Raw genomic sequence first — 66,070 nt, forward strand, 5'->3', positions numbered from 1 at the left:
TCCTCCAAAGGAACTACTACAAGACCGTGAATCAAGATAGCCTTGAATGGGCCGAAATCTCAATCATCGGTATCGTGCATGACCTTTTTTGACTGTGAGTTTGCATTAATCAAATAAATTTGTTTACTCGCGGTTTACCATTTCATACACGATTTTACTGGAGAAGCGCTAGTCTATCAACTTATCATACCAGTAAATTAAGCAAAGAAAAATTAAAAAAGAAAACCATACACCTTATGATCATGCCAAAAAATGAGCTAACATGATGAAATAGTTTATCGATCATTTCTTACCATGTTCACAAACGAAGAGTATTGACAAAAGCAATAAAATGCGATTGGAAATATTACGCCTTGTCGTCGCCATGTTTGCTTTGAATGTCGGCGACACGCACGCGTAGTGTTTACATAACCTCTTATCTTAATCTTTTTATTATGCTGGCGAGCGAGACGACTGTCGATCGGTACAATCAAAGTTGACCCGTAATCTTCTGACGTAACTGATACGAGACCGCCCCGGACAATAAAAAATCACACTACAGTGTTGAAAGACGTGACGTTAACCAGTCAAAAAGCGCGATATCCGTGGTGACTTGCAAAATGAAATGTCACCCATGCATGTACATTGTTCTGTACTGTACACTATAGTACTACAGTATACTGTATAGAGTAGACTGTACTGTAGACACTATAGTATACTGTACTGGGTCAAGAAGAGAAAAAGTTCAAGGCAATTTTTCTTTCAGGACACTATAGTATTATTGTCAACCAGGTCCAAAAAACTGCATATACTGTACTGGAATGCAGTCAATCCTTCTTGTACTCAGTTGGGCTCGTTAATTAATGATGATGAGTATTCAAAGGGTAAATCTACAATCTAGCTTGTGGCGTGAAATGGTATAATTACGCCTATATCAACATACCAGTAATCGGAATTGAATACATGACAAGGCTCTTATTGTAAATCCCGGCGACTTGGACTCTTTCCGGTCTTGTGATTCGCTCTACTTATTGTGTTGTACTTCTACGGTATTAGTCTCTGGTCGAATACCGTAATTCGGTACCAAAACGATACGCTACTACCGTTCAGGACTAGAAAAAAAAATCTTTTCCAGTAGTCCTTGATTCGGTATTTCGGTGTACAGTACTGTAGTACTGCACTACGGGTATACAAGACTGTTATTCGATTGAATACAGTTATTCAGCCACCCTTTGGTTTTATGGTGGCCGTCGAATGGAAGGTGTACTCTACTCGATTAGCAACAGCAAAGTCATCTATTCTCTTTACTAAATAATGTGAAAGTTGTCGAATTAATTCAAGCGCTCCATTGATCCCTAAGCTGGTTCTCGAATACTGTACAGTACACTGTGTACAGTGTACAGTGTACAGTACGCCAAACTAGAGTACAGTACAGTACTGTACTGCGCTTAGTGCCGACTGCAGACTACAGTACAAATTATACTGTACTGAACACAGTGTACAGTATATGTAGTACTGTACATTGTACTGTAGTGTACTCTACTCTTTTAGCAATTAGCAGCAGCAAAGTCATCTATTCTCTTTACTAATAAGAGTGAAACCTTGTCATATTAATTCAAGCGCTCCATTGATCCCTAAGCTGGTTCTCGCATACTGTACTGTACACTGTACAGCACTGTATAATAGCAGTGTACTCTGCTCTATTAGCAATTAGCAACAGCAAAGTCATCTATTCTCTTTACTAATAAGAGTGAAACGATGTCGTATTATTAATTCAAGCGCTCCATTGATCTCTAAGCTGGCTCTCGCATACTGTACAGTACAGTGTACTGTATAGTCTACAGCACGCCAAACTACTGTACTGTAGAGTACTGCGCTTAGTGCCGACTACAGTACAAGAGCAACAGCAAAGTCATCTATTCTCTTTGCTAATAAGAGTGAAACGTTGTCATCATATTAATTCAAGCGCTTCATTGATCCCTAAGCTAGTTCTCGCAATAGCAATGTACTCTACTCTATTAGCAATTAGCAACAGCAAAGTCATCTATTCTCTTTACTAATAAGAGTGAAACGTTGTCCTATTAATTCAAGCGCTCCATTGATCCTTAAGCTCGTTCTCGCATACTGTACTGTACTGTACACAGTGTACAGTACAATAGCTTCTCATGCCTGTACAGTACAATGTTCTGTACAAGTGTACATTCCTTGACGTGCACTGTCTACACAACGCGTGCGCACTTGTTAAAATCAAACATGGCAGATCGCAGTAGAAGGAGAATCAACATCGAAGGCGTGTTGCGATTCGCATTAGAACATCAAGATGCCCCAGCTGCTGGAGGAGAAATTGCCTATCAGCCTATTTCGGAAGATGTAAGCTATACAATGTTAGAAAAAGATCGATTTTCATGCTAGCTAAGCCTAGATCGTTTACTATCGTATTTAGTAGTTTTTTCTTCAACCAAGTGTTGATTTCATACTCAAGTCGGTGATTCAGTAAACACTGTTGAATCTCTCATATTGTATCATTGACACAACGATCTTGAACAGACGAACAATAGTAGGATAGTATCAATGCATAATATAACTTTCTCTTCCTTAATCGATCAACTTATTTTGACTTGAACATAACTATACAAGAACATTCATACACACGTAATGTTGCATATACGTATGGTGTAGTAGATCGAGAAAATGGGTTCAGAAATGTATTGGTTTTAAACTGCATATCATAGACACGTGGGGAATGGATCTAGCATAAAATGATCCTTCTCCTCATTGGAGATACGATTTATAACTCTACGTAGAAAGTACTACAGGAAGTGTTGAAACACTTATACTAATATTGATGAATAAATGGATTGATTAATGTAAAGAGACGGACCTGGTTGAGAGCAGCATTAGATTTTTTATCCAGCGCAGAAAGTGAAATTGATCGCTTGAAAGCTTGTACGGAAGTATTGAAAAAATCGGAAATGAAACGAAAGGAGCGCAATATTGATACTTATGCTGATTCCGATGAAGACAAAAAATTAGTTCTAAATGCTTTGGAGGAGATTATTGAAATTATCGATCAGATCGATAATGCACGAGGTAAGTTTTTGCTTTATGTTCATGATAACATTTAAAAAGTTAAGCTTGTTCATTCCATGTAAATATCAATGCATTTCTTTTCCAATAAAATAAACTTCAGTATTCAGTATTGTGATAGTGCAGTTTTCCTCTTATAGATTGTAGGTAGATGTAATTTTCGTTATTTGCATTATTAGATTTCTGTACTATTGGTGGATTGAAATATGTGGTTAATTTAATCGAGGAAATCAAAAACAAGTAAGTTATTCCACTGTACCGGTAATACGAGTACGCGTATTAATATTACATATAAATAGAAGCTGGTTACTTTAACCTACTGTAGAACAGTTTAATGTCGATGTAATTACGCCTGGTTGAAGTGATATCACATTTTACTATTCGAAGATATATCTATTTGATATGGGAGTTCAAAGTGTCAAATTAATGTCTGATGCAAATATGCTATTAGTGTATACTGTACACCTTAGCGGCTAATGTTACCGCTTGAATTGAATTCAGTCAATTAATAAGATACTATGGTTACCCTGATCCCACTCATGACGGGATTATGTTCCGCTGTAAAGTAATTTCAGATTGGATTTATAAATTGTCTGTAGTCCTTTACAGTGACACCTGTATGGTATTTGATTTGATCTTGCTAATATGAACATTTTATGAACGAATTAATGATTTCAGTGATATCATTATTGCCTCATGTAACGTAATTGCCACCGTCACTCAAAACAATCCATCGTGTCAAGACTTTGCTATTCGTTGCAAAGTTATTCAGCCGTTACTAAATTTGTTGCAAAACTCGGATGTGACAGAAGTTAAGGTTAAATGCGTATATGCATTATCAGGTGAGAGGAACTACTATTTGAAAGCACTCTATTATGACATCATGCTGTATACTTTGAAATATCATTGAGCATGTATCGGCTACGAAGATAGCAATTGCCTCTGTCATAAAGCTAGTTCTAGTTATTTATTGCTACAGTCGAAAGTTTCAAGCCTTACTGTCCTATAGATTAGGCAATGTAGTACATCCGGATGCATCCTAGCCGTGTAGTATATTTTCATTAACAAATGAATGATAGGCTGTTTGTCATTTTTGCTCTATCGTACATTCATAGTCTTAACAGATACACGATCGTAGCGATTAAAATTCTTTTTAGAAAATCTTCAACTGCGCTGCCTGCGCAATATGTATACGTAAATCATTCATCTAATAAATTATATCTTCTAACTGGAGATCGCTTAATGCAACATTTATGCAAAGAATCTTTTCGTAACGTCTTGATTTCATTAATGAGTAGACAGTAGACTATGGTTCTAGTTTTAAGTATATCTGGATTTGAAATACAATATTGTCAAATTATAGCATATAAACAAATTATGCAAAAGAATGGCATCCAGTATAACTTTTATAAAGTAAGCTAATAAAATACTGTTACCTTACAATAGGCCTGATTAGAGAGCACATAAAGGCCCAGGAGTCATTCGCTGAAAACGATGGATACTCAATTATTGTTCGTTCCCTACAAGTGAAGGCGCCAAAATTGCGAATTAAAATAGCTTTCTTATGTAAAGCGTTGTGTGCTCATCAACCTGAAATTAAAGGTAAGATTATTCCAATTAATATTACCAGCATGATGATACCAAAATATGCCAAAAAGTATTGGGTTTAAATGTACATTAATATCGTTTGGTTATTGTATGGCTATTAACTATGTTTTGTGATTGTTTAATTTCTGTTCTAGATATTCTACTTCGCGTTGGATTTGTTGATCACCTTGCTGTGATTTTGCAGGAACCTCACAATAGCTACCATGAACACGTCTTGAGCGCATTAGTAGCTATAACCGATAATTGTGCTCCTGCCGTTGAAGCATGCCGTCAATCGCATCTTGAATTTGAAAAATCACTACGCTCGATCAAAGATCAAATTTTATCTAGCCCTGAATTACGTGATTCACAGCAGGTATATTACGATAACTTTTGTAATCATCGTATTAAAACGTAGTAATTATAGCAAGAGCAGCTTACAGTACTATCGCTATGATGAGTGCCGTTAACTTTATCAAATATTGATTTACAGGAAGAGCTGCAATATTGTGAGAAATTATTAACCTGCTGTTTTGACAGTGATACTTTAGCAGTCGGAGAAAGATAGTTTTCAAATGGCATACAGACTGCTATGGGACTAATTCTTATAAATCCAAAGTCATAATCATATGGCACTAAATTTACTGTGTATAGCGATACGAATATATTAACGATTTTATTATGGTTGATGCTTATCTCACTTCAGCAACGGGTACATTTATTTTGAGACTAGATGTATATGAACGTCTAACTATTTCAATTTTAACTCTGTTGTTAACGTTAAGTAGCTCTTTAGTATCAATTAGATCGATTAAGTTTTTTCGTCGTAATTGACGATATTTATGTCATTTTCACTTTAAAATTGTATGACACTAATCTATATCGTGATCATGCGGTGGCACCGTACGATAACTAATATACATACTCGTATATATATATATGTTTACGCAGACAGATTGCGAATTGAATGGCTTGTATTTGTCTTTTCTAGATAAAACATACTGGATAGTAACATAATAGATGCTTCTATTTCAATAAAATTACTATGAATTGTTGATTATAAACGGCTTTATAATTAAATTTTGTTTCATAGTTACAAGCAGCAGTTGTTAATTACTGATTCAGAGCAGGAATGTTTTAATAATTTAATCCGCTAGTTCCTTGCTATAACTTTATAGTTTTAGAAAAGGCACAGTATTTTCAATGTATAGGCACAAGATCGAATAAGAAAAGTGATACACCTATCTATGAAACGAAGCTGGCAAGCCTTATTGCTTAATGCCTTTCATGATACAGTACATAGAAGGAGAAGCCTTTAACTATAACAAAATAGTTAATTGACCGTAAATACCGTAAATTCAGATCAGTTGTCAGTTAATAATATGCGCTGTAAGTGTCAGAAGAAGACGACTACTATTATTATATCATAGTTAAGATATACTAGGCTACCAAATTGGCTTATGCAAAGCGTAAAATGTGTCAAGAGTTGGATTAAAATACAAACGAGGTACTGCAACTCTAATTTCTTTTCTTTATTTATTAGGGCAAAATCGATCAAATTTTAACTGCTACACATTAAGCTATAGTATTAATATTTCATTCTTGTAATATGATATCATGCGCTTACCTACATCACGCGTCTATATGAAATACAGAAAATGATTTGAATACTTTACGTAAAAATTTAGAAATTTTCTTACAGTGTACTAGACTAAAATATGACTATCATAAAATTATGCATTTATTTTTAATCCACAGGGGTGACAGCAACAGCTTCATTCTCAATGCTGCATTCATCAACACCACGAAGGATTCTAAAAAAGCCATTTTCTCCCCATTTTGTTCCCCTACATTATAAGTATTATATTTTTTTAGAAATAAGATTGAAATATTTATCAGAGTTAAGGTAATAAAAGGATAATTGTTAATTAAGTTGATCTTGTATATATGCGATAATTAAATATTTATCTTCTTTAGATAGTAAGCACAAAGAATCTAATTAAAAAATTCAATGTCGAGATAATCTATAAGCATACATCATCATATCGGTTACATCAATTGATTACTCATGACTGACTTACCAAGAATTTTTAACAATCCAGTAGTCTTTGCCAGATTTCTGGTCAGTTCCATAGCCAACTAATAAAACAGCATGGTTGGTAATCTGCCATGGATTATAACTATCTCCTAATCCGGTATGCTGATAAATACCACCTTTGTAATGCTTAAAATCGCCATAAACCTCAAAACTAATAGAAATAGGGCCATTCTTTACCAACTCGCGCATCATAAGGTATTCATTGCATGCACCGTAAAATCCACCAACGTAATAGTAGTTCGTGGTCGAATGGCGACGGCATTTCGATTTGGTTTCTTTACACGGTTCGTCTTTTCCATTATAAGGGAAGCAGCTTTCTTCAACTAAGCCAAAATCTTCACCATATTTACCAGCTATTAAGTATGGAAAACCACCAGCGCAACCTTGCGCGTACTCACTACAACTGACAACATCTTGAGGAGACATTACTCTTTTTACGCTATTCTTACTTAGCACTCTGAGTCGAGCTTCATACATTGCCATGGAACTAAATGCGTAACAGCTACCACATGCTCCTTGATTTCTGACAGGCGATACGTAGTTCACGTTGGATACATTACGCCAATCAAACTGTTTTGGGAAGTAAATAAATTCGTCACTGTTACGAGATAGTCTATCTCGTTTCATCCTAAGTCGAGGTCCAGCGAAAGATTTGGGTACAGTTGGTCTACCAGATCGCATATTTAATTCAGCTAGAGTAAAATCTTCATATTCTGGGTATTCAGTAGCAGTCCACAAGCTTTGTGCACTATTAATTTGATTGATATAATCTTTATTGGGTATATATTTACGATGTTTTTGAAATTCTTGTAGAACAATTTGCTCTCTTAGATCGTGAGTACGAATTTCAGTACCTGATGGATGCATTTTAGTAGCATAATAGCATTGCCAATTGCTGTTATCGGTACTATGAGCCCATCCAAGTTGGGTTTGATCGCACATACTGGTTACTTTTGATCCGTGCTTAACATATTTGGAAAATGCAAAGTATTTTCTACCAGCTAAGACAATTTCAAATCCTTGATTATAAACCATTGTCCAAAAGCCTACATTTCCAGCAGCATCGACTGCTTTATCGGGAAAGAGTAGGTGAACAGTATAGTTGTTGGTAATCTTGAAATTTTTAGAGCAATCCACTTTCTTGGTCATTCCATCAACACCCAAGTGCAGCACCCATGTACCAACGGAATCGCCATAAGTACAATTGGCTGGTGTATCGCTCTTGCATAAAGCTAAAAAGGAAAAAAGAACGACAACAACGCCAGCAAAATAGCGAGAATTCATGTCGATATTGGTAGTCGATTGGAGGGAAAATGCTTGATGTTTGTCGGCGAGATTTTCCTGACTGGTTGCAAGGTTACCGACTTCCAGTGTCACCGTATCGCTGCTTCGAGCTTGAATCACATGATTCGCATGCAAATTATTCACTTTTGTGTTACATACCGTACCGTACCATAAGGGTTACCTTCATGAAGGCTACAGTACTGTACTGCACTGAACCACAGTACTCTGCATTGTAGCGTTTAGTGTACTGTACTGTACTGTAGAGTACTTACTAGAGATTGTATAAAATTTACAGTATCCCAGCAACAACTTCGACACCTGGAGAGCCTAGACCATAACATATAACGGTAGTGATAAATTATTTGTCAGGTCTAGATAAATATAATATTTGGAGGGCCTTCATGAGTGCTATAGTAGATTGGAGTCGGATTGGACGCGAGAAAACAATCTTGCATTTCGAAATGAATAAGATGGAAGTTGCAGAATACTGCAGTGTACAGTGCCATAAGCGGCAGGTTTTTTTCTTTAAGCCCATGATATTACTCTGGCACATACTGTTCGCTACGAATTGCTTCTACGGATTACTAACTGTATCAATTAATTTAGTTAACCGTATACAGTAGTTTATTTAATTTAATTAGTATGTATTTTTGGTAAGATCCTACTAACTTTCAGGTTATTCACAGAAGATTGTACTTTAAATAGCATATTGCGTGGATTTTATACATTAATTCATTAAATAATTAATTATAATGAATTCATGGAGTAAGAAATAGCAGAATCATGCAATATTTTCTAATGAAAAGAGTGTATAAAAATGACCGTAGTTAAACTACAGTACTGTATCTAGTAACTAATTATAATATTAATAATTCATTCGCTAGGGTTAGGGTTAGGGATATATACAGTATAAAATAATTGATTCACCGCTCGTGTAAACGGATCTACAGTATTCAATACTGTAGATAGAGCTGAAAGTATTACTGTTAAGAAACCTGGAGCAGTATATAAAGTGATGGTAGTGGTAGTAACTTGTCAGTATGCACTTTCTGGGCTTCCTACGTATTGCCATTTCTGCTAATTTAAACTTCTTACTAGTTATAGTTACTTATTGCTAGTAATATAGTACTATACTACACTACTGGATATTGTATGAACATGAAGGACTCACCTGTACGAGTATACACTATTGTATACCAATAAGCAACCAATATGAAGTTCTTAAGAGTACTAATGTAAGACTCCGCTAACTGCATTAAAAAAATGGCTATAACTGGTGATACGCTGAATTGATAGTCGTAAACAACATCAGTATCGCTAGTTCTTTTATAACTCAACAAAATATAGCTTACATAGAGAAAATGGAACACTTTGCCGCTGCCATTGTCATTTGACCTCGCAGCTTCGTTACTTTATTTATATACTCAACAAAAGATAATAATATGATGATAGCGTCGTGAAAAATATAAATATGCCTACATTCCTCTACAAATCCACGATAAGCTGCAAACTACGTACTAAATTTTTTTGTAATACGTCAATTTAACTGACTATGAGTGCAGTATAAGTAGATACGTATTAGCGAGAATCGAGTCGTATAAGAATGGCCCTACCAGCTACATTTGGCACAATGTCCATCAACTGAAGTTTTTTGGCTGTACAGTATTCATTATATATAGCCTCACATTATATCTGTATATTTATCCATTTATATATGTATATATAATAAATAGATATCAAATAGGTTGAATAAATTTTAGGACGCTAAAGAGGATTAGTAAGAGTAGATGACAATCAAATCTTCAAATTGGCTGCCCAATTGAATAGGTATACGCCTTATGTATATCATACAATGTGTGCAATATATACAAAGTATTATTCTCTAATTCGCACAGAACGAATATCTGGTTATTATTGGTATACGAGTCAACCTACCAGTCGGTAATGGCGATTATTTCGATATAGTAAATCATCGACACCCCAGAATACAATACACGCTAGAGGGCTATCTCGATAATTAACACCTATCATGTAAAGTTTACAATATAATACATAATCTCTAGCAATTCCTATCAATTTATACAATGAATGTCATCAACTGAGCGTCAATTAATAAAATTGAACGGTTTATACAGTTCAAATCGCAATATATTTATATATGAAATAATGTAATGGCTTATACTGTAACTAATCAAACGTCTAACGGATGAGAATGGCATCTAATGGTTGGATTTCCAACAGGGAAATCGTCTGTGATGGCTAATTCACTAAAATCTATTCTCACTTTTCTGGCAATTTGCAACATTCTAATTTGATCTTTTGGACGGATTTGATGTTCGGCAAATCGAGACTCAATTTCACCTCTTGTATAGTTATGATTAGGTTCAGGAGGATAATAAACATGAAATCCTGTCGTAAAAATGAAAGACTTGAAGTTACGATTCACTGGCAATGAGAGAAAATTACAGTGTGTGCGTATACTACTTTACTCTATTATACGTAGTAGTGTCATTCTGTAATTGTAAATCAGTATTTCATGAGTAACTTTTGCATCTAAGCAAAATGTACTTTAACTAACAGGAATCAATGATAAAACTTGACCACAGTAAAAGCATCAGTAAAAAAGGTGATATAATATTTCAATGAAGCAAAATATCGACTCACGATTATCATGTTGAGGAATGACATTGAATTGTCTACCCAAAATGGCGACGTAAACGTCATCCACACTACTAATCACACGAACAGATTTGATAGCTAAAAGTAACTTTTTGACGACCGATCCCGACATTACGTAGGCAAAACCAGAGCAAAATTTAGGAAAATGATCAGCAGGATAATCTTCATATGATACGAAGTACTTATTCCGTCTATCGCGAACGACCATACGAGCTAGAAGAGAGTGAGAAGAGCGACAAATCCAGACGTCTTCGTCGTATCGTGTTAGAGCAAATTCTCGGATAGCATCAAATAGGAGTGGAGCATTGACGAAAATATCGTCATCACCTTTGAAGAAAAATTTGGGCTGACAGTTCCGATGAGCCCACTGCATTCCGAGTAAGGTCTTGTAGGTTAAATTTTTCATACAATCAATAAATTCTCCTAATACTAAGTCGCCATACATGTGAGATTCTTCTTCGATTTTCTTATCCTTTTCTGGGTCTCCAGTCCTACCAATGACAAATAACGTCCTCCAAGCATAAGGATGATTGATCCTATTGATGTATTCCTTGCCATCTCCCCAACTTCGTCTAATTGCATTTCGCCTTTCAAAGTGAGTTGGATACGAATTAATAACTAAGAGTACGAAAGCAGGTTGATCGCATGGTGTAGCGCTGGAACGGTTGTTGAAATTTAACTTATATACCATTTCATCGTCGGGTAAAACATTGGCTTGAACGATATAAACTAATAACACAATATACATTACTATCCCCATGATCATACAAGTTCCTAACGCACACATAAAACATGAAGGTAAATATTCTCTTTTAACAGAAGTGGTGACGAATCGTTTGGCTCTTTTTCGTTTGAATGTACGAGTCATGGATTACTCAACCACCATCTACAGTGCGTGTACGATGCCTTTGGAAAGCTAAAATTCGTATCGTAGTCAATTGCTTGAGCAGTGTTGAAAAAATGCCACGTTCGAAGGCAGTTTCTGCCTAATTCTTGAAGTGATCCAAATGATAGTTTAAGCAATCAAAGAAGGATTATAATTCCAAGTTATAAATAAACTGCAACTTTATCGTATGCTAGGAATAGCTTTCATGTACATTTTGAATCCTTCCTGAACTGAGCAGAGAGGCGTGAGGCTCGAGGAGATGTCAAGCACTGTTGAAATCATATCATTGTACTCTACCGAGGCGTTGACTCACTACAGTACAATTTTACAATCTTTTTTACAGTACAGTATGCAATAACAGTCATGGCTAATGAATTTTGAACTGTACTGTACAGTACAGTACTGTATAGTACTGTACCATTTGACATTTACAGTACTGAAAGTTTTACAGCACTGTACAGTACTGTACAGTACAGTGTACAGTACTGTACTGTACAATGGACAGTACTGTACTGTCGTGGGCCTGAGTGCTGGTGGATGGATGGACGTAAAGGACCAAAGAAGTGACACAATCGAGCTTGTTTCGCTCGTTTGTAGTGGCCTCAATGCCTCATTGGGTGCTGGTGGACGGACAGCCAACGAGGACCAAGGATGTGACACAAATGGACGAGCTTGTTTCGTTCGTTTGTAGTGGCCTCATTGAATGCTGGTGGACGGACAGCAACAAGGACCAAAGAAATGACACGAAACGAGCTTGTTTCGTTCGTTTTGTACAGTACAGTGTACAGTACAGTAGTGGCCTCATTGAGTGCTGGTGGACGGACAACCGGCAAGGACCAAAGAAGTGACACGAAACGAGCTTGTTTCGTTCGTTTGTAGTGGGACTAGTGGCCTCATTGAGTGCTGATGGACGGACAGCCAACAAGGACCAAAGAAGTGACACAATCGTGCTTGTTTCGTTCGTTTGTAAGTGGCCTCATTGAATGCTGGTGGACGGACAGCAACAAGGACCAAAGAAATGACACGAAACGAGCTTGTTTCGTTCGTTTTGTACAGTACAGTGTACAGTACAGCGTATAGTACTGTACAGTAGTGGCCTCATTGAGTGCCGGTGGACGGACAACCGTCAAGGACCAAAGAAGTGACACGAAACGAGCTTGTTTCGTTCGTTTGTAGTGGGACTAGTCTCATTGAGTGCTGGTGGACGGACAGCCTTCGAGGACCAAAGAGGTGACACGAAACGAGCTTGTTTCGTTCGTTTGTAGTGGCACTAGTGGCCTCATTGAGTGCTGATGGACGGACAGCCATCAAGGACCAAAGAAGTGACACGAAACGAGCTTGTTTCGTTCGTTTGTAGTGGCCTCATTGAGTGCTGATGGACGGACAGCCAACAAGGACCAAAGAAGTGACACGAAACGAGCTTGTTTCGTTCGTTTGTTGTGGCCTCATTGAGTGCTGATGGACGGACAGCCCGAAAGGACCAAAGAAGTGACACAAATCGTGCTTGTTTCGTTCGTTTGTAGTGGCCTCATTGAGTGCTGGTGGACGGACAGCCGAAAGGACCAAAGAAGTAACACGATCGAGCTTGTTTCGTTTGGTACTGAAGCAGTCCGGCAGGATTCCGGTGTTCAGTGAATTCACAGTGAAAAATCAACTACAAATGGATGCCAAATTCTGCAAATAAAATCGAAATTTCATGATATAAACAACATCAACAATTTTCAATGAGGCGTTCAGCTGCCCCTTCTGTTACCTCCAGTACAGCTAAGCGTGCTAAATTTCAAGTTCCCTTTGCAAAAGATGCTAAGGTAAATTGTGCAGTCACTAGCGTCATTCAACATTGCCTATTTTACTGCTCCTTTTTTTGAATATGCCGCCAGAAAATACGATTGCAGCTATTGCATAACATGGCAATTTCCAGTAATAAATTGCATGATTATAATTATCTTAAGCTATCCGTAAATTTTACGTGTTACAATTATTATTATGGATGTTTATGGCTGTCATTTGACAGAGAAGCAATGCAGGATATTGAGCTGACGCAACGGATAATAAAAATAATAGTATAATAAATAATCAATCATAATAATAAAGATTTTAAAAATGACCACAAATATCCTCACGTTACTACTCTACAGTGCTATACTGCAGCGATAATTCAACATATAATTTCTAGTACTACAAATGGATTACGCACTCAGTTATATTTTACTCTGATACTTTTCCTGCCATCGACTTGCTATTTCGTATTGTTAGCTTAAAATTGAACATACACTCTCATAAAATATCTTGACATTAAAATTTCGAAAAGATAGTGTGACTTTAGCTGCAGTCTACCCTTACAGTAAGTCTACCTACAAATTTATTCGACAATGTACTGCACACTACTTAAGCGAGAGGGTACTGTAATAGCATACCTGTAATAACACTAAAACTGCACACTCTCTAGCCAGGTCTCCAATTGAAATTTAGTTTAATTTAGAATAACTTTAACTAAAAATTTCCAACCGTGCATGAATATCTCCATCATAAATTCATTCAACTACTAGTATACTTTTGTATCTTTGAAGGACGCTGATACTGTTGGGTCATCAGTCTTGACTCAACTAATTCAACCTCTTATAATGAAAGATTTTTTGTTAATCATTTCGATTATCTCGTACGTAGGCAACGTGTTGCAGCCTGATATTAATAATGCAATTTGATTGCTACTTTTACAGCATGCAACATCGGTGACCAAGAAACCGAATAATCAAACATCGTTGCTTGGCGATACTGGTCAATGCAGTGATAAATTGGAGCATTGCAAAACCACTATTGAAGCACATGAGGACACGGGTAATACGGATGCAACACACCGTCTCATCACTACGAAAGTACCAGTAAAACATAAAACTGCCACAACTGTTGGTTTTAGGTCCCTCACGACATCAGGTTTTAAACCTCCTACTTTAGTATCAAATACTCCTATAAAAAATGCATCTACTGGAGATAGTAGTGCTCTATCGACAGTTAGAACCGGTGATTTGGTAAAATCGAATGGTAAGCAGTAGAAGCAAAATTTTTAATTATTAATCAGTTTATTACAGTAGAATGCTTAAAAGTGCTTTTTCAGATCGTTTTAGCTTATGATATCTACGCAATAAATTTTTTAATTCTATATTGAGACAGCTAACAGACGAGAAACGAGATCTTTCTATTCAAATAACTTTAAATTTCTGACAAAGCTTTTTCAATAACTGTTTGTACTGTGCAGTATAAACCATACCATTATTTTTAATCAATGCATCAGTCTAGATGAAAGGTACTTATAAAGAGCGCATTACATTTGCCTTGCTCTAATAAAAATGAAACTGTTAAAATTCACCTTTTGTAAATTTAATTTCCTAAAAATATGCACCTGCTTACATGGTTCATACAACTTAAGAACGTACCTGATGAGATATGCAATAGTTGATTATCCGATTGAAGCACTTGATATAACAATATATTAATATACGCGTATATGTAAGCTAGGTATACGGGCTAAAAATTAAGAAATAAAATCCCTCAGTATAATTTCACTTTATTACAGAAGCAAAATCGAATGAAGAAACTAGAAATCCTTGCTATTATAATGTCATGTGGTATGTAATAAACGGATAAAATAATAGTATAAGTGCATTGGAATTTGCACAAGTTTATGCAGCTTGTTGGATACGTATAGAACAACAGTAGACTTTGACAGTTACAAATGCACTCTATGTGATGATTAAATATACCATTATTTTTTGCGTTACCGCTTTACAGGTGCAAGTTATCAAATAAAAAGGTATGAGTGGAATAGACTGTACAGTAATCTTTTTTTGCAAACTGGAAATGAGATATTATTCCCGTTGCCTATAATAATTTTCTTTATGATAACTATTGTTAACGTAAAAAGCTAAGTCGAGCAGTCTAAATATTTCTCAAATTGTTCAATGGCACACTATTTTTAATTAAGTAGTCTCTAATAGGATACTTACAGTTGACATTACCGCTAAATTTAACATTATTCTTTCTTTTATAAGCATAGTTTACGTCAGAAATATCCATCTTGAACAATAATTGTAATAGTTCACTAATAAATGAGCGACTTTTACTAAATTATTAACTTCTGCTATGATTAATTTGCAACATGCATGCATATATACTCTTGTATACATGGTTAGAACAAAAAATGGGAGAGTGATGGTAAGTTATATGATAACTGTTTGACATAGTCCTAAACGTTATACATGCAATAGTAAGAAAGGTATCTTTATTGGCAGCTTTCCTTATAACTACCCCAACTACAGCAACCTTGGTTAACCTAGAAGGAAAAGAGTATGTGTAAAATATAAATATACTTGCTTCTGTTAAAATAAAGGTATCTAAATTATACATAGTCCGATGTAGCTGAAAATTTTAAATTCTCAGATTTATCTATGTAATTTACATGGCAGGATTGGAAAGAGTACAGGTTACAAATTATCAGAATTGAAAGATCTTCTGTCTGGTCAGACGTTGATAGTTGGAAGAAAGGAGGTTGAGGTTAGTCAGTAAATCTTGTATTCTTTTTTGTAAGGGGTCATGATTCTGTATGTGAATCCGTACATTGGCAGATAATTAGTTCAATCAGCGATACCGATTGGGCAACTGGAAAGTGCTTCCGAACTGCTACTAACACTACCAATGTAATACCGCAAATTGCCAGTAAGTATAGCATTATCAGCTAATTTTAATATTTGCTTTTGCTTTAAAAGGCTAAGTATATTATTGCCACTTTCGATTTATACTTTTATTGGTGCAATTTCCATCTACATTTTGCCTTTATATTGACGAAATAATTAGGACAAAAGTTTACAAATAAATTCTCATCTCCTTTGAAATCTATCGAAAATATGCCCACGAAAGTATGTTTAATTTGTTAAATTTGGATTTACTGATTTACGGTACAGTAATTAGTATTTGAATAATTACAATTTCTATTTTGATTGCAGGATGTAAAAATTACTCACGAAAGTCCTAGACACGACCCAAATGCTCCGGATGCTCTTGTAATGCCACGACCTAGTGTCGACCATCAGGTAATGTTAAAATTGTACCATTAATCTGATCACATTGATTGAATAAATTAAAATTTCAACATTTAATAGTACTGGAATATTTCATTTGTAGCGCAACTTCAATACAAATAAGCTCTGTGTAGTCGATGTTGTTGTTGATCCATACATAAGTCGTCGTTTACGACCTCATCAACGCGATGGTGTCATATTTCTATATGAATGTGTTATGGGAATGCGTGATTTTTCTGGCTTTGGTGCTATATTAGCGTTAGTATTTTTGTCAATAAAAATATAATCCTTGAACGTTAAAATTTTTGAATTTTTGCTAGCTTCTAAAACAATACTACAAATCGATCTATGTATTTAAATAGAGATGAAATGGGTCTTGGAAAATCGTTACAGTGCATTGCATTGATATGGTAAGTTGATCATGGTTATAAATCTGTAAATCTTACTGTGAAAATGCGCGATAAAGTTATCTTTTAACAATTAATACATCTCACCCTTGGCTTTAACACTTAAATGTTAATGTTCCCGTGAATTCTTGTCTACCCTACATTTTGTATAGGACACTTTATAAGCAAGGGATGTACGGTGGTAAAGCACCAATTAAGCGGATTCTTCTTGTTACTCCTGGTAGCTTAGTACAGGTCAGTCCAATATTATATAATGCACTGGTACAATTAATGATAAAAATGGTCTTAACTGAAGAACAAGATGTGCTGTGCTAAGCTCATTTCTTTGGTTAACTACTTACAAAGTATGACTATTACTTCGATAATGCTTACAATACCTCGCTCATCGAAATAATATTGTTACATCATGATTAGAATTGGTCTCGTGAATTTCGAAAATGGTTAGGCATTGAACGATTTAAGGTGTTTCCTGTCAGTTCTGATAAGAGAGTTGAGGTAAATTGTGATTTAAAGTATTTATCGCTATTTAATAATTGCATAAGTTACTATATATAAATAAAGTCGATGATGTTGCAGACTATTCAATTCGGAAACATTCGCGTATAATGCAGCTTTCGTATATCATACATATTGATTTCATTCCTATATAGGAATTTATCAAATATCCCCAATATCCACTGATGATTATTAGCTACGAAATGTTTGTACGCTCTTGCGATACACTGAAAGGCATCAAATTTGATCTTCTGATATGTGATGAAGGGCATCGCCTTAAAAACTCTTCCAATAAAACTTTTGCGGTTAGTTCTATTCCTATTATAATGTATAATTTGTACTGATAACAGTTAGAAAGTCTCCGTTATTACGTCTCATCGGAAATACTGTTATAGTTGATATCAAGCGTGCAAACACGACGTCGAGTTCTTGTTACTGGCACTCCTATACAGGTAAATATAATTCACGCGTATATAACACTAATAACAGTAAAAAATATTATCTAAAAAAGTTAGCTTAATCATAATATTTTGCCAACGATTCCTAGAATGACTTACAGGAATTTTATGCCATTGTAGAATTTTGTAACCCAGGAATTTTAGGTCTTATAAATTGAAGTTACAATATTGTTGTTTTTAGCTTGATTGATTATAACGAATAAAGGTTGTGATATTATTAATCATTATATCCAAAGGGAGTGAGGCCGCATTTCGTCGTATTTACGAAGATCCGATAGCTAAGTCGAGATTGCCAGGATGCAATAAAAAGGAGAAAAACCTCGGTGAAAGTCGAGCTATAGAGGTAATAGGCATTTATAAGGATATCGTTTTGGTCTAAAAGAATAATATGAGCATATTGCTGTTACATAAAAGTATATACGTTCACGTATGTGACGTGAGCACATATCGCAAGAGTAAACAGTATTAATTTCATGCATAAAAGCTATTTAAATTATAAATTGTCTAGAATCGCTTTTACTTGCAATTTTTTACTGAATTTAAACAGTTGCTATGTGATAAACATTAACTACTCTAAATCGCAGTATTAGCTTATGGTATCTGCTAATGTTCAAAACTCTACACATTTACTGCATTTTTTAACTGTTAACTGTATACCTACGTAAAAAAGCTAGGACTATGCTATCAGCAGTACAGATTTCACCGTAAATAATTGGACAGTCAACTGAAACTGGGAAAATACTACAATATCTAATGCTATATATATATATATATATATATATATATATGATATATCGCAGACAACACAGTTATTCAAGCTTATTATAGGCTGTTCCAATTTTTAAATATTACTGATTATTTCAATTCCACAAACATCCTTCTTAAGTTATCATATGTTTAACAGATCAATTTTTCAAATTAATTAGTAAACTCCTCATAATTTATTCTCTAGCTATCCAGATTAACAAAGCTTTTTTGCCTCAGACGCACTCAAGAAGTCATTATCCATCATCTTCCACCTAAAGGTTTAAGCATTATATTAATATCAAAAAATGTGCCCCATTTGTGTCCTTTCTAACATCTATGATTACGCACGTTATCACCTATTAGTGGAATATGTGATATTTTGCAGAACCGCACCACTACAAGTCCTTATATATCGACATCTGCTCAGTTCTCGCCTATTTAAAGAATGCATAAGCGCAGTTGAATCGAATTATTGCAGACATTTCATGTGTATTAACGCTCTTAGAAAAGTTTGTAATGAGCCGAACTTAATTTATGAAGCAGTCAAGGATGCTGAATCACATCTGATTGATGACGAGATTGGTAAATCTATTGAGGAGGAGCACGTAGGTGTAATAGCTATATAAGAACGATTGAATCAGGTTGAATTAAAGTGAACTCCTACATTTACGGTGGTAATTCAATTTTATCTTTAAATTTTAATGCTTCCCTTATTATGTCTGCAACTAGACACTTCTATACGCTGGAATTCAATCGTTATATCCACCCAACTATTCTCCTGATACTTTTACTACCGAGCATTCAGGCAAATTAGCCGTATTGAGTAATTTACTGGATTGGATATACCAAAATTCGCCTAAAGAAAAAGTAGTTGTTGTTTCTAATTTTACCAGAGTTAGTATGGTATCTGAAGTTGACGGAGAAACACTGTTCTGGTGCTGTAATACAAATATTGGATCATAGAAGCAAACACTAACATAGTCTTTTCTTTTTCAATTTATCTTAAGACCTTAGATGTACTACAGAAAATGTGTAAAAGTAAAAATTATCGCTACGTTCGACTAGATGGATCAACGCCAACTTCCAAAAGGCATACCATTGTTGAAAATTTTAATTCATCTTATAGTAAAACATGTGGGTAAAATTAATTAGTTAACGCTTTCGCTAGGAAGCTTTCATTAACGTTACATTCTTATACCTATTGTGCCTGAAGGACTGTCTAAAGTATCAAATTTTATTTTAGTTGTTTTTTTGTTAAGTTCGAAAGCCGGTGGTACTGGACTAAATCTAATTGGTGCTTCGCGATTAGTATTATATGATATTGACTGGAATCCTGCTAATGACCTCCAGGTCAAACTAGTTACTCCAGTAGCTGAAAGACTTTCCTACAATAAATCCAGTGCTTTTAGATTTTTAATAAAACATTGGTGTTAGATGATGAAATGAAAAAATCACAAATTTTGAAATTATTTATTCAGGCAATGGCCAGGATTTGGAGAGATGGTCAAAAAAGAGATGTTTATATCTATCGACTAGTTACAACGGTATGCGCAATGATTGTGTAAACTGTGGATTGTTATGATCTGATTTGTTCGAATCAGTCTTAATACTCGTATATGTTATTCCAACATGAAATAGGGTACTATAGAAGAAAAAATTTTTCAACGACAAGTTATGAAACATGATTTAAGCGGGGCAGTGATGGATACGAGAGAGTCCGGAAGAAGTCAATTTACCAGAAAAGATTTACATGTAAGCCAAAATTATTTCCTTAACTTACATGAGATTTACCTATTGAACTGTACTTCTAGTAGTTACCAGAGTGGTATGCGATATAGTTGTACTAAGATTAATTACAAGTTATTAGACTTTCACAATAATAGTCTTCGTCTAAACTATGCATATAACATGTGCTATTTTTATCACTTTCGGATAAATTATGAAATATTATCAATGTTAAGTGATTATGTGTTTAGAAGTTTTTAGACTATTAAGTGCAAAGTTGTTAAAAATTGCCTTTTAATTTACAGAATCTATTTAGCTTGCGAGAGGATATCGTGTGCGATACACATAAACTACTTGGCTGCAATTGCTGCCTCGAAGGAACGGTCTGCTAGTATTATTTTATTGAATGACATTAATTGATTGTAACATCGAATAACATGTTTCTTATCATATAGTTTAATGATGCTGATGAGAGCGATAACAATACTGGACCTAAAAACTCTTCCATGGTTAGTTTTATTACTATGTTAGAGTTAAGTTTGTTGCCACTGGTCATTGTGAAGGACTTTTATTTATTTACGGATATTACTAATTGCTAGAATAAGATTGAAATGGATGAATTAATGAAATGGGATCATATTCCAGTCCCACTCAGTGAATCAGTTAAGGTATGAGACAAAATTTGTAAACAAATATAAATAATAAATGGCCGTAACATATATACTTATATTCACAATATACCAAAATGTATTCAGTTTAACAATACTTAAATCAATTTTAATTACTCTTCACGATTATAATGATTTGCTGTGCAGTAAAATAGTGTACTTCTAGAATAATCGTTTACTTCACAAACTCTTTACTAATTTCTATATTATATATCATGACGATCAAACATACGCGAACTGGCAGGATCAATGCCTTCAAGATATTGACAGCAAAAATATCACATTTGTATTCCAAAATAGAATGTCATTGAATAATGATGTTACTTTATGAATTTCAAGTAGTAACTTATTTATGTATTCAATAGCCCGACTATATAGCTATTCTTACCAGTGAAGTACTAGTAGTATTAGTAAAGTTATGTATTCCAAATAAAAGTCACAGTCTGTGTAAATATCATTGTGAAAGCTAAACTTGAAATAAATTGTCAGTTATTCCGCTTCAATAAAATTTTTCCACCACTCCTTTAATTTATTGTCACTGTTTGTCCAAAATTTCTGAAAATCTGGTAGTAGTTTGTCTTGTTGATTGTCAGAAGTAGAACTTGAGCGTTTGGGCAGCATGTAATTTTGCGACCACAAGAAATCGACCTGGGCCTCTTTCAAATTCGTTGTATCGCATAACTATAATAATTTGAATGCAAGAAATTTTTATAGTTACTGGTCAAATATTAATGAATCTACGAGTAAAAATTTACTATACGTGTATCACCCCTTTTTAAAATTACAAAATTAATTAAAATATTGCAAAACGACCAATTAGTGATAGCTTTACCCCAAAGTAATGACTAACATCAGGTTTACATTTTACCCATACCTTATTGATCTGCTCCTCTTTGCTACGTATGCGATATTTAACTAATGCTGCACCGGAGGAGTGAATAAATAATAGCTGTTCGTTTTCTATTATTTCAACGCCAGGATCAATTATGAATTCAAGTCTATAACGAATAATATAAATTAATATGCACCCAGGGTATCTCAACTTGGTGATAGTGATTTTATTTTCTATCGCTAGATCCAACATACTGAATAATATGACAACTTTATCACTTACCTGTCCATCACAAGTTTAACAAATCGTCTAAATTTACCAACTGTTGTATCTGAAATTACAGCGAAGTTAAAAAAATGGGTGTATAGTTATCTAAATTACAGATTACTCCACAGTAATTGCGATCGAATCTAGTGCAAGTAATAAAACAATATACTTTTTCCTTCCTCCTTCGCGTCATCATTAACAAGCCAAGAGAGATCAATATCGATCTCAGCTGGTGAGTAAAATGGGTGTACAGAATTGGAAGTCGGAAACGGACAATATGGAACTGGTGTCAATAAGAAACCTGCTGCCCGAGCTCTTCTTCCCCAATCTTGGATCTGCTCATATATATTCGCGATTGTTACCGATAATATAGCTATTGCTCGCAGTTAATGATTACGTAACAGTGCTATAGCTAACTTACGGTTTCGTTAACATCAGTAGCGGACGATATTAACCATCGCACTTCAAATCGATAAGCACACCTAGGCTTGTAATTTGTACTATAATTAACGGTAAACCATTCTTGGAAGTTTTTATCTAATTGTTTCTTATGATCTACTTCAATTTGAAGACATCTGTATTGAAGATGTTCTGATTCTGAAAAATGCAATATCCCCTATTTACCATCGCTGAACGCTACTATAGCCTAAGCAAGATTTGCTAAACATATATAATTATTAATTGTTAACTACCCTGAGAAGGCATAACATTCTTCATCCCATAAATTTCTATCTCAACCCAGCGATCAGAAAATTCAGTTACAGTCTCATTACCTATAATATAATTGATTATATATATAGGCGTTATAATTTTAATTTGCAACAGTCGACAAATCAAATAAACAACAATCCTTTGATAGGTCTAATCTAAGAAGAATTTTACGTACTAGAAGCGATACAATAGACGTGGTATCCAAATATAAATTGATTTTTCCTGGAGTTGGTTATCTTAATAATTAACTTTTCATCTAGAAGACGCTGATTGTCGAGAGATATTCCAGAATAGTAAAGTTATCATGCAGGATTTTATTTTACACGTTAGTCCAGAAATTAATTTACCCATTCATGATTTCACTACTCCACTAGTACCTCAGTAATGAAACTATGAAATATACCTGGCCTAAAGCTAAGGCATCTGTAATAGTATGAACAGAATCGATTGATTCTATGACCCAGCCAACAAAAGTCGCGGAGACAAAGGTCTTATTTGGAATGTCTCTTTGTTTATCTAAGAACGGTAGTCCAGCTCTATACAATCATGACATATAATAATTGTTACCAGTCAATTAGCTTACAACTTGTATAACATTTGCATGAAATAATGCAATATTAAAGAATTCACTTACGAGATATCTTGCATCAGTTGAACAACTTCATTAGATGATATCGTCTTTGATGAATTATCAGATGTGCTACGAGCGCCTTCCTCTCCGGATATATTTTCTAATTATGTTTAATGAAAATACGTTTTAGAGTTAGATTGCTATCAGACATATTTTTTGTAATTCATTGATAGTAGAAAGTATTGAATAGAACTTTAGCTCTAAAAATTCACCTACCTTTTCGAGTTTCCATCGATTTATCAGCATCGGAATAAATCGTCCCGCTAGTGATTGACTCATCCGGATCGACAAATGCCTTGAAAGCTTTCAGCTGCGACGGCTTCAAGTAAAGGATGACAACTTTACAGTTAATAATTAACTTTCACCTTACTACGCTCATTAAGTTACCTTGCTTAAGGACTGTCGATGGGAACTTCTCCTACAGCGATTTAAATTTTCAGCAAATTTTAAAAATTGCTCTAACAAAAATATTTCCTTCAATCTCTCACTATAGACGCATGTGAGAGATTTCATTTCAGTACTTTTTTCGGGCACCATTATATGCAAGTAATTTAATATGGTGGCTTTGCTAGATGTAACCGAGGAATGAACCGGAAGAAGAGCGAAACGTAATTGCCAGAACTTGACAAGCTAAACCGTTAAGCGAAAATATTATATGTATAACTTCACTGGTCACCCTATATATCATAGATATTGCTACTAAACAGAATACCTCATTTAAAAATTCATGAGATCTATCAATTTTTCCCATAACATAATTATCTATGGATTGCCAATCTAAATCTCGTAGTTCTCCACTCTTTAATTCAACCATTGTTTGCTTCAATAACCCAAAAAATCGTTAGAATTATTTTTAGAGTAGTACCGTGACGACCATATAATTATTGCAAAATTAACAATGGAATAAGATATTAAATCAACTTAAACTGCAAACTCGATATCAACTAATAGACTCCTATTACAGAGTGGGAATGGATATTAAATGAGCTACCTACTTGTATAACTTGTTACTGCGATACACGAATACTGTACAAGCGAAAACACTTAATTTGTTGACAGCAACTATTTCACGTCATATTTATCACCAATATAATATCTATAAATTTAAAATTAATTTACAATCTACAGAATGTAGTAACCGTATGTATTACCTGAAATCCACTTCTTATGAATTGGCCACAGATTATATTTATAATTCAATGAATCAGTTTTTTGTGACTTTCTAAAATCAACAAAAAAATTGGAGGTATTCCGTAGTAAAGTGAAAAAAATTAGTTTTTTCTACTAGAGTCGCCCATACAGTATACATATTGTTAGACAAATATACTTCGGATAATGTTTCACCAAGTGCACTACATGTTCAGTTAAATATAGTTCATGCAAGATTAATCCAATGCTCAGCTTGTAGACGTTCTATAATAGGTACGTTATTACAATCTTTAGTACATTTAACCACGTTCATACGTATGGTAAATAATATAATTTATGGGAATATAATTTAAAACCGTATTTACTTTAATATCAACTTGTAACTGTTCTGAAGATAAAAACGGCTTTGATAACTCTTTATTATCTTTTATAGGATAATAAACCTGAAAGCCCTATCATAGGAATAGTTGACAGTCAGCTATCTATTGAACATGATGTACCATAAATCACGCTACATCAGAATTATTATTCTACAATCGTATCTGCTGGTGTGGCTGAACTTTTATGAATCAGCAGCTGGTCCTCTACCTGAGAAATTCTTTGCAAAACCATAACCTGAAATAGACCTTCAATTTCTGACTCACTAAAGCTAGCGCAAATAATCAATAAATCAATATATAACACGAAACTATAAATCAGATTTATATATCATAGCCACCCGTCGCTTTGCCGCACTTCATGAGTAGCACTATATTCCTTTAGAATATCTTCTCTAGAAGGATATTCACGATTTGTTAAAGGTAAACAAGCTGGCGCAGTTAGCGATCGCCAATCAACTCTTTCATAGAAATCCCAAAAAGTATCTGAATCTGTCGCGTAGATAGTACGTTTATTTTCTGGTTCTCTTTTTGGATTGACATAGTAGTAAGCTACTCCATGATTTGACTTCAGACCGTTGATGCCCTCTAAAAAAGATAACTGTTAATTCTTTTTACAATAAACTAATGTAACAAATGATAATCCTAAAATATTTTTGATACCGGATGCTGATTCGGTAAATTCTTGAATGTAATGATTAAAATATTCCTCCACATTTTTAGTATTTTCATCTATAACCTCATGGTCTTCGGGTTGTTGAACATCTTCTGCTAACGTCGAATCTCTTTCATTCATGTGCTTCAAAGCAGCTAAAGCAATAGTTTTGCTTGGAAATATGCAACTTGGAAGCTCATATCCTAATAATAAATATATATGGACTCTATAAGCACTCTGAACGGATCAAAGATTTCATATAAATTCGCATACCTATACCTCAAAACTAAAACGATAATTATATTAACTAATTATATGGTCGATGCATTGAAAACAAACACCTTTATCATCATTTTGGTTATCTGCTTTGGAAACTACTGGACTTTGTAAAACAACATCATTCCAACGACTATAGCAATGCCCACGATTTTTCATTAATGAGGGATAAAAAATTTTAATGTTTTCAGAGTCATCATCGTCTTCATTCGATACGGACCGATCATCATCTAATAAATCATGAAATAAAGAATCGTTCATGTAACAATATCGATTTTAAACGTACAGCATAACAACCGTTTCTAAAATCAACCAACCTTTAACATTTAGGTGATTCGTAGTATCCTTACTCTCCTTAATACTACAGTTTAGTTATATGTTATATGTTATAACTTAGGCAATCACATAATCATAACACAGCCATAAAGCAAAGAAATTAAAACATACGAATCTCCATCATCAGACTGCCTCTCCATATTCTCTAGCAATAAATTACCCCAGTCGAAATCATCTCCTCTATCATCGCTTTCAAAAATTTTTAGTATTTGTTCCGCTAGCATAAAAAATATGAAGATATACATAAAAATGATTTAGAATATCTTCATTTAGGATGTAATATAAACGATTCATACCTGGTGTTGCCCTGCGACTATTCTTTAAAGCATCAAACTAAAAATATTTTCAACATTTAATTATAGATTATAAATATAAAATAATTCATTTTGATTCACGTAACAGATCCTTACAAAACTGCTTGAAAATTTAATTCTTGGAACATAATAACGGCTGGATTTTTTTCTTAGTTCAAGCTGTGTTTTTGAAACGTATCCACTATACCAAATGCAAGATTGCTTAATTAAAATTTTACTGCTAATTCTAACTCATTCTACATCTATAAAAATGGAGATTTTTAAATAAAATTATATGTGCGATATAGTTAAAGAAATATTAAACCTCAGATTGATCCAATCATCCGGTACTTCATATTTATCTTCCGCATATTTTATCTATCAAACAAAGTGCAAGACACCTCTGATATTTTTATAATTCAACTATACGTTATAGCAACTTTCAATTAAGTAATTTCTTCATCAATATAAATGCATGGCAAATTATGGAAACCTTTAATAATGGAACGTAATACAATGGAGACTCTCCCAAACAAACTAAATCAGCTGCAATCCCTAAAATATGTTAAATGACTTTTTATAGTAACAATTTGCACAAGTAATAATAGCAAGTCCGGTATTAATTTAATTTAAATTATAATCACCATAGTCTGATATTCTTTGTTTCGTTATATCAATTAGCTGCTTTTCAGCCTAGGCAATTTACGAATAGCGAAATATTGAAAACAATTTATGATGTGTTCTTACTCTTATATCTTTATAAAAACTATAATGTCATTGATCTATAAGATTAGTTGTTAATTTTAGCTCATTATCAGTGAATTTAGCCCAGAAATACGCGTATATATTCAAGAAGTTTTACCTCAATAATCCCAGGGCCAGCAGTAATAACTGTTATACATTGTCCAGTCCGATCAAAGTTACGATCGATGTAATGCTTTTCTAATACTGGTATAAATAACAAAGAGAAATGATGAAATAGCCCTATCAGATCAATTTATTAAATTGATTGTGCTCATTGTACGATGTAATAAACAGGTTACATACAGTTTAAGGCAAGATTCATTGCTTCTAAACAGTTTCCTTGTGAGTATGAGGAATTTATATTACCATCTTTGCTAGAGCCTGTAGTAGAATATTTAAAGAATATAAAGTGGAAAGAATAACTTCAAAGTAGGATTGATATTGAAGATCATCAGGGCAAGATTGCACCGACGTAATCTACAATGTCAAAAAACCCCTGCAAATACAGGCATAACTACCTTCTGGTGTTGTTACATTAACATGGCATAAGTACTCTCCAAAATAACGTTTGAGTTGAATTATTATTGTACTCCAGTCATTGCGTCTTTCAGATAGGGTAACAACTCTAAAAGCGAATAGAATGCAAATTATATTTGTCAACTTGATGTCAGAATTTATTTACCCTATCATTTCTAAATAGTTATGACATAGATTCCGGAATAGAATCATATCAAACCTATAAAAATCTTCATAAGATGGAGAGGTTTCCTTTGTCGCACTAACGTTACCGGATTCTAATAAATCAAAATTACATTCGTAGCCTCCATAAGTTACTAAAATCTGAATGCTAGCCATTTTGCCAGTGTACGGATAATATTTATTAAAACGATCAAACAATAAAAAGGCGACTTTAAATTTACTGTCCCCTAACCGAAAGCCTCCAAATTATAAATAGTCCTAGAAAACAATACAATTGTGACATCATGATCACAGGAATTGACCTAAAAGGGAAAGTATCATACTATAATTAATTCTCTAATCAAAGTATTTTAAATGTAAATATTCTATGGCATATACATATAAATAGCATAGGCAATAAGACTAACTTTCCATTCGTTAAATAAAACAGATAGAAATTCAATAGTTTTCTCAAAATATAAATCTCCTGCAAATAGAACAAAGCCGACAAGTTCAAATCCGAAACCATTTAAATTTTACGGTAATAATATTCAATTTTATCATTGACGGTAAATATAGATATATTATATCGAACATATTGCTGGAAAGACCTCCTATATCGAATTCCCACATCTCTCTGCTCATTTGTATCATCAAAAATATCATTGCTCTTGAAGATCGGAAGATGATCTAAATGGCAACACACGTGCGTTAGATATCACCTTCTTACTGCTCAATAAATTCGTAACACAAGTATAGTGACATTCTATAATTATAACTATAATGAACCCTTATACATACACGCTAATACCTTGGTATTTTTAGATATATATCCGCTATTTCCAGCAATAATTCTATCACTATTTCTAAACCAAAGTTTATCTATCTGGCACCTAATTATAATATACTGTGAGATGGCTAAAGATGAAGCAATAAACAGATTCTTCTCAGTTGCTAAGTACCTGATACAGTCGTGTTCAAGTTTGCCTCCATAATACACACACCTATCTCTCTAAATTAGCCAATAAAATGACAATTTTTAAAACATCTTAACAGATATCACTTCATAATAAGCAGTACAATAAGGCTAACTTGTACATATAATTTCGTGTATGCCTATAGCATTATGTGTTTAATCAAAATCTATTGGCTGTCAAGGATAATTTAACTTACCAATGCTTCTTTCAAGCACCACATATCTCTTCGGCCTATATACTGATCCTACATTGTTGTAAATTAATTAAGTTATCATTAGCTTAAAATAAGCAATCATTCTACTTATTTTTCTAAGCTAATTTTAAATCTATTCCTTTATACCAAAGACTCTTTACCTTAAATGCCAATTCGATAGCATACAGTTCAATCTCCTACATAAAATCATACAAAATTGCATTATTTTGTGTTTACTTTTTGTATATCCGTGTGTCAGTTTATGTCTTGGTATGGTATGGATATTGGTACGCTCTAAAAAAATTCATCAATATGCCTACTTCTTGATGGTAATGAGCGAATCAATCGAAAATCTATAACAAGGGCAATTTAATTAAGATAAAATTACCTGCTTATCAAGTAGCTTAAGTAAAACTGTCTGATACGCAGTTATACCAAGTACAGACGCTGCATTTTTATGAATTGACACCGTGCCTAATAAATTTAGATAGTAATAGCGATCATTGCCAAAATCATATCGTATAATCTTAATATTTATTACGACAGTGTAGTAGCCTACCTTTAGGAATGTCATTGGTTATGGACTTGACTTGCAAGCTGATACATTTCTCTCTTGTGCAACTACAGTAGGTGCGAGTATAATCGATACAACGTCTAGGTTAGATAAGATTTTATAAATAGTAATCCCATTTAACCCCATTTAATTCAATTCATCAATAATTCCATGCTCTAATCTTTCAGATTATAATTGTATTATCTAAATATTCTGGTATTCGTACTATTGGAGACGTCATTATTTCACTACGAGCGTACATCAATGTAGTAGGACTGCAATCATTTTATGACTCTATCAACTTACTTTTGAGTATCAATACATTGTGCAGCGCTTGGCAAACAAATTTTGAATACATCCCCGAGTACAACGTCGGGAAAATCTTTACTATTTAAGATTAATTGCCCATCTATGAAAAAAACACAAAATGATGCGACCTTCAATTCAAAATAGCACTTCATAAGCTAACAGCTCGATCTTTGCAAGCTATCCAGCTCGATACTAATTCACAGACGTGTAAAATTGAAAGTACTCTACCGCTACCATACCACTATAATTTTCCTGATGGACTCTAGCCTTATATTCATTCAAAGTATCTTTCATGTTGATCGAAATCAGGCTGATTGGAGCACCATCTCATAATCCATGATAATATTGGGAAAGGCAATGATGATTCATGTCTGTTTATAGTCGAGACCAGCACCTATGGGTGGGCACCGTGGCTACAGTACATGCTGTACTGTACTGTACGTTAAAGTACAGTACAGTACTGTACTGTACAGTATGTACAGTATACAGTACTGTAATTTATACTGTAAGATTTGTCGAACTTCTTTACAAAGCTTACAGTATGCATTTGTAAGGTTTTGTATGAAGCTTTATAATTCATACTAAAGCTTATAAATTAATTGGTACTTAAACGGTATACTGTAGAACCGATAAGTCTAAGTTTAATTGGTACGGCTCTGGTTTCAGCATTGAAGGTTCTCGACGGTTCTGATTCGAAATTTTTGTAAATGTGCATGCAGTACCAGAACCAAACCTTCGACAGGTGTACAGACAGTACAGTACAGTACAGTACACTGTACAGTACAGTAAGTACAGTATAGGAGAGGTCTTACAGTACAGTATACTGTACGGCGTATACGGTATATAGTACTGTAGATCACGTGATTGTGTTTTATTTGTTTATTTATACTGTATATATAAGATGTAAGATGTCCACAGCATCTTCAATCATAATTAACAAGTGCTCGCTAACTGTCGAAAACAGTGATACAACTGTTCATCACTCTGTGTAATTCTTCTGTCCTATCTCCTGTATTCTTTGGTACTTCTGTTTGCAACCTGTACTACATTTGTTGATTGTTCTTATAATAAACTCTGCTAACTTATCTGCTTTCGTCGCTCAATTACCAATATGATCATTCTTGAAGCCGGAAAGGTGACATACTGTACAGTGTACACTCAGAAGATAGTATATTAATGTATACAGTTATATATCGTAGCAGGGTTCATGGACTCGGCTTTACTTATAACCAGCCTGATCGAATCGAGGATAGGGCATCAAACAGCTAGATGAAATAAGAAACAACGTAGAACATCTTTCGTGACTTTGAAACGATAATATACGCGTTAATAATTATAATGAATGAATGAATTAATACATATACGATTATATATGTATCATTCAATAATTTATCGCTTAATATCCTTGTTTTAACTATGCGCCGTGTATACATGTATATCTGAATAGTTTTGATAATGTAGCAGTTTTTTTTTTATTTATTTGAAGCTTTCAGTCATAATATTTACCATAGCTTTTCTTATATAGCTTCAAGGATTGCAAATTTACTGCTTTATTACGGAGTATTTCCACTCTAAAATGAGGTGACTGATGTAAAATTGGCCATTTTATATAAGACTTAAGATTCAATCTTAATACTAATAACATCACTTTATTATCAAGATATTCTACATCAAAAAGGAAATAATTACCAGCTTTACCTAATTTACAATTAAAATATCGCTAATCAATATGGTTCAAAATTGAGATCTCGCCAAAAGTAAGACATTATTAAAAATATTGAACAGTTAATACTTATAATCTACGAAAATTAGCATTTAGCCGTCTGGAAAACATACAGAAAATTGGATGCAAAATGTAATTTATAAAAGTCAATCATGTTACTTTAAAGTCAATATGCTCTAGGATAGAAAGGGTAAGCGCACTATAACAGAGGTTGTGTAAGAAAAATTATAGTTACTATTATGGTTAGTTACTTTAAATGAGCTAAACAATTGCAAATTATCATAACATTCAAATCTACATTGAAAAGTTGACATTTAGCAAGAAATTCTCGCTTGGAAATAACTCTACGATATGCTCTATTATAGCTAGTTGTTTGATACCGTATCCTCGATCAGACTAGACTTGAAGACGTGCAAAGTCCAATTTATCAATCAAAACACCGACGGACAGAATTATCCTCTGCTCAACCACTAGCTAATATTCCGTATATGCCATTGGTATACAGTCCATAGACTAGCAAGAGCCTCGAAGAACTGACAAACCTTGGTCTGTCCAACGCCTAAACATTATGTAAACATCTAAAAAACAATCTGGTGAACTTCCGTTAGACCTTCCCCATTCTTCATGACCTTTAGCGTTCATAACAAGGCTGCAGTATTATTCCTTATACTGAGTATTGCATGCTTCTAGTATAAACTATCAGAAATTTATCATTATGGTGTTAATACAATTAATTAAAATTTTAAACAGACTGTAATGAAATACAATAAAGGAAATGTGTTATTTTTGATGGGAGGGATCTAATTAATCACAGCCTACTGTTTCCTTTATGTACCAGTGGATCTTTGCATGCACCCGCATCGGCTGCTGTAAACTGTAGTGTTTTGCACTAACTTGCACCGTAGACGCTACTATTTACCCCACACTTGGTACATAATTTAGTTCTTTTTCAAAAACAAGCCCTGAGGTCATCCACGGTGTCTCGGTGAAAATTCCTGCTGTGCAATTCTTATTTCCAACCTCGTTCTTTTCAATTTGTGAGGTCGCATTCGCTTAAGTGAACCTGGTTTCATAAACATGTCGATCAAGAAAAGTAATTTTCCTGATATAAAAATCCCTGAAGGGACTGTCTTCGATGTTGTTTTTAGTAACCTAGAGGAAAGAAAAGATCTCGTACTTTTGGTAAATCTCTATTTACCGTCTACTATAACTTGCAAATAGCTTATCATTATATACGAGTAATGTAACTTATCATTAAATCGATGCAATACCTACACAGACTCTGCCAACTAGGAAATCATTTCTATACTTTGATACCAATAGTCTCTTTAATTGCGGTTATCGTGACCTCAATAATCAAAACAAAATTGCCGATAGATATATTCACATTTGCACTAATTTTGCGTTATACTTTACAAAATTAACTATTGCAATCCTGTACGATATGCTTACAGTAAGATACATTATATTGCTTAGATTTGAAGATTCTAAAGCCTTGCTAATGCACTAGTAATATCCGTACAGAACTCTGATGTTATCATAATTTTATTCAAATTACAAGTAACAAATTTCTTTAGACCATTCATAGTAGCTACGATCGAAATCAAAATACGCTATAATACCAATTGATTGCATTCTGTTATTTATTTAACTTTTATTTAAATACCAACTGAACTTTTAATCAAGAAAGTATACTTTATAAATTTTTAAAATGATATTGTTTTCAACGTGATTATTAAGGTTGATGGACTCTCCGATAAGTCCTATACATTACAACAGATGTATGAATTATCCAGACGGGCATCTTGTGCTTTACGAAAGCATGGTCTTCGTAAAGGCGATGTTTTAGCAATCATTAGTCCAAATACCCTAGATTATCCAATTATCCAGCTAGCTGCAATGGCTATAGGTGCTACTATTACAGCTTTCAATCCTTTGTCGACACCTAAGGAAATATCCTATTTGCTAAATGATTCTGGAGCAAGATTTGTAATTTTGCATCCATTTGTGATTAAAAACTACGAGGCAGCGGAAAATAAAGGCGTTGATGAGAAATTCGTTTTTGGAAATGTCGACGGATACACTTCCATCTCCAGCTTTTATGAGTATGATTTACGATATTTAAAAATTAGATCAATTGTATAATTATTATTGTTAATAAATACATTTATGCATACAAGCACCTTATATGTGAACGTATGGAGAAATTTTCGTACTAGGCTAGATGTTATGCATTAGATATATAATTAATAACTGTTATTAAATTCGAGAATACACTACCCAAGAATTAGAGAAATAAATTATAAAAAAAATTTAGAAAATATGAAATTAGTAGACATATAATTGAGTATTTTACTACGTAGCACCTACACTAGTACTACACCATCCAGTAAATTGCTTTTACGAAGATACATTGTGAAGAATATCACAATATTTGTCTATCCATTACTGATGCGATACTTTTCCCATGGATAGGGAAGATGACTCCACATTTATGGTCGATGAAACTATTGATGTTAAAGAAGATGTTGCAATGATGTTTTATTCAAGTGGTACTACAGGCTTACCTAAAGGAGTCATGCTTTCCCATCGCAACATTAACTCAATCTTCGGAATGGCTGATGTTATAAATGAATTGCATCCTATTTTCTTTGTGGGAAAAGTTTGTTTTGGTCTCTTACCGTTCTACCATATTTATGGTAGTATCCTAGTACTATTTTTGCGCATGGTAACCAGTAAAAAGCTAATTATTGTACCTCGATTCGATCCTGAAGGTTTTCTTGCTGCTATTCAGAAATATAAAGTAAGTACGATGATATTTATTACATAAACGATGTACACCTTTGATCTATATCTTATATATCTACGTGTATCAGCATAACATAAACATATAATAGTTTATCATTTGACATTTCTTCCCATTAAACTATTCTTGCATTATATACAAAGTAAAAAGTATCGTCTATTTCTTATTTATTGACAGATTGAAATGCTCAATCTAGTACCACCGCTCATAAATTTCCTCGCTAAAAGTCCATTAGTCGATAACTTTGATTTGTCTAGCGTATCAAGTGTCTTTAGCGGAGGAGCAAGTTTATCTCCTGAAGTTGGTCAACTAGCAGCGAGTCGGCTAAATTTACAACTGATATATCAAGGTAAATACTTTTGTAGATTATTAAGAAACGCCGAATTCAAAATTCATATGTTATGTTGACTATCGTACCATACAACTTTATAACATGTAAATTATCCTTCAGGTCTATTCTTCCTAATCTAACCAATATTAACCTCCATAATTTCCTCATCAGGTTTTGGAATGACTGAAACAACCGGTGCATGCCACTTTCCTCCACCAGGTAAACGGATAGATACCATAGGGTATCCTTTACCCAGTATGGAATGTAAGGTTGGTACATAGCGAATAGCTAAATATGCCTAATTTATTAGCACAAATACTAGACTTTCTATCTACGTAAAAATGTTACGAAATTATGCAAAATCATACTTCGAATTTGCAACACATTTACAGATTGTCGATAGTGAAAGTAAAAAATTAATGGGACCAAATGAAGTTGGCGAATTGCGTGTTAGAGGTCCAAATGTCATGTTAGGCTATTGGAAAAAACCTAAAGAAACTTCTGAAACAATGGATGAAGATGGCTTCTTGAGAACTGGTGACATCGGCTACTATGATGATGAGGGATTATTCTATTTAGTAGATAGAATTAAGGAACTTATCAAGTATAAGGGATATCAAGTAAGTTATCCCGGATGAGTTTAGCATCATTCATTACGCTATTAGCTTTGATAATGTGCTGGTGAAGCTTACAGAATTTTTTTGCATTTGCATTACCAGGTTGCTCCGGCTGAATTAGAGGCAATTCTAAATGGACATCCAGCAGTACTTGAATCAGCTGTTATTGGTGTTAAAAATGAAGAAGCTGGAGAATTACCAAGAGCTATAATAGTAAAGAGGCCAAATCAAGGTTTGAGAGTACCAACAGACGTGTCCAATATTGATACTATGGTATCAGAGTTTTAATTTTTTTTACTAATTTTATAGATGTCACAGCTGAAGATCTAATCACTTACGTTAATGAAAAAGTTTCACCTCAAAAGAAATTGAGAGGTGGCGTCATTTTTGTTGCTGATGTTCCAAAATTGCCAAGTGGAAAAATACTACGCCGAGCTCTACGTGAACAGTACGGAAAGGCTTAGTATCGAAATGCGTCGCTATAACCCATCGTAGCTTATGGCACTTTAATATGGACCAATTTTAGAAATATTGTTTGCTAATTTTATTATTATTTTATTTTCTTCTATCGTAATTGCCAAGCTTTCGTGTGTTGTTGTAACGAAGTTTTTAACAGTAAAGTACACCATATTAAACTAATAAAAGATAGCTACAGTGTTGTTGAAATTAAAAACAATTGGAATTAGTACCTACCTGCATGCATTATATTATATGCGTATCATCAAGATGCTCACTATCGCCTCCATATTTCGGGTACGTAAATACAATACTGTAGTATCTTAATTAAAACGTTTGGCATAAGCCGGTTTAATAAGTTGTGTTGAGAGAAGGGTTTGTCTAAACTAGCTTGAAGCTGTTAAAAGATCCCACAATAAAGTTACTCAGAAGAAGTACTAGTACTAATCACTCTCGATACCCGTTTCTGTAACACGACATTATACCAAGGTTGATTATATAAATTAATTATATGCAGAATTGATCACTGCCTTTTTCAGTCAAGTCGATTAATTGATCTTGTCTACTCTTAGTCATGGAGTTAGACAGTGAGTGAGCTATAGTAAACATGAGCCAGCATCAAAATTTTTAACTCTTCAAAAATTAACACGAGCACGCACACACACATTTAATGGCATCTATATCAACAGTAATTATTATTGGCAACCATGATTTACAAATTAGATCGGACCTACATTCTACAAATAATACGACGTAATTAAATATCACGACATATGTCCTAGGACTAAAAGCAACCGTAACTACCAACAGCTTAAAGGCGGAGTCAATCATGCGCAACATGCGGCATATATGAAACCATTTCTTCAAAGTATGTAAACTAATTTAAGACTAAATGATAATTTTATACCACTTAACAGGTGCTAATTCAGTTTATTCTTGTACAATGTACAACCTGTCAAAATCCGGTATTCATTTGTTCAGTTTCAACTAATTTTGGGTTAGTATCGGTGTTAAAGAAGTTTTAACAAAGAGTCATACAGTCAATACTTCTGTATACAGCAAAATGCCTATTGCAGTCCATAAATACAATTTATGCCTGATGTAATCACCGTATCATATAACAGTACTGTCGTTAAATGACTACAATATAATTCACTTAATTTTATGGCCTATAGCGTATTCTCATATACCGTTTATTAAGCCTCGTACGTTAGTGCACTTATAACATTTTTAATGTACATAACTTGTAAGTACGCTTACTGTAGCATAAATATCATTGCTATTTTATGCAATTTTAGTACTATATGTATCACAGATATACAATTTTACCCTTCCTAATTATGAGTACTCAAAACCAATTCAACTAAGTCATAAGGATTACAGCTATAATATGTGCTATTAAAAGTGTTGATCGAAATGTAATGGAATTGACTTACCGTCTGTGTATTGACTTCAAAATTAATAATTAGTACGTCCTTCTGAGCTATCAAACTAAAATACATCTAATATAGTCTTTTACTGAACGGTAGTTTATCATGAGTTTTTATTGTAGCAAACAGGCTACAGCAGCATGCTTTTTAAATTAAAGGAAATCAATAACGCTAGATTTTTATCTAATTCTGATCCAAGATTCAGCCAGACTCAATCCCATTCGACCATCATATGAGGAGATATACGGTACAGAATACACGTAATGCAATTTAACTGAAATTAATGGCTAAATTAATAATTTTAAAATTAGTTTATAAAGTTATACCAGTCTTGATCAGTTCTATTAAAAGCAAATTTAGATAAAGTTAAAACTTTAGCTCCATATAAATAAGCCTTGGACATATGGAGTCATCATAAGGAAACTGCATCACATTATAGCACCATTCCCACTCATTTCCACTATTGAATATGCAAGCTATTATCAAACGTTATGAAATAATGCTAGTACGTAATGTGTAATAAATGTACTGTGCATACATCTGTACGAAAGTAGCACGCATAAATTTACTACTGTACAGGAAATTGAGATAATAGCACCGAAATAATCTATTATTCTCATTATTTTTCCGCACGTACGCGTATGCAGTAAATAAGATCATTTTTTGCCATCTGTAAAATTTTATTTGTAGGCTACGATGTTGTAGTTTTAACCTGTCTTCACTTACCTATAAAAGCAGCTGTATAAATGATTATTAGATTACTTGGTAAATAATAAGGTGAAAGTAGACGATTACTTTTGAGGACATTTTCAGAGCTAAAATTACTAGACTGGACTATATTTTCAACAGAAAATACTCCTAGTCTTTAATGTAAGGTAATAAAACGAATAGTTTCTCTTTTATATATATATATAACCTATATGCATATACATGTATAAAAGTGTCGTACATATACCATACCGAAGGTAAATAGCGTTGCATTTTAAAGCAATATACGTATATCTTAAAATCTGAGCACTATTAAAGAATAAAAGATGTGAGTAAAAATTTTAAGATAACATTTACTGAGTGCTGCACAGCTACAGCCACAAGACCGGTAATGTCTAATTATATTAATCTGTTATATCTGCTACACAGATAGCCAGTCAAGCAGTAGGCAAACGAAAACACACGGTCAAAGTTGTTTTACCATGCATATAACATTTCTTTATTGATAGTCATGTTCAGCTGGGAAGGTTATACCAGATCTTTGTAGAATGACACGTGCAGCATAAATTCCACAACGAACACATTCAGTTATAGGTTTACCTTGGACCAATTGGCTCAAATAACCACCGGCGAAAGCATCTCCTGCTCCATTACTGTCTACAATGTCATCTTGGTTGAGTGGTGGTACAGGAAACTCCATACATTCACCGTCGCGAACTACAATAACTGGATCTTGACTTTGAGTAATGATCACGATACGAGGATACTTGGGATTCACCTTGGGCATAGCTGCTATTTTCTTACCAATTTCTTTCAAATCAGAGGTTCCAAACGAATGCTCTTTAGCAAAAACATCAAATTCAGTTTCATTACCGAATAAAATATCGATATAAGGGAAAATTCGCATCATGTCGTCCTTGACTAAGGTAATTAGATAAGGTGCGGAAATATTGGTTGCGAAAATTTTTCCATTGTCGTGGCTGTGCTTAGCGACAGTCATCATGGAGGAGGGTGAAACCTTTAAGAAATAACCTGAAGAATAGTAAATTTTGGCTTTTTCTACCCAACGCCAATTTTCTTCTTTTAATAAATGCTCTTCCTTGTAATGTTCTGCGGCACCCAAGTTGGCGACTAAGGAACGATGCTTGTCGGTCAGCAAGACAGCACAAGTTCCAGTTGGTTGTTCCGATGTCTGCATGTAATTGACTCTCAAGCCTTCATTGGTAGCGGCATTAATTAACAGATCAGCGAATTTATCCTTACCAATACAACCAATGTATGTGGTGACTTGCGGCTGACGTAATAACCACTGGGCTGTACGAATTGAATTTTGCGTAGCACCACCAGCAATAAAATCGCATTGATATTTTTGCATCATTTGATCAAATAAAGGCAAGTGTTCCTCACCTGCCAAAATGGCATTATTGGCTTCCAAGTTGTACGCTTGTAGAAAGCTCTTATCAACAGGAGCGGAAATATCAAGTAATGGGTTACCCATACCAAAAAGTACTCCTTCTGGGATATCTGAATTAGCCATTTCTAATGGAATAAAGTCAATGGAAAGGGAAGAAGAATTAGAAATACCTAGTCATATGCTAGCCAAAAGGAAAGAGCTTGTTGAAAGCCTTTGCAATTGCAGTCCACTCCCGTTGACGCGTTGGGTAATAACAGGTACCTGCTAACGTGTCGAGTTCTGTTTTATAATACTGTATGCTGTAGTAGTCAGTCAGTATAAAAGTATTGCACATGCGTACCACCAGTCTAGTCCACCCGGTATCACATGGACTGCTGGTAATTGGCTAGCTCATGGCACTACTGTACTACATTCATACTGAACACTTTACACTTAAAGTGTACAGTATGGTATAGTGTACTGTACTGTCAATGGAAATTTATATAAGCCCTTGACCTTGCGCACACACGCTGTCTGAGTTCACTGCCGTCAGTAGAATGTAGACCAGTCTGTAGCTTTAGTGCTGGACTAGTGTACCTACGGTGGGCCAGTTCTTGCCTTTTGGGGATAAAATTTACAATTTTATCTTGAGGCGTTCCTAGGAACAGTGCACGTAGAGGTAAACGAAATCCCAAATCCCCTGACCTCATTGCAGGTATCTATTCAGGTAAAAGTCCCTCGAGTGCAGCGATATTTTTGGAATGGCCGATTTCACCAAGAACATCGCCTCATCAGGAAGAGAAAACAGCAGGGGATACACTCACTCACTACACCACACTGTAACTACAGTGCAGTATGGTGACTCCAGAAATCGGACATCATTGCTAGTACTGTAGACTGCATACTGTACGGTACAAAGTCAAAACAAGTCTCAAATAATAATAATAATAAAAATATTAATTAATATTTTACTAGCGAATTCCGTGAAAATTCCACGGAATATTGCACTGTACATTATACATGGAGTATTTTAACTTTAAAGTTAATAATTATATTCATTTATAATAGTGTGATACACGTACACTCGTACAGTACAATCGCATTAATCGCATTAATATAATTTGATGATTATGACAGCCGGTCTCGATCGTCTCGACAGAGTACGCAGTGCTGATGGCACTATCCAGCTGCACTCAATCAAACTAGAAATATTCATGATCAATCTCCTTCATAAAAAAATGATTTTAAAATACAGTACATTGTGACATACAGTATTAGAGCATACTGTACTGTACTGTACAGTACAGTACAGTAGTGTCGTGTACTCTACAGTGTATATACTGTACTGTACAGTATATAAATTATTTCCTTTTCTACAAGTACAGTACCAAAAAAATGTTCGCCGCAAAGCACAGAACGTGATGTACAGTGTATAGTACTGTAGGACAAGTACTGTAAGGTACAGTACTTAGTACTTACCCGTGAGAAGCCTTTGCTTTTGGGGTTTTTCAATTACAGTACAGTACAGTACAGTACAGTATGCCTATGTCATTGGGGTTACAATACACTAGTCTGGACTATGGACTACAGGACTTGACTGATCACTCTTGGACGGACAGACCTTTTCGGCCTCATCTTGACAAAATATTGTTTCAAATACTTCGTTATGACACTACTTTAGTATGAAGATGGTCGATTTTTACATTCACTGATTTTTTTTAAATTAAGAATATTATGTTGAATTCATACAGTTAAGAAAAAAACGCTTAACTCTGTGGTTGAATCTTATTATCCATTCCTAAGTTCTGCTTGGAAACAGTCACATAAGATCGTAAAATTTAAAGTGTACTGTACACTGTACAGTGTGTACTGTACAGTACTGTACACTGTACAGTACAGTACTGTGTACTGTGTGTACATCATTATTCGATGTTTACGGCCTAATCCATATGAGAAGTCCGTCTGTCCGAGGGAGTGATCAGTTCAGGTCTTCTCTAGTAGTCCATGGACATTGGACATCTTGGACAGTGGACACTCCCGTTGAGACTCCATTGGACAATGGACAGTACTGTACTGTATTGTAGAAAGGAAGGAAAGCTGTAATAGTCCTTGGTGGCACTATTTTCAAAGTCTCTAGCAGGAACCACAGTACTCTTTCTTTCGAGTAGTCCATGACAGTTGGGGCATATCAGCATTTATTAGTTATCATGCACTGCACAAATCGCTGAAACGGCTTATATTAGTATGCACAATAAACCATATAAGCTGTTTTTCACCGATTTGTACGTGATCACTAACAAATGCTGCAACTCTCTAATGACTATACTTAGAAGTTTCGACGATTTTGAGATCATGTTCTGTACTTCGAGAACTACGAGATCGCGAGCATTTCTAAAAAAAGTAGAAAAAAATAGTAAGAGACAATTTTAGATAGACTGATGGAAGGCCTCCACTTTCTCTTCAAATCATCAGTTATTAATGCCAGAATGCAACATGACTATCACGTCCACTACGCTTCTATATGTCTAACTTGAATAAATATAATAAATGGCTTAGATAGTTATGACAGCGTCGCCCCCAAAAATGAATAATAATAATAAAATGGACTCCTCAGTATAGTTCTCTATTTATTAAAACTAATTTCTCACTAATCAACTTTATAGTATAGAATAGTATCAAAACAATTCAAATCGATCAATCAGGAAACAATAGCAATCACTGGAGGATGGATTAGAAAACAGAGAATGTTGCGGCAAAACAATTTCTTTTAACGCTGTCAAGAAACGAGAGTAATACAGTTATACATTGTATACATAGAACGTGTATTACTGATGTAGCTCATTGAATGATAACTATAATTAATTTGTCACTATTATTTCTTATGGAAGATACAGTAAGTTGATTGCTTTAATTGAAAGCAAGTGTAGCCATTTGTCTGGGGAATAGTCATTGTTACTATGGTAATTTATTGACTTGCGTATATTCTGTTATTATTATTGAAATCAATGGCGTAGACACTTGTTAGCATTACAATATATCGCTACTTAGATTGGAATAACATTCACTATATATCACGCTAACGATGTCAACGTATATAAGGTACATAGACACAGTTTAGCAACTGTTTGAGGAAATCGCGCATTGTTAATTGAATTGCATAGCAAGAGCATTCAATGCTAACGTGTATTAAAACAGTTGGAATACTATAAGAGGACATTGGCATTGTATTCGAAAATTGGAAGGCATTAATTCATCATGGCTGGTCACGTACCTAAGGATGCGCTTACCATTAAAGATGTTACTCAAGCTGAATTAAAGTTGTCACAAGTGGAAAAAATCAAATTGATCAATGATGAAATTAAAGCATTACAAGATTATTGTAATAACTTAGGACTATCGAAGAACGACTTAAGTTCAAGTGCGAAACCCCTTCAAGATTTGTTATGGAGTCAGAAAATGAAGGGGCGTTTTCGATTCCTGGTTTATCTCGCTATCATAGTTGCTATTTGTAGTATTGCCTACAAGCAACCACATATTCAGAAATCTTGTCATTTCTGGGCTCGTAAAGCTCAAATATCGGTAAATTAATGAAAGAAATACTGTATAAAATATCCAATCATGATACATCACTGTCTAAATCATTGTAACTCAAAAGAACTTTTTCGCCTCTGAAATGAGCAACTTCATACATTCTTGAAACCTCTTTGCGATATAATTTGTAGTACAAAAATAACAGGAGTAAAAAATACTGTTAATATACCATTTTAAGTATCAGTAAATTAATGCTGAAAGAATAGTTATATTAAATATCGAATCATCCTAGATTACTATACGTAAAAATCACTGTAACTTAAATGTATTTTCTTTCGCGTGAAGTAAGGAACTTAGTAGATTCTTGAAACCTCTTTGTGACCATAGATTGTACTGTATAGTACTACAAAAAAATAATGATAATATACCTTGTTCCTGTTCCTAAACAATAACTCTTTACTGTTTTCTATGTCCGACCAGATTCTAAGCTATTGGGACTGGACAAAGCTGTATGATAACGACTGCCTTGTAGCCAATCCAAGCTTTGTTAACGAAGGAGATGCGATAACGGAAGCGGACTGTGCAGTATGCAAAAAGTACTCGGTGAAAAAAGTCCGTAATATCACTACCAAATCATTAAACAAGTACTTTTTAACCAAAGACAGACCGGTTGTCGTAGTTGATGTCACCAAGGATTGGCCAGCAAATGAAAAATTCTCCGTTCAGTTTATCCGCGAGGTTGCTTAGTTACTTCGTCGTTATGTCGATAGTTAATAGCAGTCCGCTCTATGCAAATAAATCTATTTTTTATCACGTCGATGTTATAAGTACTTCTTCAATGTAAAACATATTCTCTTTCCGAACAGCTTTATAACAACAACTCTGCCTTGAAAGATGTCAAACCATGTTCCTTTCGAAGTTCAGATGAAAGCATTAAATCGCTAGACGATGTATGGGTTGCAATAGACCAAAATGAATACGCCGACGCTGTCTGGTATGTAAATTATGATGTAGTAATTGTTGTAATAATAAAGATTGCTATATGTTGAAAATGTACTTCATTAACCTAATCAAGTTTATGCTTATCAATCAAATCCTATGATGATTATTCGCAATAGAATTGACTAATAGAATTAAATAATTAATAATCGTTAATAGAGCGCAAAGTCTTTGTGTGTTAACGATATCAACCAATCACTAATATAGATTGAAGTAACTGGAATGCTTAATATCGCTTGATAAGAAAAATGTTACATGATCTTATTTGAAAATTTTATTATAAAGCTTTCCTACTAATAGCAATTATATCAAAATTGTATTAATAAGAGATCATTTGAGTTAACTGTTGCACATTTTACTACAGTCCTAGAATTATCGTCTCAAATCAGATAAACTACAGTATTCAAGACTCAATATGGATAATCATACGAACGTCGAAATTTTTAAATGATGAGGTTATGTAACCAAATATTTCTACTTTTATAGGGAGAACTGTGAGGGACCACCAACAAAAGCTCTTCGAGCTTTCCATAGCCGCATTGAAATTTTGCCTATGTCGTGCGAAGGCTCCTCTACGAATTGGGTACTTGTATCCAAGGGCAAGAATCAAGATCAACCAATACTATTCGTAAGTTCGCATTTAATAGCAATAATCATTATTATTATTTATATCCTGGTTCAAAATAAACCTGATCATTAAGTAGCGTCCAGTAATATTTACACCAGAATAAAGGTTATACATAAATATCTTATACCTATAGGATGAATTTAGAACGACGGGCATCTTATTTACGCAGGTAACAAATCGTATTGCCTCGATCAACTTTTCATTGACACTTCAATACCATCATTTAGTTCAACATAAAGCCAGACTATATTAATTCGTTATTCATTAAACTTAATATCGATTATTTTAGATCACTGGTAAAGGTGAAATAGAATTAGAACCACATGAAGCATGTGGTAAGATATGCAAAAAACAGAAAGTAACTTTAAATCCTGGCCAAACCGGTTAGTTGATATCCGAAAATTCAATAATTTTTTATCTTAATACATTAATGATACTAATAGCCCCCTACATACTACCGCAAACTAAAGGAGTCATTTGTTGTCGTTTTAGTTATCTTTACCGAGAAGCTTTGGCTACTTTCATATCGACCGCTTTCCGACACGGAAACCACTGGCATCTTAACGACATATCATCAGAATGTTTTCTATAATTAACCTCCTTGCTAATCCACGTTAAATAGTGAATTAGTATAATAAAAACGATAATTTATCTATCAGCTTAGTCTGCTAAAATATGTCTGTTATAGGTCATATATTATCCTAATATGTTATTCTTAAAATAGATATAAGTATTTGCCAAGCTATTCTGTTATAAATGGCTGCTTTTATTATCGTTATTATATGTGTTGAATCCAGGTAAATGAGATATAAATTCTTTATTTCCTATACTGGTTATCATGAACTGATGAAACTTAAATTTCCCTTAATTTAAGCTTTATAGAAGGAAAATGTGTTTATAATAATTTCGTGCTAGCATAATCGAGGTTATTTTAGATACATTTGATAAAACCATTGAGAATAACTATATAATAAAGAAATTGCTAACTTAAACTAAGTGATATTAGGATTTTCTATTATAGCTATTGAAAGAAAATGATAATTAGTCTATTTTCTATTACTGCAAGCTCAAGCGCCAAAAGCTTGCTACCATGCATTACCATTAGCACACACTATAGTAATTTCATTCCACTAGAACTCGCGTACCTAAATTTTTGCAATTTTTCTGCTCCATGCTGTATTAAATTACTATATATTGCTTCTCAAGTTGCAACTATTTGCTATAAATCAATAGAAACGAAATCAATGTGTACTTGACAAGGCTAAAAATTACAGTAATTGCGTTATGCAAAGTCTGAAAAGTACTATTACTACTAATGAGTCCGAAAATTAGCTGCTGCAGACTATACAGACAGACAGTTACTCAAATGCGGAGAGACACTTACCAAAATGTCCTAAAATAGGAATAGCTACCTATATTAATTCAATGTAGGATTGCTCAAGTTTCAGTAGCAGACAGTTTCAATAGATGAATTTTCAATCATAATATATAATTAATTAATCACTCACTCATTAGTACTGCATATACTGTATGTTATGGCAAATTTACTAAGTATAAATTGGTAATTTTACCGTATTTTCATACAAACTTATATGTATAACTTCGGGGGTTAGAGGTCGAGTGGGGCTGGTACCTAAACGTACAGTAGAGACAAGGATACAAACATAAGCTCACAAACACTTACATAGCTAAAAGGATTATTATCATTTACTGCATAATTTAGTAAACTTCGTACACTTGATTACACCTAGTAGCTGTAGTCTGGTGATCAGTCAAAAGTCCAAGATAACTCTGGCATAAATATCAACAACGTAATCAACTGCAGCAGTAGCACGAGAGAACTCATTTAGTAATTTCAATCTATGCGTATTCATTTTGGCTATTAAAGTTGATCTACTTCCTCCTCTTAAATATCAGAACCGAATATTGCAAGCCGTCTTAGAAATATGACTTCTGTTCGTAGCCCATATCCTGATGTCCATATTCCAGACAATGTTTCATTTTTTGAATATGTCACTGGTAATTTCAAGAATTTCGGCAATAAACCAGCTATGGTAATCCGTTAATTATAATTAATATAGAACTAATAATTTGCATTCGCTATATAAATGCTATAAGACAACCTTATTAAAAAATGGACGTTCTTATCACTACAAAGATATAGATAATACTTAAATTGATTATATTGTCACCTTAATGATAAACCATAACTTCCTTGATGGTATATATAGAATTAACTGAACGACTACAAATACAACCGTGTTGATCAACTAACTTTATATGAAAACTCTTTTTATTCTTCTCAGACGGATGGCATTACTGGCGCTAGTTATACCTTCCATCAGTTAGACGATGCTATTAAACGTGTAGCGTCAGCTTTAGTCAAGCGAGGGCTAAAGAAAGGCGAAGTTGTTGCTATAATTTCCCCAAACTGCATCGAATGGCCAGTTCTATTTTTTGCAGTCATATCAGTAGGTGGCATCATTACTACGTGCAATCATGGATATAAGGAGACAGAACTATCTTCACAACTAAGTAATGCAGGAGCAGTTTATTTAGTCGCAGCAAAATCATCCGTACGTACGGTCAGCAAAATGAGGTATAAAGTCAGAGAAAGATTTATCATCGGTGATGCTGATGGCTATACCTCATATTCCGAATTAATCAGGTAAGTTGGAAATAACACCAATAGACCTCTACATGACTAATGTTAGCCTATCTCACTATGGCTACTTGTTGATACCGAATTTTTACGAGAGATGAAATCAAATTTGCAGCCTACATGTGCATGCATGTACGGCCATCCGCCTCTAAATGTAATTATTACACTGTAAATATCTCTTGTAATAAGATTAATAACATATACGAGTCTTACCGGTACATCTTCCTGACTATCAAGTAGCTAATTACTTGAGCAGACACTATCATTCAGATTTTGACATTTAATGCTTGTAATATCTTACTTTACGAGTATATAAGCTGCTATACAATCTAACTTTAAGTTACTTATATCGTCGAAACCTATGCACAGTACTGTACGTGCTTGTACTATTCATTTATGACTCTTTAGAAGCTATTAACAAACTAAATACAGCATAATTGTTTCTATAATTGATAACTAAAAGGACATATACTTTCAATCATATTATTTGTACTACAGAGACGATGGCAGCAGGTTTCCTTCATTTGTTAAGATTAATAGCAAGACTGACATTTGCGTTTTGCCATATTCAAGTGGTACTACCGGTGTTTCCAAAGGTGTCATGATATCTCATTACAATTTAGTTGCTAATCTGGAACAAACACGACCTGTGAGAATACGAAACAGAAAAAATAATTGCTCATTGGCAGTATTACCATTTTATCACATCTATGGAATGGTCGTTATAATGTCAAGTTGCTTACGTTATGGAAATCACTGTGTCACTCTACCTGGCTTTGAACCTAAATCATTTTTACGAACAATTGAAAAGTATAAGGTAAAGGAAAATATCTTTTATTTAAATCTGTAAACTATTAAAATAAATTACAGTAGAATACATGCAATTGTTTTCGAAATTTCAAACAACTCGAGAAGTATAGATACCGGTAACGATGCAGTAGTCTACTGTAAACTTTAGTCTTTTAATAAGTGTTACGGTGTCGCTTTGTCATTAGGATAGTTTACTAAGTACAGTAGTAGCTAGTATGGAGAATATCCATATTTGTAGTGCTAGGTAAGATAAGTAATGCCTTAACGTGGATGTTGTTTGTAATAGTTCATTACATACTTCATATTGATTGTTATTGTGCGACAGATAGCAGTAAGATGATTCAAGCTCTAGTTGATGATAGTTAAATTAGACAACCTGCGAGCTTAGATTAAGATTAAGTATCAGTAAAAGATTCAAAACATTTACTGATAGAAAAAGCTATGTAAGGAACATCTCAGTTCGAGATGTTTCTCCTAGTAAGGTATAACAATAATATTGTTGTTGTTTACGAATTAGGCGGTTCCTATATAAACGGGAACATTTGAGTTCAGTGATGGTAAAAAGTTGTCGATGTATCTTTGCTAATAAAAGTTTCATCTTTATAGTCTTTTGCTGTGTGTTTAACGTTAAGTAAAAGGGCGTTTAAGTTAGTAGCTACTTATAGACTTTTACTGTACGTTACCTTGTCGCAGAAGTGAAAATGTGACGATTAGATAATCACAAAACTACTTAAAAGAATTACAGTAGACTTGCAATTGTACATTGAAAGTAACCTCATATACTGTATTCCTCCAACTTTATGTTTGTATGTATACTGCAGGTAGCACGACTAAGCCTAGTACCTCCACTAGCTCTTTTCCTCTTAAAGTCCCCATTGGTCGATAAATATGATTTATCTAGCCTTGAAGATGCTGGATCTGGTGCAGCACCTCTTGGAGATGAAGTTATGCAACAATTTTTAAGAAAGATGAAAGTGAAACGTTTTGTTCAAGGTCAGTAAAGGAATTTAATTTCACGTTGAATTAAACATTAAAAAATAAAATTCTTGCAGGAAAATACTTTAATACTTAATATATAAAGTTATTTGTAGTGTTGATTGTTATAACCGTATCAAATTATAACATTCATCTAGTCTTAATATTTAAACGTATACATCTTTAAAATAAATTATACATCAAGGATACGGCATGACGGAAGCAAGTCCGACCATTACACTGGTTTCACCTGATGAAAATCATAATTTGGGCTCCGTCGGTAGGCCCGTACCAAATACACAATGCAAAGTAAGTATAAATTTGCAACAAATGTTCTCTTTTCCTATTATAAATGTTAATTTTGCATAAATTAAGATTGAACATAAACTAACGCATTTTTTTATAATAAATATCTAAGGCTACCGTAACCCTGCATAAACTTTGACTATAATTCTAACTCTAGTTTAATTAAAGAATGATGCAAAATTATTAAATCATTGACGTAATACACAAATTCTTTATATCTACGGAATAGTTTATTGATCCTGATTCGGGTAAAGTTCTTCCCCCTAATGTACCAGGCGAAATATTAGTTAAGGGGCCACAAGTAATGTTAGGTTATTTAAACCGACCCAAGGCGACTGCGGAAACCATCGATAAAGACGGTTGGCTACATACTGGAGATGTTGGTTACTATGATGAAAATGGAATATGTTATATCGTTGATCGAATAAAGGAATTAATAAAATATAAAGGATATCAAGTATGTGATCTATCTCACTTTAGTAAAAATTGCCTATAGTAGTGAATTATATTACTATATTTGTGTATTAAGCATTCATTTCGTAGCGCAGATTAAAATTTCTTAGCAAGATTGTTTTATCGGTTATCTTTTCAGGTAGCACCTGCAGAATTGGAATCATTACTAAAATCTCATCCAGATATTTCCGATGCCGCTATAATTGGTATTCCTGACGAACGAGCTGGAGAAATTCCTAGAGCATATATTATCTTAAAGGATTCGGGAAATGGTTTGTAATTAACCATTAATTAAATAAATGCTATTATATAGTTTACAATGTGTCATGTTTAGAAGGAAACGAGCGAAAGTAAAGATTTAAATAATTACTATTTTAATAACTTTAATTAGTTATTTATATTCCGAACTTATCTGGGTCTATAAGTATTATACATATCATGTTTTAAGAGTAAATAAATTATAAATGGTTAATATAATTTACTTGCTTATGTTTTGATAGTACCATACTCTTTCCGTAATAGTTTATTTGTCATTAATTATGCGTATATATATAAATACTTTATAGGCAAGATTACAACCGAAAAAATTCAAGAATACGTAACTTCTAAGGTAGCTCCGCATAAGAGGTTAAGAGGTGGCATTGCAATTGTTACCGAGATACCTAAATCTGCTAGCGGTAAAATTTTGAGACGCCTAATTCGAGATCAATATAAGAAATCAATAGCCAAGAGTAAATTATAAACTATGTCCGGTTTCTTTTACAAACTACCAGGATTGGTGCATCTAGAAACTTTCTCGTTGCCTTAGTAATAATCGCCGGTACATGTTGATTCCTACGCTAATAAAATAATGTTATTATATTATAACGGCTGATCATTTTATGGTAGTTATTTGATTTATTAATCTTGGTTGAATTTGATTTTTATTCACTCTCGGTACGTAAGGCACTGTTCATCCGCACTAGGCTAAATTAATTATTATTTCAATGGTGAATATTAATCTATAATCTTTCTTTATGATGCAGTTCATTTTTCATTAAGTGATATAGATCAAGTCCATATCAATAGGAAACATAAATTATTGCGCCATGGCATAGCATAGCCTGCAGTAATTATAATAACGTACCAGATGTCGAATTACTTAATATGATTTTTTTACCTGTTCTATCCTAACAATAAACGGTAATTGTGAAATTGAATAAGTACCAATGTTTCAATCGTAAGAAATACTGCATGGCCGTTGCTAAATTTGAGTTGTAACAATTAACTTACGATAACAATTTATTTTTGATAAATCAACGATAGAAATATAGCTTACTTTTGCTAAAGTTAAATTCTGCCATGGCTAATGCCACGCTACAAGTATTATCTCAATAACGTAATATGACCCAATAGCTGATTGAAAACAAACAACAGAATTATCACTTGCTTCCCCGTTGCAGTTGCTATTACAACAGTCTAGCTGTTCAAATATTAATTACAGGATGTTTAAATTATTAAAAAGTAAATAACTTCATTAACTACCTATAAGGTATCTATGTACTGCATCCACGAGTAAAAATATCTATAGTATTAGTACGACCAGGAACTACTCAAGTAAAAATTACCAGTATTCTTTTTACAGGGAGACGGTAAATTTTTTTCGGAAAGTGCAGAGAATTTTTACTCATGTAGTTCCTGGTACAAACTAAGAATTGAAATGATCTCATGCCGAAATTAGAAACAACTATAAATAAATTCAAGATAAAGTTTGTATCTTAAAAAATAATGTCAAAATACATTAACTGCTAATTAAGTATATTATGCTTATTGTACAGTCGACGTTAATCATTCGATGTCCACTTTTACTCCATTCATTATAATTTCTATCTAACGATTACATCTCCTTTAGTATTGTTTATATATATATATTAAAAATAGTAATTATATGTAATTTAACTCGATTTTTATTAATCTGTGGTTGGACAAAATAACTGCACTAAGAAATGAACTCATGTCTACTATTTTAATGAAAAGGGATAATAACTCATTCTGAATTAAAAATAATAACATCATTTTACGACTGCTTTTCGATTTTTTATAATATTGTTGACAATAGCTAAATACAAGCAATGTGCCACGTATTGTCTAAATTAAAGTTCAACCGAATGCACTGGACTAACTATCAATAAACATAACTTTAGAATACAATATTACAAAGTATTCATTGAAATCAGTAATTACTTCCATGAATGATTTACTTCTAATCTGCCTTAGATTAAAAAATAACGCAATTTTAAAACTTCTATCTAATTTTATAAGCTAATAGATTGCACATAATAGTAATATGCGAAAAACGTATGATTGATTGTCCAAATGAAGTGTTAATAGGATTCTACTGAAATAGCTATCAACAGAACATGACTCTAGAATATAATATTACACAGTATTTGTTAGAATTTCTATTTATTTTCATGAATTAATTTCATGACTTGATTCTATGCATATAATTATTTTGTCAACAGACGAAGCCTATTTGAAAAATATAAAAGCAATTGTATAGTTAATTGACTGATAGTGATTAAATGATGACGTCTATTAACCATAGGAGCTCTTTGAAGACTATATGCTATTGGTTGTTCATTATTCTAACTACTAAACATGTTATTTAACTAGATACACTAACTGAATGATTTAAATAAGTTGGCGATATTTGTAATACGCATATAGTCCATAAATCTGTTTTAATATTTATTTAAGCAGTTATTATGACGGCATACACTAATTGGCTTAAGGATGAAATCGAACCATTTTCAAGAATCATACAATTTAATGGAAGAGCATTACCAAACTATCGGAAAAAGTTCAAAGGAATAGCTTTATCTTATTAATCAAAGTACTTTTCATCATCCAACATTCATTTGCGCTTAATAATCGATGTAACTGAGTACAACACAGTTTATGATAGCTCGTTAGACGCCATTTTCCCTACGCAAATCATTAATTCATAAAAAAGGGAGACAATATCATTTAAAGAGGAAACTGTAATAGATTCAAAAGATGCACCTATTAGTCAGCTTAAGATATCATTCCATAGACTGAGATCATTAATAATTGGTCGTCGGCTAGCAATGCCGTCGATTTGTATTCATAGAACAATCTGCCGGCTGCATTAAAATTATCACGCAGCAGGGAGCAGTATTTACAAAACTGTCTCATCTCTTAAATAGTTGGGTTAGCAGACACAATCTTTAATTTAAGCATTTGATCTTTCTAAAGCTAGACTTCATCATGGCAGCTTTACGCAGCAAATATGGCGATATTCATATTCCTGATAACATGTCATTCTATGATTTTGTTTCACGTCGATTTGACATTAATGCAAGCAAACCAGCATTGGTATGTTGACTCCATTACAATACAATTATTACACTGTACATGATATAGCATAAATTCATACTAATAAATCAACCTTGTGATAGAAAAAAATAATGATATCATACTTTGAAATAATTTTCACACGATCAAATACATTCAAACGATGTAATCGTAAATTACTTTTAATCAATTTCCTTTCCATAATATTATATTCATAAATCGATGAGCGTGATATTGATCGCAATATTGATCATTTCTTGTACCTATTTCTTATTAAACTTTTTGAAAGTTATGTCGCTTGTATAAATCTCCTGATCTATCAATACTTAGATAAAGTAAGAGTTAGGGCATATCAACCTTTACTCTCTTATTTTTCAAGCAGCATTCCTTGTAATGACTATAGAATGATTTTGTACGCTATTACTACCGAACACTACTTAATGCATAATAATTTCATACATTAACATAGTCTATAGCCTGAAGAATAATTTTATTGTAAATTATGTGCTATTGTAGACATAAAATTTTTAGTGATCTGAAATATGAGTATATAAATATTGATCTAGACTAGCATATGCTTGAGTATTTATAAAACGACTTTACATATAATTACAATATGTCTAATTCAAATACGATCAATCAATTGGTCGCTTTAAATGTATCAACCCAACCAGTATCAAAAGAGCAGCCCATCACTGATCATTATGTACTAGTAGAGTTTCCTGCGCGTAATGCTTGGCGTAAATGTATAGTTATTCCAATGTAAATTTTTAATACTGTCTTATCTTTATTATGGGTTACTTTTAGAATCTAACGAAGTTTTCCGATATTGAGTTGCTTTAACAATTTTCCCCTACTGTTTCTGAATTACTTAAAACTCCGTGATTACATGTTGTAATTTTACACGAATCCTTATTTTATAAAAATAACTCTGGTAATCATGTGGATCTATTTACAAGAATAAAGACAGTAGTGGCAGCGCTGCCCTACCCCGATTTTAATGTACAGTATAATCATAGTCAGACTATAATAGCTTAGATTGAGACTATTTTTATTCCGCTGATTATTATCATTTAAGAGCCATTTCGTACAAAATGGGCATCTTTTATCACCCTAAATTATGAATGAGACTAACTGAGTTATGCATATAGTCTACGTATATAATGGTCTTAAGCAATGCCTGTACTGTATTTAGATAATTTTGTTATTGTCTCAGCCTCAAAGTACTAAAATAAAGATTGGCTTTATAGTTAAATAACATAAAAAGATACTTAAGCAAGTTTGCAATCCATCTGTAATGCAGTAATGAATTAGTTTAAATTCGAAATCATATTTGGATAGCTGCTCTAGATATAAGTTCTGTAGACCATTTCTCATATGGCAGATGTTTTCATCAAGAATGTCGTAAAACTTATCCAACGGGATAGTTTACTGTCATCAATAATCAGACAACACTGATTCTGCGTTAATTTAGCCAGCCATTTTTAACGTAAAATCAGATACTAGTAATCAATTAGATCAACTGTGGGCACATAGACGATCTTCGTCTTTTTCCACGTATTAAATAGAAAATGATAAAAGTAAAAATTTGTCAATCAAGTTAATAACTTATTTACAGGATTAAAATGTGGTCTATTATTTATCCCCAGTATTCACATATTTGTATAAGCTACTACAGTAATTAACTACCAAACATTTCTTCAGGCGGCAGCAGTAATTGTAATTACTAAAACTAATTTATCTCAATTCAATCGACAATTGTCTGGTAAAACTTATTGAAGTTAGATAATTTGATGCAGAGTTCCATTCTACCTGCTATTTTTGTTAATTATACACATTATTGTGGACTTTAAATAAAGTCATTCATTAAAATTGATAAAGATGGTGATATTCCACTAGCAAAATGGAGAAAACCTTGTTGTTAGTATTACCAGTAGTCGATCTCATACCTCTAGTTACGTATAATTAATCTTTTTATACACGATCTCATATCTTGAACTTTAGTCTGCTGTAGCTATGATAAATCTCCAAAATGTATTAATATAAACATTGGCGTATAAATAATCACTTCTTGTATAATCTCATCTGTAGACTCTATACTTCGCTATAGCTAAAATTAGTAACCATCGTATATCGATGCTACCTGTTTACGATAATTAACCTCTTCATCTTCTATCTTAATAGTAAATTTTATAGTCCTCTTTAGTAATTACTGATTTGTAATATATTTTAACATACTATTGGACATCATCGTTCGCATACTCGAGTTTCGCAGCAATTTCTTTACTCACTTATAATAATAGTTCGTATATGTGCTGTAGCAGTTAAATTAAATAGGCTACTATCTCAATAAAATAATTACGAACAATTTACTAGAAAAAGGCTTCAATTTGACGGACTTACTACAACTTATTTAAGCTCATCACGCGATTATTGTACACAATATGATAATATTGTTCATATCTTTATATGAATCAACATATAGAATGTGGACTATATTTAAAATGAAGAATAAACATTTATTTACATTTTATCATTAAGGTTAATTATAAAAGATGATAAACTCGAACAGAATACTAGTACAAGAATCAATATTTTCATTAGCAGAAGATAAACTTAAGATACGTAATTTCTTTAACATATGCACTGAAAATTAATTCCTACGAAGTATGCATTTTTTAAGACCTACTGCAAGTAGAATCATGACAAATACTGGAAAATACTACTTTAAGTCATTAGTATTTAATTTTTGATTTTAATATCAAGTGATCAGCATCTGTTTTATCGATTATCTATCACCATAATTTAAATACCTCAAGATTCTTCCAATCTATCTACAAAATCTATATTATATACTTAATTTAATTCATAAAATACTGAATATCTATAATTGCTTACACGAATAAGTTAATTTAGGATTTACATTCGGCCAAACCAAACGTATAGAAATGATGTTAAAAGTAAATTTGCTAGTATCCAACACAATCAGCTTTACTTATTTAGACAATATTCACTCTTCGCTACGAAAGACAAACTCTTCGTAAATTATATACTCCTGACTGAGAAACCCAAATATTATTTCAACTATTATAGCATGATAATATTAACTTAATGTTCTTTTCGACTGAACAATAGACTGATGGAATTACCGGAGAAACTTATACTTACGGCCAACTTAAGCAAATGATCCAACGATGTGCATCAGCGTTAACTCGATTAGGATTTCAATCCGGTGATATTATGTCTATAGTTAGTTTAAATTCGTTAGATTGGTCCATCATTTTCTTTGCAGTTATTGCTCTAGGTGGTATCGTGACAACATGTAGTCCCTTATTTACGCCTGAAGAATTAAAATATCAATTGGAAGACGCTAATGCGAAGTATGTTATCGTCTCAGAATGTGCGGCCTCTAAAGTTAATAAAACCAATCATCCGTTTAGGCATAAATTTATATTTGGCCATGCTGAAGGTTATATTCCGTATTCATCTCTAATTAGGTAAGAATAACTCAAACTCTCCTTGAATAACCTACCTTGAATACTAAATCTTTTGCTAATTCGATTATTAACCTCTAACCATTATCAGTACTAAGTTAGATTGTTATCATATTCTAATCTTAACAATAGAATTATTCTTCGTATTGTATAAAATGTTGGTCATGAGTTGCTTATCACTCATGTTATTCAAAATACTTCATTTCTAATATTATTATCTTCTTATCATAGGGATAGCGGCAATCAATTTCCAACTCTGGTTGTTATTAAACCTAAATCACATCTTTGCATTATTCCATACTCTAGTGGCACAACCGGTCTTCCTAAAGGTGTTATGTTAACCCACTACAATTTGGTTGCTAACTTGACTCAATATACTTATCGTGGCATGAGATCAGCTGATGATGTCGATCCAAGTGTTCTTTGCGTCTTACCATTCTATCATATCTTGGGCATGTGCTCCATCCTTTCGCTATCCCTTTCTAGTGGATCTCGAGTTGTTATCTTACCGCGTTTTCAACCCCACTCTTTCCTAGCGGCTATTGAGAAATTTCAGGTGATGTATATGTCTATTTTAGTCGTTCCATTTAAAGGAATATTAAAGGTTTAAAAATCCAATTATTACGTACACTATAATTTCGGCTTAATTTTATTAACATATATTTCATCCATTCCATTTAGAGCAATATTAAAATTATAAAAAATCAAGTTATTATTATAATAATTTAGACGTAGGATAGTTTGAAGCGCAGTATTTATATATTAATACTCTGAATTATCAAGCATAGAATCTAAATAGCATTAATTATATCTCTTGCTTTAATTTCGAACATTTAATATTCGATAGAACTATCTATAGAGTACAATATAATTTTATTCATTCCATTTAGAGCAATACTAAAAGTATAAAAAATTGAATTATTACGGTACATTATAATTTAGCCATAGGGTCATTTAAAGCGCAATATTCTATATTTATAGACTGAATAGTCAAGCCTAGAACCTAAATAGCATTAATCATATCTGCTGCCTTAATTTTGAACATTTGACATCCGATAGAATTGTCGCTAGAGTACAATACGAAACCTTACTTTGCGTTTGATGTACGATTCTATGATATACATATGAATATATAGGTCACCCGCGTAGCTATAGTTCCTCCATTGGCATTATTCCTACTCAATTCACCATTAGTTGATCAATATAATCTTTCCAGCTTAAAAAACATAACATCAGGTGCTGCTCCACTCGATACCCAGTTAATGGAAAGGGTTAAAATGAAGCTAAATTTAGACCGATTCACACAAGGTATGTCCAATAAATTTATTTTATCGTTTTAGTACTAATAGTATTAAAATCTTGATGATCAAAAATTTTTACTTACCAAAATTAAAGTTTTAGATCAAAGATTAAATATTTAATGCTGTTATAGCATTAAATAAATATTTCATATAATAAATCAAATATCATTGCTAACATTATCCCTTCCAGGATATGGCATGACGGAAACAGGTCCAACTACTATTATTAATCACTTCTGTAAAGCCAATACAAAATTAGGGTCTGTTGGAAAATTAATGCCTAGTACATACTGCAAAGTAAGAATAGATAACGTAACTACTTTTGATTAAAGATATATTTTTCTAATTCAGCCATATTGTCAGAGAATTTAGTCTAATGATAGATTTTAATACCTTTCTAAATATTTTACTTGCAAGATGCTACTTATAATCATTAATAATTGAGAATAATTTATCTTTCAACTACTTCCTATAATATACAACGAGTCACACGTAATTTGTTCGACGAATAAGTTAATAGATAATCTAATCTGTACATACGTATTGGATGGTTTATCATTGAAGGTAGTCGATCTAATGACTCATCAAATTTTGCCAGCCAATGTGGCTGGCGAAATATGGATTAAAGGCCCACAAGTTATGGTGGGCTATTTAAATAAACCTCAACAAACGAGGGAAACGATTAATTCCGAAGGATGGTTAAAAACTGGAGATATCGGCTACTACGATGAAGATGAGGATTTCTACATTATTGATAGGCTCAAAGATCTTATTAAATATAAAGGCCATCAGGTAAGACTATTGAAGATAAGAACTATACCGTAGCAGTTTTAAATATCAGTAGTTCTGTACAAACGATAGATGTAACTTAAACGCCAAAAATTTCGAAAGGTTGCTCCAGCAGAGTTAGAAGCCTTACTCAAAAGTTTTGATTATATTGCCGATGCAGCTGTCATTGGTATACCTGATACTGTAGCAGGAGAAATTCCGCGAGCTTATGTTATTTTAAAAGACAAGGAAGGTAAGATTATAAATTTTGGATATGTAATAAATGCACCAATATCCTATGCCATCTATCTTAGATACAGATTGCTAGGAGCTAACTTAGTCCTTTCTTATACTATCGTTTAATAAAATAGCGGCAATAACACCCCAGCAAATCCAAGATGAAGTTGCTTCTCGTGTTGCACCCCATAAAAAATTACGTGGAGGCATAGAAATTACAACATTCATCCCTAAGTTAGCAAGTGGTAAAATCTTACGACGTCAATTAAAGGATAAATATAAAACCCAAGCTCTTTGCTGCAAGCTATAGATTGTTCTCATCTATTGCGCCATATTACACCCTATGCTTGGAGAAATTAGAAATCTTATATCCCTAATTAATGAAACTATCAATAAAGAAGCACATGATCGCTGTTTATTCATATGACTTTCAAGATTTGAGAATTTAAGGAGGGAGTTATCACTAGTAAGCCGGCTTGAATATGGCATTACTCGTTTTTATCAATTTATAATAATTTGCAGCACATCTTTGCAGATATACCTACGCAAATATATTCACTGTAGAACATATCAATCATAACAAATTTGCTAAGATTTTTAAATAATTTATCTTATTCGTGTCCTTAACACTTGACGATGACGATGGTAGATGAAAAGCAATGGAAGAAGTTTTTATAACCCAGATTACAACCAGATCTTCTCTTGAAGATTTCATTTATCTACAAAGTCATTTTGGGCTACTTTAATAACAGGTAGTTATAACAAACTTCGTTATTATCTACTATTCGACATAGTTTACAGGTTACCCATTTTCCAATATGGACCTCGGTCATTGCTACGAAATATTATTGGAAGCTAAAGTCTTTTCTTGCAAGAAGTATAAAGCATCCAATTGGATATGCCACGAAAACTTTATTATGTACTATTGTTATAAAAATTAATGTCACCGATATCTATTAATCTTAAATGACAAATATAATCGCTATAGACAGTAATAACCAACCGATGTTGGCTATTCACTCAAACTTTCTAATATAAATTACTGTACTCGTATAAACTATTTTAACTATCCTTACGATATCGTAGATGATTATAATTTCCTTTGATCATTATAGATACTAATTTTCGAGTAGATCTTTCTTGACTATCTACCTTATCTAATGTCAACCGTAGATTATCTCAATTATCGTATCATAGATGATCTTAAACTCCTTTAATCATCATAGATACTAATCATGATAAATCGATTTTGACTATCTAGCTTATTTAACGTAAACTATAACCTATCTCAACCATGGATTGTAGGGGATTACAAACTTCTTTAATATATTATTGTTATAGAAAAATGAATGCAGTCATTAATGATAGATGCCAATAAAGACATCAATAAAAAGTAGATCTTAATTGTCTACCTTATCTAATGTAAATTATAGTCTATTTCAATCACTTTATAGATAGTGACTAGCTTCTTGAAATATGTTATCATGATGGCACCAAATGCTCATTTTACTTGCTACTATTATAATTATTAGCGAATTATATTGCATACCATCCAGTCTCTGCTAAAACAAGTAGCAGAAATGTTTTCGTTACGATGATTACAGTTTAACTGGCTATAATAGTAAGAATAGCATTCGAAGACTTTAAAAAGTGCTATAAGTTATCCACATCATCTTATCAGAAATTATTGCAAAAAATTAATTCTGGTCTATGCCGCACTTAAGATAGTAATTTTAACGATTTTCTCGCTGTTTCCCGGCTAATATGACAAATCAATTTTCATTCAGTCTTGCTTATTAAGCTAAAGGACAAACGTGAACAAGAAGGAACCTCATTATAATTATAGCAAATAGAAATTAGGAACGTTTATTATATACAAATTTGTTGCATTCTTATTGAGCTTCCCAGGTATATGAATATCGAATAATTTTTACTATTAATTATGTTACAGTAAGTGATTACGGTTGCACAGTTAATAAATTCGCTGTTTGTCATGTCATATCATAATAAAATTTCCAATTCTAGAATTAGAAATTAGCAATAACGGCAAATAAATATCTGATATAACAGTTAATAGATGCTGGATGATTAAATTTTAATAATTCTATTATGAAACGTAGGTTTCAAATAATCCGATCAGATTCTTTATATGTAAGAGTAAGATGTAAATAACATCACTTTCTAGTACAAATCTTGTTATTAACTTGCTATAAAACCTCCTAAACTGCTATCATTATGACTGCTATTGATATCTGGTTATCAACATCATTAGTATCTATCGGTCGCTTTAGTATGCAGTTTAATAAAAAGTAAGATTGTCATTTCACATGACATTTTCCATTTTATTAAGAAGCTCCTAGAGAAAGCAGTTAGTAAAATATCTGTCACTGCCAACTTTCAAATTCTTCTTCAAAACATACAATATAAGGTTATACGAAACTATTTCATGGCTTTAACGAACTATAATATCATGATAGCGATAATTCTAAAAGAAATCAGCAGATACTATTGATCTATTACTACTTCTATTTTGCGCTGGTAATTTAAATGAATTCAAATGGAAGTGAACATCTAAGTTAATCTACTGTATTTACTTTTTATTGAATTCAATATCCATTTAATGATCATATTACTGTTTTCAATTAAGATGCTACATCCGTGCTCCATAAAATCCTATTGTTGATTGTTTAATAGCTTTTCATCTCAATTATTAAGTGACAGCTCTTTGTCCGTTTAAAGATATCGGCATGCATTTCTTATTTATTTTTGCACCGATGTCCAAAAACATCAAAAGCTGTTATATCGCCAAATAAGTTGAAGATATTACTGAAAATCAATGGCAAAGAAGTACTTATGTCAGTGATCTATCTTATCGCTAAAACATCATTAAAAAATTAATACAGATTATTGGGATGTCTTTATATCGTTATATGTTAAGAAATTGAAGTTATGACAACAGGCAACATGGTGCGCATAATACTATTCCGGATATTACTACTCCAAAAATGTATATGGCAATAAAAACAAGAATTTTTCCGGCTAAAATTAATATTGAATTATTGCAATACCGGTATACCATAGTTTGTTGGCAAAAGCGATGTTACAGCCTTGATCGGATATTTTATCAGTAAAGTTGTAGTGTACTTGAAGTTTATTTTTATACAATGAAAGGAAATTTGTTTACAATCTATTATAGGTAAGAAAATTTATTTCTTTTCTTCTTGATCTACTCTACTATTTGCTATTCAATCGGATGCTTATTGGTAAATAGCCTACTGTCAAAATACTAAACGTTACAATTTATATGAAGGAATATCGTATTGTGCCTTTAATTTTCAAATATTTAATAATATGCTATATATTAGAATTTTTACAAAGGAATGTCGTATTTTATCTTCAATTTTCAAATATTTAATATACTAGACATTAGAATTCATACAAAGGAATATCGATTTCTACTTTCAATTTTCAAATGTTTTAATTAACAAGTCCAGTTCAGCAGATATTGTTGTCATGAAAATGTATGCTCTTCAATTATAAAGATCAACATAGCCGATGAAAAGACGCAGCAATTATCCAATTTTAATCAATGTGACCAATATTTGAAAAAGATTACTTGCAATTCTTTGTAAGACGTTGTTACTACTTAAAATATATAATTATATTTGCCTTGACCTCGTGAAAAATAGTACTTTATTGTTATATAGCGGAACTATTCACCTAAGTGCTCAGTCTGACTTGAACTTTGAGGTTAAATAATTTTTTGTATCAATAATTTACAATAAGTGAATATTACTCTAAATCCGGCAGAATAAAAAATATACCGATAGTTTTTAGTTCAAGTTGGATATACAGAATTGATCATAGTTTACTACTCATAATCAAGGTTTAAAAATATACAATTGGAAATAATTGCTAAAATCATAAAATTCACACGATCAAAATTTAGTTACCAGTTCTGAAGCTAGATCAATCATCTATTATATAAGTATTATATCAGAAAGCTAATAAAACCTGTTAAAAAATAATGCTGTTTTTACTATAAAAACACAATAAAAAGAATATTATCTAACTCAGCTATATTATTACTAATATAGCATAATAAGTTATAAATATCGAAACAATAATTGGTTAGTAACTTAAACTTACCTATCAATCAATTTAAGACCTCATTAATTCATATTGTGATACTAAAATACTGTTATAATGTAATTTTCTTGCATTATAATAATTAATAAGTGCACTAAATAAATATTATCTTGACGCTGACTTGGCCAAGTGGATATTTTTACAGCTCAATATACACTTCTTTTTGTCATATTTGTAGTGCAATTCTAATTACTAATAATACGTTCGTCATCAGGAGGCTATAATTATTCTATACTCCTGTAGACAAAAGATCTAGGCAAACAACGCTACTAAACTATATCAATACCAATGAGTTTGGCTAAAATAACATTACAAAATTGTACAGTTATCCATGCATGTACATATATAAGTCATAGATAAGCTTGCTATCACTAAATATCAAAGGCACTTATTAGACAAAAAAAGTTTTAATGTTACTAAACAAAATTCCTTCCACGCTAATCTTATCTTTTACTGATAAATTCGGCTAAGATAACATCACAAAATTAAACAATTATCTATTCAAGCATATATAAAATATACGTAAGATCTCTCACACTAACTATTAAGTCAATTTATTGATAAAAATAGTATTACACTTACCAAACAAAAATCCTTCCATGCTTAGCTTATTTATAATAAATGTGTAATAAAAGGTACCGTTAAAGTTAGAAAGATGGATAGAATTTATAATGATAACATGTAAGGATAAATAATTTCAAAGAGAATACAAATATACGTAAATTAATTATAATTATTGATGATTGATAGATACAGTAGTTGAGCCTAATAAGGTAATATCATCCTAATTAAATGTTATATTATAAGCATTTTCCAGTCAGCAAAATTAGTGCTTATTTTATCTAGGGAATAAATTCGCAAAAATAAATAAAAATAGAATTTCCATCATGGGTTATTCTTTCATCGTTTTTCTCCTGTTTTTACAATCTTGCTATGGATATGAAGAACAATCAAACAAGGTAGATAAACAGCTAGAGAATGAATGTTTCTATCGCGTATTAGCAGCATAATTTATAATATAATATTGGACAGAGTAAAATGAAATAGATGAAAATCTGATCATGATATGACCATATCACAGACAAAGTTAATCTTTTAGTTATTGTAGGTTAAAAAATCGTTCATAATTCTCAAATAGATGTACTTACATCTGTGTTACAAGTTACATTTAACCACTATCTAAAGCATTCTCAGATTCTCAAAATTTAGCTGTAGTAACAAATCAAACTAAGTTGATTAGAAACTACGGTATAAAATTTTTGAAACCTTTATTCATTCCTATAAACCCAAATTATTCAAGTAGTTCGACTTTTATATCTATTTCCTGATAGCATAGATATTTTAATTTCAATCCCAACTTGAAGCTATACTTTAGAATCATTTTACGAAGAAACTGGATAAACGGAATTCATCATTTGAGCATTTACTAGTATCAATTCAACAATAGAAATCATATTTTGAAGAAGCATATATCATTCATTATGCTTATAGAAAGGAAAAGATACTAGCAAGGATAAGATAAGCGCGTAATTTTGTAAAGTAACGATGATAAACATATCAATATGATGATGAAAAAATACTTTCCATCTTACATTAAAGTAGAGAGATTGAAAGCTTCTGCATAGAAATTGTCAGTTACCGTATATAGTATTTGGCACTCGTAAGCCAGTTAACAAAATTATCCATTGAATAAATTGATTTAAAAATAATTAATTGATTTTGATAAGATAGGAGTAAAAAGTGGTATCATTTAGAGAGTTATACTATATTATCATAATAGAAGATGAAAAGGCTCATGTAGTAACTATTAGACGACCCAGAGCGAGTAAGAAATTATCCTATAAGGACATTTATTGCTTTTAATAGCCAGATATCGATTAACATCTAGCGTAGAAACTGATATCACTTAGGGAACCATGCTATACTATAATTATACAAGATGAAAAAGTCTCACGTAGTTGTTAGATGACCCAAGCGACTGATAAAATTATCTTATAATGACATTTATTTTTTTAATAGCGTGATATCAAGTTGCTTCTACTGTATTATGCACAGTATATACTAATTTACACGGCAGAATAGATTACATTAAAGAAAGGAATAAATTAGTATGGCCAGATTCAATAATGTTATTTAAAGTTATAAAAATTATTCAATCCATAAGTCGATAATGAGACAATTCCATACTCTATTTATTAAAAAGAATGAAAGTTATTTCCTTTTTCGTCAACACCGCATAATATTTCTATCAAGTCCATTCCATTTTGATTGACAGTTTTATTATTTTTCATGTGAAGGCAACTTATGACTTTAACCTATAATTTTTTGTTTTTCTCTAATAAGTTACGTCTGTAATAGTTTGATTAAAGGTATTAATGCTTCTAATCGAGCCCTAGCATATAATCTCCTTTAACCTAAAATTTTTAATGCCGTTAAGATCTACATCAATTTAATTAGTATATGAATTAATAATTTTGAAAGTAAAAAGCCTATAAAAATCTTCAAATATATTGCCTTCATATCATCATTTTACGGAATAATATAATTCATGTTTAAGTGTCTCCTTGTCATCGATTTTTCTATACTGTCTTATTCCTAATTTGTATTAATTACAAAGTTCGGATATTCTAAGGGATACTGACGATTCTAATGGTAATAAAATTATTTCTATCATTCTGTTCTTAGATAAAAACAAAGTTAGCTAGCAGTATAACTACGCAAGCCTACTACGATAGTAATATCCATTCCTGTAGGCGGCTCGATCCAGTTGGACAGCGATA

At 32.9% G+C, this 66,070-nt stretch overlaps 10 protein-coding genes across 10 annotated transcripts; 6 read left to right on the forward strand and 4 right to left on the reverse strand.

The window, feature by feature from the left end:
- Window positions 1-2,232: 2,232 nt before the first annotated feature.
- TRIADDRAFT_58352 (uncharacterized protein) lies at window positions 2,233-5,487 on the forward strand (the record flags this gene model as incomplete). The annotated part of the gene is made up of 7 exons (XM_002114132.1): window positions 2,233-2,349; window positions 2,853-3,069; window positions 3,246-3,306; window positions 3,745-3,908; window positions 4,513-4,668; window positions 4,809-5,029; window positions 5,308-5,487. The coding sequence occupies 7 exons, from the start codon at window positions 2,233-2,235 to the stop codon at window positions 5,485-5,487; spliced, it is 1,116 nt and encodes a 371-aa protein (XP_002114168.1).
- Window positions 5,488-6,400: 913 nt separating this feature from the next.
- Window positions 6,401-8,035, reverse strand: TRIADDRAFT_28083 (uncharacterized protein; the record flags this gene model as incomplete). The annotated part of the gene is made up of 2 exons (XM_002114446.1): window positions 6,401-6,500; window positions 6,735-8,035. 2 exons carry the CDS (start codon window positions 8,033-8,035, stop codon window positions 6,401-6,403), a joined length of 1,401 nt encoding a protein of 466 aa, XP_002114482.1.
- A 2,674-nt stretch (window positions 8,036-10,709) lies between these two features.
- On the reverse strand, window positions 10,710-11,354 carry TRIADDRAFT_16005 (uncharacterized protein; the record flags this gene model as incomplete). Its single annotated transcript, XM_002114447.1, has 1 exon — window positions 10,710-11,354. A coding segment is annotated over one exon (645 nt), but the record flags the coding sequence as incomplete, so codon positions are not given.
- Window positions 11,355-16,043: 4,689 nt separating this feature from the next.
- On the forward strand, window positions 16,044-20,899 carry TRIADDRAFT_27976 (uncharacterized protein; the record flags this gene model as incomplete). Its single annotated transcript, XM_002114133.1, has 20 exons — window positions 16,044-16,151; window positions 16,223-16,313; window positions 16,452-16,513; window positions 16,601-16,687; window positions 16,779-16,933; window positions 17,038-17,085; window positions 17,235-17,316; window positions 17,497-17,577; window positions 17,733-17,882; window positions 17,973-18,029; window positions 18,125-18,179; window positions 18,272-18,378; window positions 18,988-19,060; window positions 19,146-19,387; window positions 19,512-19,676; window positions 19,790-19,916; window positions 20,026-20,132; window positions 20,261-20,326; window positions 20,421-20,534; window positions 20,813-20,899. Coding segments are annotated over 20 exons (2,064 nt in total), but the record flags the coding sequence as incomplete, so codon positions are not given.
- Window positions 20,900-21,664: 765 nt separating this feature from the next.
- On the reverse strand, window positions 21,665-30,450 carry TRIADDRAFT_58356 (uncharacterized protein; the record flags this gene model as incomplete). Its single annotated transcript, XM_002114448.1, has 34 exons — window positions 21,665-21,856; window positions 22,050-22,173; window positions 22,290-22,338; window positions 22,444-22,609; window positions 22,696-22,871; window positions 22,967-23,047; window positions 23,161-23,251; window positions 23,389-23,521; window positions 23,620-23,716; window positions 23,833-23,935; window positions 24,004-24,246; window positions 24,329-24,436; window positions 25,131-25,217; window positions 25,354-25,414; window positions 25,484-25,730; window positions 25,806-26,000; window positions 26,139-26,303; window positions 26,391-26,434; window positions 26,521-26,626; window positions 26,706-26,742; window positions 26,820-26,904; window positions 27,028-27,080; window positions 27,565-27,650; window positions 27,750-27,827; window positions 27,965-28,071; window positions 28,183-28,240; window positions 28,378-28,447; window positions 28,936-29,136; window positions 29,298-29,345; window positions 29,456-29,491; window positions 29,683-29,768; window positions 29,854-29,948; window positions 30,154-30,256; window positions 30,396-30,450. The coding sequence occupies 34 exons, from the start codon at window positions 30,448-30,450 to the stop codon at window positions 21,665-21,667; spliced, it is 3,666 nt and encodes a 1,221-aa protein (XP_002114484.1).
- A 3,178-nt stretch (window positions 30,451-33,628) lies between these two features.
- On the forward strand, window positions 33,629-36,289 carry TRIADDRAFT_37979 (uncharacterized protein). Its single transcript, XM_002114134.1, has 7 exons — window positions 33,629-33,984; window positions 34,355-34,682; window positions 34,863-35,034; window positions 35,188-35,285; window positions 35,409-35,636; window positions 35,736-35,865; window positions 35,943-36,289. The coding sequence occupies exons 1-7, from the start codon at window positions 33,659-33,661 to the stop codon at window positions 36,095-36,097; spliced, it is 1,437 nt and encodes a 478-aa protein (XP_002114170.1). The 5' UTR covers window positions 33,629-33,658; the 3' UTR covers window positions 36,098-36,289.
- A 2,437-nt stretch (window positions 36,290-38,726) lies between these two features.
- TRIADDRAFT_50549 (uncharacterized protein) lies at window positions 38,727-39,764 on the reverse strand (the record flags this gene model as incomplete). Its single annotated transcript, XM_002114449.1, has 1 exon — window positions 38,727-39,764. One exon carries the CDS (start codon window positions 39,762-39,764, stop codon window positions 38,727-38,729), a length of 1,038 nt encoding a protein of 345 aa, XP_002114485.1.
- Window positions 39,765-42,875: 3,111 nt separating this feature from the next.
- On the forward strand, window positions 42,876-45,370 carry TRIADDRAFT_64103 (expressed hypothetical protein; the record flags this gene model as incomplete). Its single annotated transcript, XM_002114135.1, has 7 exons — window positions 42,876-43,199; window positions 43,632-43,889; window positions 44,018-44,145; window positions 44,637-44,778; window positions 44,912-44,947; window positions 45,068-45,161; window positions 45,222-45,370. 7 exons carry the CDS (start codon window positions 42,876-42,878, stop codon window positions 45,368-45,370), a joined length of 1,131 nt encoding a protein of 376 aa, XP_002114171.1.
- A 1,354-nt stretch (window positions 45,371-46,724) lies between these two features.
- TRIADDRAFT_58361 (uncharacterized protein) lies at window positions 46,725-50,726 on the forward strand (the record flags this gene model as incomplete). Its single annotated transcript, XM_002114136.1, has 10 exons — window positions 46,725-46,832; window positions 47,085-47,446; window positions 47,939-48,257; window positions 48,436-48,494; window positions 48,684-48,732; window positions 49,072-49,243; window positions 49,431-49,534; window positions 49,761-49,988; window positions 50,124-50,256; window positions 50,551-50,726. The coding sequence occupies 10 exons, from the start codon at window positions 46,725-46,727 to the stop codon at window positions 50,724-50,726; spliced, it is 1,710 nt and encodes a 569-aa protein (XP_002114172.1).
- A 2,528-nt stretch (window positions 50,727-53,254) lies between these two features.
- TRIADDRAFT_58362 (uncharacterized protein) lies at window positions 53,255-59,451 on the forward strand (the record flags this gene model as incomplete). The annotated part of the gene is made up of 8 exons (XM_002114137.1): window positions 53,255-53,362; window positions 56,477-56,838; window positions 57,067-57,391; window positions 57,972-58,143; window positions 58,327-58,433; window positions 58,701-58,928; window positions 59,028-59,157; window positions 59,276-59,451. The coding sequence occupies 8 exons, from the start codon at window positions 53,255-53,257 to the stop codon at window positions 59,449-59,451; spliced, it is 1,608 nt and encodes a 535-aa protein (XP_002114173.1).
- Between the last annotated feature and the right edge of the window lie 6,619 nt (window positions 59,452-66,070).

This window comes from Trichoplax adhaerens, genomic scaffold (assembly GCF_000150275.1).
Source record: "Trichoplax adhaerens TRIADscaffold_7 genomic scaffold, whole genome shotgun sequence".
Lineage (NCBI taxonomy): Eukaryota > Metazoa > Placozoa > Uniplacotomia > Trichoplacea > Trichoplacidae > Trichoplax > Trichoplax adhaerens.

Excerpts from the sequence above, each read along its gene's own strand:
- TRIADDRAFT_37979 (XM_002114134.1), top strand. The coding sequence starts at position 33,659 with ATGTATGAATTATCCAGACGGGCATCTTGTGCTTTACGAAAGCATGGT. Across the intron at positions 35,637-35,735 it reads TCAAGTATAAGGGATATCAA|GTTGCTCCGGCTGAATTAGA; the intron begins GTAAGTTATCCC and ends TTGCATTACCAG. Across the intron at positions 35,866-35,942 it reads AGTAAAGAGGCCAAATCAAG|ATGTCACAGCTGAAGATCTA; the intron begins GTTTGAGAGTAC and ends CTAATTTTATAG.